This window comes from Saccostrea cucullata, unplaced genomic scaffold (assembly GCF_032062105.1).
Source record: "Saccostrea cucullata isolate Sc308-1 unplaced genomic scaffold, CSIRO_AGI_Scuc_v1 ctg3250, whole genome shotgun sequence".
Classification (NCBI taxonomy): domain Eukaryota; kingdom Metazoa; phylum Mollusca; class Bivalvia; order Ostreida; family Ostreidae; genus Saccostrea; species Saccostrea cuccullata.
Genome location: NW_026933214.1, coordinates 1 through 57,091, shown reverse-complemented (window position 1 = coordinate 57,091; position 57,091 = coordinate 1). Strand labels below are relative to the sequence as shown.

Genomic DNA, 57,091 nt, shown 5'->3' with positions numbered 1-57,091 from the left:
ACCATGCTCATTCTGGAAAAGGATATTATTACCCACCCTTACTATTGCCGAGATTTGGCCATTTCTGACAAATGGACTGTTTTTGTTGTTAAAAAAATAACTTGCATGGTAAGAAATATAAGAGTCAGAAAAATCTTGGAAGCTTCTGTGACAGAAAGCTAAGGAGCATGTCACGTGACCGCCTATATCACGTGATCCGCGCATGGGCAGAACGGATGCAGATGTGCATTGAAACTGGAGATGACTACTTTGAAAAATTTTCAACACTGAAAACCTATATCATTTCCTTTTTTGGAAGCTATTCAATTAGTTCGCTAACTTTTTGATCACCCCTGGCTAGTATATTGAAATGAGACCAAAACTGTAGGAGTAGCATTTTGAAAAATTGTTTACAGACGGACGGACACCTTACGATTGCATAAGCTCTTCTGGTCTCGAACCAGTAGAGGTAAAAATCACGTTATTGTCTATAATCATTACGATACACAAGAGAACTAAAAGTGTATTTTAATAAAAAAAAAAAAATATGTAAACAATAATGAAAACAATTATTCGTGTGTATAGCTCCGATATTTATCTCCCCTTTATTACGTACTTATTCATTTTTGATGAAATAATACGAAGAAATCAAACGGTATTTCAGCTCAAAAGTCCATTAAACAATTTAAATTGGAACAAACATGGACCTCCAGAACATCAGAGTTGGGATCATGTGAAATCGAGGAGTAAGCATACCCTGCATATCGGTCACACCCACCGTATGCTCCTTGTCATCTATCGGGAAATAACAGGTGGAATTCGTCGACAACACTGACTTGCAAGTGTGTTTTTAATTTATCAACATAATGTAAAATGTATCTAACTGTCCTTTACGTAATATGTTTCTTTGCTTCTGTACATACTGTAGTGCAACAGCTGTATATTTCTCTTTAATTACCCCGAGAGCTTGAAATAAATTGAGAATGATACCGTTCATGTGTCTTTATTTTATTGTTGACACACTTGAATCAATGAGCTTTTCTCAGTCTGTTGGTCAATAGGTTTCTTCCTGTTATCATTTTTATCCTAGGTGATATTTATTTTCTATGCTTACATTGCGAAAGATAAAAGGTAATATACTTTTGAAGAAACGAATAAAAGGTCAAGACTTTCTGTCTGTGTAACAGGATGGTCTTAACATTTGACAACAATATAGCTTAGATCTTATCGGTGCGTGCTGGGCATAAATAGAATGCAAATTAATATTACGATGGAATTTATTTGTTTTGGATGACCTCCTGGGATGCATTAAAGTAAATAATTAAACACATATTCTAGTTCACTACATCACTAAACATTGAACACAACGATGTGTTCCAATTTTTCACATACCTTTTTTCAAACGTGTGCAAAACGGCAACACGGAAATGAACAGTACCACTTTCAAATTTGATAAAACGTTTTTTTTTTTACTCAGTCAATATTCCACACATGAAATGGTTTGAAACTGAAAATAAAGAAAATACTCCTAAAAAGAACTTATGAAGGACAACAGCACCTTTATTCAACTTAAATTAACAATAACACGGACCCTCTTATTTTGACACTAATAAATTTTAACATTGACCCATTGAGGAAAGAAATTACACCTAATCCGTTAAATTCCAAGTAATAAAATTCCAGCCGTCCCCTGGGAAATTTAAATGCAAACGATCAATTTAACAGAAATATTCTTGCAAAAGGCTTCGTTTACTTTACCTTTCAGGAAGAAAACTGAATTGCAAGATGTTAAATTATCCGTGCAGAGAGGTTCTATCACAAAAAAAAAATGAAAAACGTGTTTGTTGGATAATCATGTAATAAAAATTTCAAATGATTATTTCATGAATACTTGTATAATTTTAATCTTACAAAAATATGCCTTATAAAGTTTCAATGTATTTTTTCTCTATATAATTCTTTGAGAAGAGAAAGACGTTTTTTGAACACAGCCTTCTATTTCAAAGGCAAAGATAACGGAAATTAATCTAATAACTAATAAAGAATATGAATTGTTGAAGGATTAATCACTGTCTACTTAGTAGAGTATGTCTCAAGTCAAATTTTTTTTTAACTTGCGATGAAAGTGAAAAGAGGGGGGGGGGGGTATTTAAGTCGTTTATTTTACTTGCTGATAACATTCTTTTTCAAAGATTAATTATTAAATTTTAAAAATACTAATTTGTGTGTGATAGGATAGCTACAGGTATCTAAATTTACAATGCAAAATTAATCAGGAATATTATTTGTCCCCCCCCCTTTTTTTTTTAAATTAAAAACTTATGTTTTGTTGTAGAAACTGTGTTAATTTCAACAAAATATATTCAATACAATTATTTCATGCAATATTAATAACCAATGTTTACTTAAGCGTTAGGAATATTTATAAGACAATGATTTCTATCAAATAAACCGCACTTTTTTAGAGACATCCTCACACTAAGTCTTGTATTCTTCTTGATCTAAAATGTGTAACTGGAAACGGATTATAGAATCCAATTATGTCTATGACAGTGCTCCATCGATCAAAATATTGTTAAATATTTTAAATTGGCTTCTATTGTTAATAAGATAAACGCTAATATTCAGTTTGAATTTAAATTAATGAGCATATGAAAGTAATTTTCCTTTTTTTCAATTTAAAAAAATACGTAAAGGACAAAGATGTCACTTTTCCTTCACATTCTTGTTTGAACAAGGTATCTTGCATGATTGGATATTGCCTTTCTACTCCATAAGCAATACAGATTAACGCAAGTATGAAACAGAAAGAGAAAAACGATTTTAGTATTTCATCTTAAAGACTGTCCATCACTTTACAGAAACTATTTCATGTTTCCTTCGGAAATATATTTAGTGTTTTCTACAGCAAAAACATGGACTTCGTCATTATTCAAACTAAGAGATACATATTTTGTTTACGCATTTCCTTATTTACATGTTCATACTGCCAAAAATTGAACTCTGTTACTATAATCCTTTATGAGCGGGGGTATCATATTTTGCTAATTGTACTTAAGTTTTCTTTTGAAAAGACGTACCAGAAAGGAAGATATGAATCAAACAGAACCGTAAAAGCAATCCACTAAAGTTTTTGCTTGGAAAACTCATGGTTTGTTCTGTCATAAGAAAGCTTTTTCGATATTTTTCCTTTTGAGAAAGAATTATCAGTTTTGCTTCAAGAATTAATTGTCTAATATTATTTTTACAAATTACACTGGAGACAGAAGACACAGTACTATATACGGTATCTTTAACCAACCACAGAAACAACAAGGGGTTTTCAACATTCTTTTTAGGACTTCTGTTGAAATGACAAAGACTTCTGAGTATAAGTAGAATCAGCCTTTTTTCAAAATTCAAAGATATTTCCAGTCAGCAGATGAAAAAAGTTACGTACGACATGCCTTTAATGTGAATATTGCCACGTGATCAACATTTTCGTCTGTTTTAATTATTATCTACCCACCTGAAGTATCTTTTAAAGGATCGGCTATCATTACTTTTACAGTGTAGCGCTTTTACAAAGTTTCTACTTTTATAGTTTTCAAATGAAACATATTCTTGAAAAGTTAACAATAAAGATATACATGTACGTGTACAGGAAAACCAATGAACAGAAATTACAGCTCTAGCAAACGTATTACGTCATTAATTTAACTCTTCATCCCTTTTCAAAGAATTGCAACTTTAACACTAGTACGTGTTTAAAATCTTTCAAAACCCCAAAATCTCTACAATACAACTTAATTAATTTATGAGTAAACGCTTATTCAAAAGTTTACCAAAAACGTAAATTTTCAATTCATAGACAACATTCATTGATAAAAATTGACCTTTTTAGACAGAGAAATGAATAAAATTAAGACTTTAAATATTCTGTTGTCTGTCCTTTGGATGAGACCGGAGAGCAAGGATGACCTCTAGAAGGATTTTTACTAAAAAAGCTTTTCAAAAAGCGTCGAACAATTTCTTTAAAAAATAATGAATCAGAAGGAAAAAAGCTTCATAAAAACATTACATTTAAAAAAGTGCGAAATTTATGGTCATATTTCGTTTTTTTAGGGGGGGGGGGGTAGGGGTGATGGGTGTTGTTGTTCTTGTTTTTATTTTTCTTTACTTTGTGTACTAAATATTACGTGATTGTACGTGAAGAATAACGTACATAAGCATTAAACCTTTTAAGTTTAAATAAAATACTATAAGACAAACCTTTCATTTTACAGACAGACAAACGGACATTCTTATTCAATTTTTCGTTCCTTTTCCATGAAATCAATATATTCACCTAATAAATAAAATTCCTATACAAATATACATTATTTTCACGAAATCCTTGAACTTTTCTTTATATGTACAATATTATGGTCAGATTTCATTCATTGATCTTTGATCTACTTTTACTATATATAGTATTTAAAATTTTGATCATAGAATTTTCTACGACCGGGCAAAAATTATTGCCTGATAATATATCTGACCAAAAAAGAACAAATCAGCCGTAGGGTAGGGTGGTACATTAAATTCAAATTTTTGATGGTCTTGTCACTCCACTACTACAGCAAGCTCGAGTGCATCGAGTTGGTAAGGACCCATATGTACTATAAATGTAAAATTTAATGATTTTGAAATATTACAAAACATATTAATCAAATATGAAAAGGATGTAGGCGATTCTAAGTTGTATTTTGTTTAAAGTACATATCTCTTGGAGATTTCAAGTCGACATATGACAATTTTAACTGATCAAATCGCATTTAAAGTTTTCAGTTTTCTTCCTCACATGTAGACAAATTTAAATTGATTTATTTTTAAAAGGCAGGCTAATAAAAAATTACAAGAATTGCCTATCCGAATTCCAATAAGTCAGAAATGCAATGTAAAAGATTTTTAAAATACATTTATTAGACATGACTTGAAAAATTTTGTTTTATATTTCATTATAAGGAAATAATTAATATCGCTTAAACCTTGTCGTATGTTGCATATATTTATATACATGTACAATATCATCATTAAATTTAGAATTTATTTTCTTTCTCTCTTATCTATGATTCACAGCCTTCTAAATCAGTCTTCTGGATACCTATCGCTTGATATAATGCTCCACCCTGTCTTAAGATGAATTAAAACAATTTTTACTTTCCACAAAAATCCAAAGAAACACTTTGATCTTATTAGAAATAGCATACTTAGTAAGATTGTGTTTAGTTATTTTGGCTCTATAACCTCTGGATACATTGTTGTCTTGAAGATTTATTTTTATCGTTGTGGCGATTGATGTGCTCAAATGGTTTTCAGAGTGTTGATAAATAATGCACACTGGTGTCTGTTCAAAATGTCTGTATGTTTATCACAGTTTTGACACAATCTATCCGTTTTCTATCTTCATTTTGGGAATTATTCTACAAAATAATTTACTAGAAAAGAGATCACTTCATTTCTGAAACATGTTTAATAGCCTCTTTTTTCAAGATTATTAAACAAATACTGTTCAATTATTTAAGATAGTTATAATTACATGTTGAAGGAAATAATCGAAATGTTCAAACATGGATAGAAGATTTTTTTACATTTTAAAAGAAAAAAAAGATAAAAAAAATGATTTGTTTCGGTTTTATGATATTTTTGACCTGCAAGTCAAGTCTGTATAGCATCATATTTGTAGAGCTTCTGAGCTGACAGTTTGTTATATGGCAACTAAAGATCATAACGCAGTGCATTAGACTTAAAATTGTTGAGGCTGAGATTTGTGAAGTACTGTTTTAAAAATTTAACTGAATATTTTTCAGCTGAAAATGTAATCATGAGGAAAACAAGATGTGTTTGTGAAACACTAATGACACCAAAAGGAAGCTTAGGGTATTCAATGTATAATGAAGGGATTTTGAAAGGTTTTGAATAATTTTAAACTAGTTAAAAACGCCTTGCTATATAACGATAAAAGTAAAATCAACCAAATTCACATGACTGACAATATGTAAGGAGACGGTCATTTTGCACGTTATAAGTTTTTAAAGAGTTATCTGCCCTTGATGAAAACAAGAAAATTTTTGATTTCTCAAAATTTCTGTGATAAATGGTTTATTTCATGATAAATTAATACAAAGGGAGTTTATGCATATTTTCACCAAGTGATTTGTTTGAATTTCAAATTACTTTTTACAATATCTGATAAAATCATGCGCTGCCCATAGACCTCAATGTAAAATTCAAGGTGCAATTAATTGAACAAAAATCAAAATTTTGTAAATTCCTTTGGTGTAGCATTTTTATTTGATAACGTCTTCAAAATACTACCATGATTGAAAATATCGGATCATTCATTTATGGTCGTTATACATTGAATACCTTAAAGCGTGGGTTGATGATTGCAAGTTAATTGAAGTAAAGCTCTAAGGCATTATTGGTATCCAAACGAAGGTCTTGTCACAAGGAATATACATGTAGCATATGAAAGCCCTAGTTTTAACTGTTAAAAATTGTTATCAAGGTCAAAGGTTTTTAAGTGGGTCAAACTCTAAGGTCAAGATCACAAAAATACACATGTGAAGTACGAAAGCCCTCACACCAAATGTTTAAAAGTTATGGGCAAGGGTAAAGTTTCAATTCTTAGCTCACCTGAGCCGAAGGCTCAAGTGAGCTTTTCTGATCACATTTTGTCTGTAGTCCGTCTGTCCGTCCGTCTGTCTGTCTGTAAACTTTTCACATTTTCGACTTCTTCTCAAGAACCGCTGGGCCAATTTCAACCAAACTTGCCACAAAGCATCCTTGGGTGAAGGGGATTCAAGTTTGTTCAAATGAAGGGTCACGCCCTCATTCAAGGGGAGATAATTGGGAAATAATAAAAATTTGGTGGCATGTTTTAAAAATCTTACATGGAAGCAAGAACCACTGTGCAAAAAAACTTTTACTGAAATATATAGGAAAATTCTTTAAAAATCTTCTCAAGAACCACTGGAAAAGCTGAAACTTACATGTAAGCATCCTCAGGTAGTGTAGATTCAAGTTTGTTCAAATCATGACCCCCGGGGGTAGGGCGGGGCCACAATGGCCGACCAAAGTTTACATAGAAATATATAGGAAAATTCTTTAAAAATCTTCTTCTCAAGAACCACTGTGCCAGGAAAGCTGAAACTTATATGGAAGCATCCTCAGGTAGTGTAGATTCAAGTTTGTTCAAATCATGACCCCCCAGGGATAGGGCGGGGCCACAATGGCTGACCAAAGTTTTACATAGAAATATATAGGAAAATTCTTTAAAAATCTTCTTCTCAATAATAGTAAAGTCATAACTGATCATATTTATTTAAGAGTATCCTCAGGTAGTGTAGATTCAAGTTTGTTCAAATCATGACCCTCAGAAGTAGGGCGGGGCCAAAATGGCCGACCAAAGTTTTATATAGAAATATATAGGAAAACTCTTTAAAAATCTTCTTCTGAAGAATAGTAAAGCCATAATTGATCATATTTATATGGAAGCATCCCAAAGTGCTGTAGATTCATGTTTGTTCAGGCCATGACCCCCGGGGGTTGGGCGGGGCCACAATAGGGAATCCAAGTTTTACATAGAAATATATAGGAACAAAATTTAAAAATCTTCTCAAGAACCACTGGGCCAGAAAAGCTGACACTTATGTGGAAGCATCCTGGGGTAGCCTAGATTCTAAATGGTTAAAATTGTGACCCCCGGGGGTTGGGCGGGGCAACAATAGGGAATCCAAGTTTTACATAGAAATAAATAGGAACAAACTTTAAAAATCCTCTTCTCAAGAACCACTGGGCCAAAAAAGCTGAAACTTATGTGGAAGCCTCCTGGGGTAGTGTAGATTCTAGATTGTTGAAATCATGATCCCCCGGGGGGGGGGGGGGGGAGTCACACTAGGTATTACAATGGGGAAATTGGGTATAGAACGGCATCAGCAATGCTGCTCAGGTGAGCGATGTGGCCCATGGGCCTCTTAATTGGTAAAGGTGGATAAAACTTCAAGGTCAGGAGATCAAATATTTAGTGGATCCCTACCACCCCTACTAATGTTTTTGTGATTTAAATTCAAGACACGTGGTTAGGTTGATCTATTCAAAGGTTATAGGGTAGAACCGGTTTTATAAATAAAAGTGGCAGTAAACACGATATTGCTATAGCCTGTTTCTTTTGAAAACATGTCCTGTAACAAATGTTTCCAGACCTTTCTGAAAGACTTTCATGATTTTCAACAGGAAAAGGGTGGCTAAAGGAGGGGGTGTTTAAATAATAACATTTCTTATACTTTTCGGCGAAAATAAGAGCTCACTACTGATCGATGCACTGGTAAAAATGTGCATTAATTATCATCTACACTAACAAACCTTTGTTTGCCTTATGTGGCTATTGTTATAAATGCGCGCAGAGGATCATATCACGAGCAACTGGCCAATCATTGAATGAATAGCAATGTTAACGCCAAATACATGTTTACATTTTATTTTCGAACACGTAGTTCAGGCCAATCTACGATCATGTTAATGGACTGCAAAATAAAAAAATGTTCTTACGAAATACAAAGATAAGAAACTATGAAAGATGTTACAGGCGTTTTTGATTTGTTGTTAAATGGAAAAATGTTCAATGAAATATAGTTTGTGTCTAGTTCAGAACGCCAGCACTTCAAGGGTAAGGAAAACGAATAGCTTCTCTTATGCATTTAAATGGACAAAACTTTGTTTACGTTCATGATCACGTGTTTGGTCAGGGAATTCACCTGGCAATCGTATTCACCGATAGTACAACAAAGGAATTAATACTTACGCAGATCGCTTTTGCAGTATGATTTTCAGAAACCTAGACTTCCGCCGTTTATTTAATAAATGAATTGTTTGTCATGATGAGCATGAAAATAATATTTTAAAAAATGTTTTTCATTTACAATAAGATTTTTCTCTTTTCAAGCGTAAAATTCCTGTAGTATTCGTAGTAACCCATAATGCAATACTCATTCAGTTGATTGGTCAGTTAAAACCATGCTGGTGCCTCATTTGCTAATCTGACGCCAAAAAATATAGTCCCGGTTCCCGTGCAAAAATATTTGTCCAAAAAGAAATTTTAATTCATGACTGCAGAAAATTGTATTATAGAGAATACTTATTTAAGTTTGAATGAGTGTAAAAGAGATCGATTGATTGAAGTACATATCTACAGACATTATCAGCTGATTCTAGGGGTGGTGAACACTGAAACGCAACATAACATTTCTGTTTACCATGCCTCCACGTGCTAGTCACTTCCTAGGCATATTTGGACCCGGACCACAATTAGCTTACATATAGACTTATATAGTAAAAACATGTGTTTTATTTTCTTTGTAACTTTTTTAAAAATCTTCATTTCCAAAATATCTTTGACCACATGATAGAGCAATGTGTCAGATCAATATTCACATCCAGAAATAGGGGTCTGGTTATTAATAAACTTCTGACGTCATGACCTCTCGATAGCTCTCGCTTGGCAGTGTAAACAAACCAAATGAATGCTCTTTTCAATTCATATTTCTAGGCATAATTTTTGCTTGAAATGCACCTTGCTGCATATCATTGTAAACTTTAGACACTCTACTTTTATTCTATACCCCAAAAGTATCTAAAACATGTGAGCTATTTCTATTTTTATCATTGAAAGGGAGGCATATGAATTTCCTACATGTGCTACGTTTTAGCCATTTGACCTTCACCCTTTAATTGTGGCCCGGATCCTATATCCGTGAATAATTTACCCTATCTCGCTGAAGTCTCGCTAACTCTCGCGAGAGCTACTGCCAGAGCTACTCTGAACTCATCGGGTTTTATAATTTGCTGAACACCGAAAAATAAAAGTTCCTAGTAGGGGTGCCTACGAAAGGTCTAGTCACGAGGAATACAGCCTGTGAAATATGATGGAATATTGAAGTCATAGCCCCACTTACTCAAAAGTTATGGGCAAGATTAATATTTTTTGCGGACAGACGGACAGGGCAAAAACTGTATACCTCTTAATCTTCGATTACGGAGGCGAAAAAAAGGAATAATCCAAATACGCAGCTTTTCATCGAAAGATTTGAGAAATCCTTCAATTTCTATTTGGGGGGGGGGGGGTAAATTTCTTACGCAAGCATCTTTTTCACTTGACACTTGGATAAATATTTTGTCCTTTATATGTCTAATGTGATAATACAATCCTCCGAAAAATACTTAATACATGTATTGAAACAAATAATATAATGTAATCTTAGAACGGCAGAGCTATAGTACCAGATGTTATATTCAGTAAAATAAATCCAAGAGAAGCCGTTTAGCATTCGCTCATTAATTTTATAAATCTTCTCTCGAGACGCGCAATTTCTTTCTAGTTCTTAGACAAAGTCGATGAATCTCTTGTAATCCATCACATGCTGTCTCAATATATTATAGTATCCTGCAAATCAAAGCTTAACAAAACTGAGCGTGCAGTCCTAACAAATTCTAAAGAATTTATGATTGGTAAAAAGGTAGAGAAAACGAATAATCTTTAAATTAAATTAAATGATGCTTTAATCAGAAGTTAAAAGAGAACTGCTCGCAATATATATCGATTGTTGTGAGGAACAGAGGAGAAATTCTTCACAGCCAGTAGTATTGTTAGGAGCACAGGTGGTGTCAAATACAAAGAAATTAGTTAATTCATTAAAGTATATCAAACCCATAGAGGACCTCTTGCATACACATTCTTAATAGTATACGAAGGGAGATCAAAAAGTTCGCAAACTATCTCTAAAACCACAATTCAAATCAGAATGAAATTTGGCATAATTATAGTCACACACAATTTTGCTTGTGCATTGTGACATCACAATCTGAAAATGACGTTCGTATAGGTGACCTGTGACAAAAGTGGTTGACACACTCTTATCACACAGTCGATGGGCTGTAAAGTTTATAATCTATATAACTTAAATTAAAAATTCCATAGCAGTAGCATATAATAATTTGTGCGAGGTTTATGAGGACAAAAGAGTTTCCAGAAGTTCAATCATAATTGGATCCCTAAAAATAGTATACTTTATATAAATCAGGTATGATGAAAAGAAGACGCCCATTCTATATCCATATTGGATAAACGACTTCCTAAGACAGACGACTCGGGTTGTGATGGTCACTTCTTCACTATGCTGTTTCTGGGATAGGATATCCTTATCCACCTATCCTTTTTCCATCCTAGGCCATTTGTGACAAACGGACTGTTCTCGATATAAAAAAAAAATAAATTGCATGATATTAAAAAATAAAACACTCCAAAAATATTTTAGCTTCTGTGAACAGAATGCCCCGGATCATGCCACGTGACTACCTGGGTCACGTGATTCGCGCATGGGCAGAACCTTGACAGATGTGCATTATAATCGGAGAGGCTTAAAAATACATGTAATGAGCACTATGGCCTAATTATGCGCCCGAATCGATAGATCCGAGGCGTATATTGTTTTTGTCCTGTCTGTTTTTCTGTTTATCTGTTTGTCTATTGTCAACTTTAACCTTCGCCATAACTTTTGAACCATGAAAGATAGAGACTTCATATTTGGTATGCATATTCCACCAATAATGTTCTTTCAAATGACACCAAGGTCAATGACCTTGTGACCTTGACTGTGACCTATTTGCTAAAAATAGCTTTTTCGAATTTTCGCCATAACTTTTGAACCATGAGAGATGGAGACTTTATATTTGATATGCATAATCCACCAATGACGCTCTTTCAAATGACGCCAAGATCAATGACCTTATGACCTTGACTGTGACCTTTATGCTAAAAATAGATTTTACAAACTTTCTCCATAACTTTTGAACCATGACAGGTAGAGACTTCATATTTGGTGTGCATACTCCACTAATAAAGTTCTTCAAATGACACCAAGGTCAATGACCTTGTGACCTTGACTTACCTTCTGAAAATATTTTTTTTGAACTTTGACGAATGGATGCTAATATGTGAAATATGGTTGAAATTGGTTCAGTAGGACTTTACAGAGGTGAAGCTAAATATCTTCAAGTTTTCCAACACGACAGAAAAAAGGATAGCAATACATGTAGGTCCCCTGGGTGATTCAGGTGACCTAAAAGTATTATTTAAAATGGTTGTTATTCATCATCAACAAAAAGCAGATGTGTCCCTTATGGATCATCCCATCAAATCTATTGAGTTTGGTACAAATATTGGTAAAGACTACAAAACAAATTATATATGATGCTAAGCTTTGAAAGTAACGAAATGGTTAGATGGTTAGTATGCGCTCTACAATAACTCAGCAATCAAAGGCATGGCTTAAGAGATATAGGAATGAGAATAAACCGGATTAATAGTGGGCATATAAGAATAAATGTCAAATTCTATAATGTTTTATTCATTTAATCTTCAGGTCATGGTCAATATAAAGATTATTTTCGATCAATATATAATTTTTTAGCTGCATACATGGCAGTCTAATACAAGACAAAATATGAGATACCACATGGGACCCATGTGCATGAATATTTAAGTTTATGATTCGTTTAAAAATATAGGATTTCTTTGGGGTATAAATCAATCCTTGTGTTTGCAGTGTTTTTGTAGTCAAACATTCTGCAATTAAAATTTGCAAAATTAATCCTCCTCAAAGCAGAGGTCAAAATCTAAAGACGAAATTAGTGCTACCTTAAACACTTATCGGCCAGGCTGTCGTTTGCAAAACTTATCTTTATCTTGTATGATGAAATATATTGGAAACATAGGAAAAGAGAATCTCAACTCATGTGTACACGTTTATCACAGTTTGTATTAAATTTGTCCTAGAAATCCGGCGATATTTGAAAATTTTCAGCTCACCTGAGCTGGAAGCTTAAGTGAGCATTTCTGATCACTTGTTGTCCGTCGTCCGTCCGTCTTTAAACTTTTCACATTTTCAACTTCGTCTTAAGAACCACTGGGCCAATTTAAACCTAACTTGGTACAAAGCATCTTTGGGTGAAGGGAAATATAAATTGTTAAAATAAAGGGCCAAGTCCCCTTCCAAGGGGAGAAAATCAAGAAAATGCATAAATAGGATGGGGTCATTAAAAAATCTTCTTTTCAAAAACCAATGGGCCAAAAAAGCTGAAACTTATGTGAAAGCATCCTGGAGTAAAGTAGATTCTAAATTGTTCCAACTATGATCCCCGGGGGTAGGGTGGGGCCAAAGATGGGAATCAAGTTTTACATAGAAATATATAGGAAAAAACTTTAAAAATCTTTTTCTCAAGAACCACTTGACCAGAAAAGCTGAAACTTATGTGGAAGCATCATGGGGTAGAGTAGATTCCAAATTGTTCAAATCATGACCCATGGGGTTAAATCGGGGCAACAATAGGGAATCCAAGTTTTACATTGAAGTGTATGGGAAAAAAATTTAAGTTATTTTTTTCAAGATTCACTGTGCTAGAAAATCTTACGTGGAAGCATGGTAGTGTAAATTCAAAATTGTTCAAATCATGACCCCCGGAGGTAGGGCGGGGCCACAAAAGGGAATGCAAAGTTTAACATAGAAATTTGTTATACCCTTATAAATAGCTTTCTATATATTTATTGCTAATAAATATTCACACAAAACAAATATGTTTATTACATCGGCCTAACAATTTCACTCTTGACTGGCCTGCCGGTCCAACAGAAGAATTGTTAGACCGCAACGTCACTGCTATGTCACAAGTAATTAATCATCGTTCAATATCGGCGACAATAAAATAGCCGAAGTTAAGAGCTGCAAGAGTTGTTGCTACCAGGAAGGTAAGGAAAAAGGGAAGAGTATGTTTTGTGATAAAATAATTTTTTGTGATATAATAAAAATATAATTTTGTTCTTTTCTCAGATATTGTTTTATATGTACTGATTAAGCCATACTTTTCCATATAAAGCAATTTTAATATAGTGTTTATTGATTAAATGTAAAGTGAGCACTGAAGGGTTTAACAAAATAGTTATAGACTGGGAATCAGGCAACATATGATTTGTTTGACCAGAAGGTGAAAATGTTGCCCTTGGTCTGCGGCCTCGGGCAACATTTTCACCTTCAGGTCCAACAAATCATACGTTGTCCTCATACCCAGTCAATAACTGTAAAATATAGGGAAAAAAACTTTAAAAATCATAAACTTTTGGGATTGTCAAGGTCAAGATAAATATTACAAAGGGGGAAATCTTTTAAATGACAAAATGGCCGAAGTTACTCAGGTGAGCGATGTAGCCCATGGGCCTCTTGTTCAACTTTTTCACAAAAGAGCGCAGTAAGAATTGCAGCTCTTTCTAAATAGAAAGAGAAAGTTTTGAATGTGTAGTTTTTATAGCTAGACCATGAAATTGAAACACCATTGCTCATCATACTCTTATTAAGTTTTCATATATACTCATTTGACCCCCCCCCCCCCTCCACGGTACCACTAACCGTCTGAGTGACCCAGGGACCTTGGAATCTATAATTTGGAGAAAGCGCCCTTCCTTATCAGAACTACATCATCGACATTGTATTCATGAGAAAAGAAGAAGGATTTCAAAAAATTAAATTAAATGCATTTACATTTTAAAGTCAATGAAGACCAGAGCTATTGTACAGATTTTCAAAAAACTAGAATGCATTAACCTTTCCTATTAATTTTATATGCCATTATAGGTTTTAATTGGCTCTGTGGTTTCAAGACAAGAAACTGATGATGTTATTAATTCACAAATATGTCTTGACTACCGTATGACGACGGAAGAAGAAAACAGATGGCAAATTACTTATAAAAAAAGTTTTATATATATAAGAGGTAGCAACTTTTTCTTCACCTCGCCTTCGGCACTCTCAGTCTGAAGTGAAAGTTGTGGGTCTGTCGAGTAAACGTGTGAATTTGTTATGCGTCACCGGTACATGTTGACGACTCAATATATAAGCGAAATATTCTCGAATGGGACGTTAAACAACACATAATCAATCAATCAAATTTCTACCAGAAATTCAACGTTATTAAAATAGGTAATTGAAAGCTATCAATTCTTTTTACTTGTTAGTGTCTGAACCATATCATTTATTTTTACTTGTATCTTTTGATTATTTATGCATTCTAGCTAAGGGTAATCGATATCTCGTTTTGCTTTTCCGGAACAGTTATGCAGTTTTTGGAGCGATTGTTACATTAATTAAAATGTAACATGCTTAATTAGGCAGTCAATGCCTGCCGGTATACATGTCATCGCACACTTTATAATTCAAAGAAACAGTGTTGTTCCTAGTTAAGTGTGACCGTCGTATTCATTATCAAAATTCACGTTATCGAGAGACAAATGTCAATGCTTATTTGCAAAATGTTTCAACTGTCCCGATGGCAATGCATATATGCATGTTCAGTATAATTTCAAAGAATATTTAACCTCGAAAACCGGGTAAAACATCCTTGAACTGTTACGTTGACATGTTTGATTTTTCAAGCCCTGATAATCGAGGATTTGAGACCTATAGTTTATCTTTGGCCGTTCGTCTGTCTGTCATTCTGTAAAAACTTTTTTCTTGCCTCTACATGTAACAGTATATAATGTTTATACGGTGTATTTCTTGTTACATGCAAGAACTTTTTACGGTGTATTTCTTGTTACAAGATCTTTGTTTTTGAGCCGGTATATGGAATATTTAGTTAGAAAAGTGCATATTGAGTTTTATATCAGTATCATCCTCGTAAATGAAAACTCACAACCTTTTCATTTACGTTGTATAACAATTTGGAGAAACAAATACGCTTGTAAAAACTAATATATCAAAGGACTTATCTTCAAGTATAATCTAATAGCCTTGAAGGTTTTGTTCACCAATCAACGTATACCTTTGAAGGAAAAATATCAATGTCATATTCATAAAAGGCTAAAGTCAATATGCTGTGGCCATTGACGTTTCCTTCTGAATAGATGACAGTCTGATCAGGAATGTGAGAGATAAAGGCACGAACATATCGAATATGAAGTAATTAAGAGCCCGGATATTTCCGTATAAGTCTTCATATGCTGCAAGATATTTAATTTTTTCATTGTCCCCTGTAGAAATTTACTTGGATCAGATCACTGCAATCTTGGAGTTAATTTCCCCGTGGACAATTACTGTAATTGTTGATCAAGTGAAGACGTTTTTTTACTTTCACATATTCAATTAGTCTAGCATCCATACGAAAGATAGTATTTAAGAAAACTGTTTTGTGCATGATCTAAAAACTTGGTGAGGCGTGGATTTTCAGGAAACATTATACAGATATAATGGTCTTATGTGCGTTAGACCTGCATCAGTTGATTAAATTTACAACAAAGAACCCTTGTAGCGTTATGTCACAAATTACATCAGAAAATGATTAAATCAAAAGACTTTTTTTAATTTAAAAATTTATGGTTCGACACTTAAATTAAGGAAAAACAATGAATTGCTTTATGATAAAAGCAGCGTGTGGTATAACTGAAATGCCGTAGATGTATATCAAACTAAAGACTTTTAATACGAAGGTCACAAGGTATAACTGGTTGATGTAGTTCTTTTTTTTTCAGCTTACCCTTTAAAATTATAGAAAGAGTCAAAATAATGTCTTACTTTAAAAAATTTATTACCAAACAAAATATTTATGAAAAATATAAATAATAGCATAGGTATGACAAACTCAAATATAGTGTACAACAAAACAAACAAAAAAAAGACTGCGAAATATAAGTGCCTAAGCATAAAAGTTTGTATCTTTTTCTTATAGTGTAAACTTGTAAACGACATTGAATTGCAGGTTGCTGTTTTACGTAAAACATTTTATTTCAAAAATTGCATCTAAATCTGTTTTTGTCAAATTGAATAAATTCCTGTTCGTGCTTCACCGTAAATTGTATACAGTATATACATGCATACAGTTGAAATGGAATACGTATGTATTGTATGAAGTTGAAAGTCATAATATTTTGGTTTAATATGCAATGTATAATTATATATTTTTTCCTTGGCTTTTAATAATGAGCGCAACCGAACTGAATTGTAAGGTCAAGGTTAAGCAAACATAGATATATCATACGAGGGTTTGTTTTAGAGGCGCAAACAGGAATACGCGACCTTAAAGATAATTTTTATAAAGCTAATTAACTGAAGTTTAAAAGCACGTTTTGTATTTGAAATCAAACAAAATTAATACCAAAGATACATTCTTCACAAATTGGTCTGAAAGCAAGAATAATGCCATTGATTAACTAAAGGGTAGTTGCTTTTATGTTTGTGGTTGATTGTGCAGATAAAACAGTTTATATCTTCTTGTATATAAATTGAAGTTTTTGCAAAGCAAACATACTAGTGCTGCTTACAAAATTGTCCCTTTCATATTAGTTATACAATACGATGTAGAAAAAAAAATCCCTAAATGCTATTTGTAATGTACGAGATGTATGCAATGACAATTAAAACTTTGTTGACTTTTTAAGTTCTCAAACATCTAATTCAACAAAAAACTAATTAACGCAAGTCACTAGCATAACATAGCAATTCCTCTTATACCACTGAGTGAAATTTAATGAAACTTTCACAGAATCTTTATTACATATTGCCATTGTGCACCTCCTATTTTACTTTTTGATCCGATATATATTTTGGGTTTCCCGGCCACAGCAAAACATGGACTTTTCTACTATAATCATATGGGAGGCGGGGGTATCATTTAGTGAGCTCATTGCTCTCAGTACCCCTATATATATATAGTTTAATTTATATAATAGTCAGGTAATGCAATCAAAAGGAAAATAGGATATGTTTAAGGAATCACTGTCTAGTTAGTATAGTATACCAGGGCATCAACGATAGACTAAGTGGGAAACATGGCATAATTTGCATAACGGGCGAAGCATAAATTATGCATAAATTATCCCATGTTTTCCACTATCGTTGATGTCCCTGGCATACTATACTAACTAGACAGTAATTCCTTATATTTCCATTTCATTGTGAAATAAAATTGAGGATTTAGACTATAAAAATGTAGGCATAGGTTTAAATTACACGAGGGCTCCCATGGCAATTTCAATACTCGTCGCCCACTGACGTCAACCACAAAGAAAGCCGCACGAGATTTACATGCATATTTCGCCTCCTTAGCGTCAGACAAAGAGGCAAATGCGCACGAGATTTGCATGAATATTAGGCCTTCTTAGCTCCTGACCTATCGACCTGCCTAATTTACATGCCGGCAGAATTATTAAGAAATCAATTCCTCTAACTTTCAAAGAGTTATCACAGAGAGAAAAATTAGAAATGGAACTAATATATTTCAGTTAGGAATGTCAACGAGTACCCGGTTAACCGGGTACTCGATCGAACGCCTGAATATCGAATGCTAAAATCGATATTCGGTTACTCGGATGTATATTTTTGAATATTTCTGAGCTTATTCATTAATGCATTACACAATCTGTTTTAAAATGTAAAATGCTCATTGCACTTGTACATGCAGTAATTAGGGTTTCCTACGCCTCTAAATGACGGTTATCCTGTGGCAGTGTTTATACCTGTCAGTAATTATCGTGACCAAGCACCTGCTACCTGGTTTTTCTCACCTTCGGCCGTCTTCTACCCTTATTTTTGGTTTGCTTTAATTATTTGTTTTCACTGAACATCGTTTCAGGTCTATTATGTTTAAATAAACTAGTGCTAATTGTAACGGGGACCGTTACAGATGTTCCCCAAACGCTCCCCAAATCTCTTTTTGTGCCATATTACCTGTAAGCTTCATTAAATAAGACAAACTCTATGTTTTTGAGGCTTTAATATTTACCTGGAAGTGTACGAAGTTCATTCAAATTTTAGCATTGCATGCGTGCGCATGCGAATGCCTGTGCGTAATGACCATATCATTTTGTCTACACAATCCATATATTTTAATAAACTAAAAATTAAAGTATTTAATCCAAAAGTAATAAAAATACGCTCATTCAAGTGTATTTTTGATTTTGTTCATTTCACGTGCACGCACGTGCATACATGAGCACGGTGACCATACCTTCTTGTAGAAGATCATTACATCTATCTATGTTCTAAATCCCTTCCCATATGGTTGAAAACCAAGGGCGTTATACCTGTTAAAAGTTTCAGCCAATTAGTTTGCAGCGCACGTACACGCACGTGCGCATGTGCATGGTGACCATACCTTTCTTGTAGTAGTCCATTATATCTATCTATGTTCCAAATCCCATCCTGTTTGGTTGGAAACCAAGGGAGTTATAGCTGTTTAAAGTTTCAGCCAATCAGATTGCAGCGCACGTACATGCACGTGTATCCATGTGCATGGTGACCATACCTTCTTGTAGTAGTTCATTATATCTATCTATATTTCAAATCCCATCGTCTTTGGTTGAAATCCAAATGAGTTATAGCTATTTAAAGTTTAAGCCAATCAGATTGCAGCGCACGTGCATGCACGTGTTTTCATGATAATTGCTATATATCATATTGTAGGATATCCTAATGTATGGCTATAATCAAAATTTCAAAGCATTTCGTCAAAAGACAAAAAAGATATTGAGATTTTTGTTTCAGCCAATCAGAGTGCAGCGCACGTGCATGCGCGTGAGATCTTGCTATTTTGACCATGTCATATTGTCTATACTTCTAATGTATTCTTATATTATGAGTTCTAAAGCATTTCATCAAAAATTTAAAAAGTTACATCTATATCAATGTAATCGGTCATTTATCATGTTGCACGTGCGCGCTCTTGCAAGCACGTGCGCGCAAAATGACCTTCGTTCCGCAAATCTACATTACATGTCTACTGACCCTAAAAACATTTCACCTTAGTCTGATGTGTAGTTTACAAGATCACTCGCGGACAAAATTTTCCCAGGAAGAAAAATAAGAATAATAATAATAAAAAACAGAGTAAAAACAATATGTTCCCCAACTTCGTTTGGGGAACATAATTAGATAACTTTGTCAGTTCTCCGAGAAGCCGTAAATTTCCGGGAAAAGTGACAGATGATATTACACGTGTGATTGTTGATATAGTTGTGTTTGATTACATGCCAATACAAATGGTTGACGGCAAAGGTTTAAAAAAAACATGTCCATCGTTGCACCAAACTACAAAATACCGTCCCGTAATACTATAAAATCTAGGAGCGAAAAAGTGTACGAAAATCGTAAATCCGCTTTGTGAGGAGAACTTGATCAAGTTCCAGTTGATACTGTACGTATACCCGACGTCAAACGCAACAAAGAATTACATTACAATTAAGGAGCAGATTATTCTTTTATAAACAAAAACACTGTGAACCAATTATGATTTTATTTCTTGTGTTTACCAGATAAATAAATTAAACTTAAAAGAATGTTAAATTTAATTTCGTCGGACACGAAGTGCCCATCATTGCTACAACAGAAATATATTTACAGGTAAACCTCCTATCAGAGCATGTGGTTTTATTTCTACAAGAGTTTACAATATTTTACAGTCATCAATTTACTTCTTAATTCATATTTATTTACATTTTTACCGAGTACCCGGGTACTGGATCGGAAAAACGTCCGAGTAACCGAGTATTAAAAATTGACCGATTTGACATACCTATAAATTTCAATTTATATTTATTTCTTTTAAGAACCGATTCATAATTAAATTAACCATATAACTGTAGTCGTCGGTTACAATGAAATATATTGGTACTGACAAATGTGGGGCAGTAAATGTAATAGCGGGGCAAATCTGTTAATCATTTTTCAGGATGATCAAAGTTTGGAATTTTATTTGTTTACAAAGCAGGATATCAGTCAATATAAATATCATGTTTATAACATTTAAAAGAAATCTAATGAATTGATCACTCAACGAGCTCAACCGGACATGACTTTCCGGGACAAATCGACTTATATGGCTCAATTAATAAAATGTCCCACCGGCTATACATAAAAGCGAAAAGACATAAAATTGTTATTACCAGTTGATAAATATTCTCATGCAATGCGGTTACATCTATCACTTCAAGAAGTTGTGTTACACTGTACAGAATTCATAAATGATTCATTAAAAGTTCGATATAAAATGTTCTCCTATTTACTAAAGTAGGATTTGGATACCGAAATGAAAAATAATGCAGAAAGTAACTAGTAGTTGTTTTTTTTTAAATTTAGTCATGTGTGTATTCTCGCGGTTTTAGTTTTCAAAACAAACAGGATAACCGGTTTGACAGGAAATAAAAACCAAAAAAAATATATAAAGATTTTATTAAATAAAATATATAACTTTAAAAAATTTCATTATAAACAAATTTATCTTTCTGTGATACGAAACCCTATACTTTTTAATCAAATTAACTACCTAAACAAGGACTAATTCATTTGAAGTACGACAAATTATCTAAAACTGAGTAAACTGCAGCTTCTACATAGCTGCTGTTTCCTTTGCAAATTTTGTCGACTTTTAAAGACTATTGATATTTTACGGTCAAAATAACATTCTCTGAAATTCAGCTACAGCAACCTCGACTTAAGAACGCGGTTCATTAGTATCTTAACACTGTCCACATATCTTCCGATTGGAAGATTAAGAAATGCGTTATCACCTCTTGGCAAAACCTATTTGTCGAGGTCTAAGCAAACTCAAGTCAGAGTGAAATCTTTCCTCGATCAGCAACTAGCTAATTGGTACTCCCTCGTAGCGTAAACAAATTTATCGACGATATATCGATTTCATCAATTCAATTTTATTGGCTAAGTACGTTGATTCAAAGGTATATGTAGAAAATATCGTGAAGCACATCTGTGCTTTGCTTTCAAGCTGGGAGCTTCTTGTACCTCAGTCGGTGACGGTCAGAACTTAATTCCCCAATTACCTGTAAAACAGCATTTTGTGAAATGGTATATTAAAAGAATCGCTGTAGTTATCTTTAAGGAACTGTTTCGTTCTATAATCAAATTATTGCAGGTAAGTAATTTTTTCATTTCTTAAAGATTTTTTGTAATTAAATTAAATTAATTATAATTAACATCTTTACAGTCCGATCCGTTTCCTAAGTTTCTGTATAAACTTGTACCACTTTGCATGCTTAATATAAAGGTATAGCCTTAAAACAAGCGAAAAGTTGAATTAAGTCACCAGATGTTCTGTGAAGTGATAACAGAGAACCCTTAACGTAAAGATATGTTATCTATAAATAGATCAAGTGATATTAAGAAATTACTTCAACTATTATGATAAAGTGAGGAACACCTTTATAGTTATCGTAACAACTGTCAAGCAGCAGTTTTGGATTTCCTTTAAAAAGAAAAATGCGAGGTATTTTTATAAAAACAATTTCAAGGCTAAAAGTGATAAAATATTCTACCTTTATGCGGAAACTGTGTGGGAGGTATCGGTTGTTACTTAATTTTTTTTCCGTTTTTTTTCCAAAGATATATTAAATGATGAATCCAAGTTCACCATTTTAACTGGTGTCTCAATCAATGAATAGAAAGTTATACATTTTTGGCTTTTAAATGTCAGACTGAAATATTCTTGAAAATAAATAGTGCAGTGGTCGTTCATCTTCGTCATCCACCACTGTGTAAGAGAAAAATGAAATCGACTTTTATTGTGCAAATGCCATTTTAAAGCTATAAACATTGATAGGTTAATTCATATTTGCATCGTTTGAAACGAAAATGAGACAGATACTTATGCGCTATTGCCGTATGGAAATTAATACATTCAAGCTTAGAAAGTTCACTCTTTTATTACAACACAATGTAGTCTGATGTTCTAGCATTGCTGTTATGAGTGCCTTTTATACCTTCGTCTAACGTACACACCGCACAAGTATTTCAAGTATGGAATCTACATGTAATTATATGCTTTAAAGTGAAAAAAAATCTATTTTCAGTTAACCTCCTTCTACAGCATTAAATAAAGATTTTTTTTAATTTCTCTACTAAATTATTAAAACCAAGCTTGGATTGGTGATAATTGTGCAGAAAAGTTTACACTATGGTATTCTATAATTACCTATTATTAATATCAAGTTTTACCTTCTCCGGGGAACTCAGCTAGTAAAACTGCTTTGAACAGTATTTGCATTGTAAATCTAATGTAATTTAAAGCCGTAAGTACATCAATGAGTGACAATTTATTCCGAAGCATGTTTCATTAATCTATACAGAAAAGATCACTTTTTGATTTCTATTGATGTAAATTTAATTGGCAAGACAAAAAGTTAGAAATTGCCGTTCAATCAAATGACAGTATGCACAGCTGAAAAAAAAAATTCGACTTCATTAATGATTATCTCTTGAATTATTTTTGTTCAGTCTTGATAAACAGATCACTAGTGTTTTAAAGGACTCCATATTTGGACTGCCTGGATTTAAATATTTCTTGCGATAAACATATTCATGCTCTAATTCATTTTAAACAATTCAAATCTGGAACAGCGCAAACACAGTCTCGCAAAACATCATAGGCGGGATCAGGTGCCATGGAATAGTAAACTTCCCCTGCAAACGGGCACACCCCTATTAGCTGCAGAACTGTAGCTCTCCGAATAAAAAATATAATTGATAGACCGGAGAGCTACAGTGCCACCACCCATTGAAAAAACTGTATAATTATTGCGCACAACTGGATGAATTCTTCCAAATTCTTACCTTAACAGCAAAAGATTTAGATTTAAAAAAATTTCTTATTCTTCTATCAACTACTTCGTAGTTGACATCTACACGAAGCGCGTTGGGCCGAATTATCCTACAAACCAAAATGGCAGTAAAAACAGACGAAAATTTCGATGATCTCGATTTCAGGGCCAGGAGGGCTATAAACAACAACTATAAGGTATGTTTTGTTGTGGAGACTGAAAGATTATGCTAGGAATACACGGTTAGAAATATTTTGAGATTATAGTTTCAAAAACATGGAGAAATAAATCGATAAACAGCGCACTTTTTTTTTGCGCAATAAATATACATTTTTTTTAATGGGTAGCACTGTAGCTCTCCAGTCTGTCAAATTATTTTTTTCGGAGAGCTACAGATCTGCAGCTAACTCACCATCTGATCCTCATCATGATCGGTTAACGGAAAAATCCGTCAAAATTTCAGTGTGTATAAATATGATTGCCTATCAGTTACATATATAGTATGAAAAAAAAACGTCATGCAGTGAGCATTTTACCTAATGATAGATTGTATTTGCTGATAAGGTCATTGTATCGATACATTATAAGCTATAATCTTCTTCATGTCATAGTTACTCTCACTTATGATTGATTAGTAAGTTTACATCACAAGTGATTAAGAAAAATATTAAAAATTTATATGCAAAGTATTTTAGTGTGCATGTTAATGCAGACCATGTATCGGAATCGCAATTGAATACACATGTACAGTAGATTGGCAAATATTCATGATGGTTTTAATTTCGCTATGTTCGCGATATATTAATTTTCCGCGAAATTAAACCCATCGTAAATTTTATTATTTGTTTAAAATACATACCGGGTTTGTACAAGTAATCCCTTTTCTTCACTTCCCAGTAAAATTGGCTATAATAACACTGTAAAAACAAGATGTGTTTGTTAAACACTGATGCCCCCGTATGGCAACATAGCGAAGATTAAACTTTTCTTGATGCAAATTTAATTAATTGGTACCAAAAGTAGGGTATTCTCACTGGAAAACAATTGTGAAATTTGAAAGTAGGCCAATAGTAGAGTTTTTTCAATAAGTACAAAAATCACCAAGGTCAAGATCAAAAGGTCAAGGTAATTGGTATACAATGAAAGGTCTTGCCACATATAATACTTATGTAGAGTATGGAAGCCCTAACCCTATCCGTTCAGAAGTTATGGCCAAGGCTAATTTTTTTAAAAGTAGTTCAAACTCCAAGGTCAAGGTCAAAGGGTCAAAGTTCTTGTTATCAAATGAAAGGTCTTGTCACAAGAAAAAAATATGTAAAGTATGAAAGCACTAGCCCTAATCCTTTAAATGTTATAATCAATTTTTGCTTTTTTAAAGTAGGTCAAACTCATAGGTCAAGGTCAAAGGGTCAAAGTTCTTAGTATCCAATAGAGGGTCTTCTCACATGGATTAAATATTTGAAGTATGAATGCCCTATCCCTTTCCATTCAAAAGTTATGGCCAAGGTTAAAGTTTTTCACAAGTGCGGAAATCTACAAGGTCAAAAGGTCAAGGTTGTTGGTATCCAATGAAAGGTCTTTTAACAAAGAATATATATGTGAAGTATAAATGTCCTGGTATCTACTGTTCGAAAGATATGGCCAAAGTAAAAGTTTAAAATTTTCATGTAAAAGTGGGTCAAACTCCAAGGTCAAGGTCAAAAGGTCAAATTTTGTGGTACCCAAAGAAAGGTCTTGTCACAAGAAATACACGTGAAATATGAAAGTCATGGTGCCACCTAATCAAAAGTTATGGGCAAGGTTAATGTTTTTGCGGACAAACAAACAGACAGACAGAGAGACAGACACAGAGACAGACAGACGGACACGCCAAAAAACTATATACCCCCGAAATTTTGTTTACGGGGGCATAATTAAGCTTAACGCCCACCTCAAGATTTATAACCAGAAGTCTCTGTTCAGACTGAAGCTCTACTGGTTTGTACTTTTTACTTTTTTAGTAACCACGGCAACACCATTCACCTTAATCAAAAACCGATATGCAGAATTATGTACCTTAGAAAAGTCTACTTGTGTACCAAGTTAAATTGAAATCAGATCAAAACTGTAGTGCACATAGCATTTTAAAAGAATTTCACAGAAATTTCTATTTTAAGTAACAACCGCAACACCGTTCATCTAAATCAAAAACCGATTCACAGAATTATGTATCTTAGTGTAGTCTACTTGTGTGCCAAGTTATACTCAAATCAGACCATAGCTGTAGGAGGAGTAGCATTTTGAAAGAATTTCAAAGAATTTTCTATTTTTAGTTACCACGGCAACACTGTTCATCGAAATCAAAAACCGATACACAGGATTATGTATCTTAGTGTAGTCTACTTGTTTGCCAAGTTATATTGAAATCAGACCAAGACTGTAGGAGGAGTAGCATTTTGAAAGAATTTCACAGAAATTTCTATTTTTAGTAACCACAGCAACAACGTTCATCGAAATCAAAAACCGATAAACAGGATTATGTATCTTCGTGTAGTCTACTTGTGTGCCAAGTTATATTGAAATCAGACCAAAACTGTAGGAGAAGTAGCATTTTGAAAGAATTTCACAGAAATTTCTATTTTTAGTAACCACGGAAACACCGTTCATCGAAATCAAAAACAGATACACAGAATTATGTATCATAGTGCAGTCTACTTGTGTGCCAAGTTATATTGAAATCAGACCAAAACTGTAGGAGGAGTAGCATTTTGAAAAATTGTTTACGGACAGACAGACAGACGGACGCCGGACGCATTACTATCGCATAAGATCCTCTGGTCTCTGACCAGTAGAGCTAAAAATGAAATGATATGATATCCATAGAGTTCGATATCAGGACGGAGACAAATATTTTTGCTACATAGAATGTCCGTCGATGACAATGTCTGTGTAATGTCCCGTGTACCTCTCTGGCCTATACCCTTACTGAACCCTATACCCTTACTGTTGATACCACTTATTGAATTCAAAGTTTTTTTTTATTGAAGCATGTAGAAATTAATTCTCAAGTATAGTATTTTTTGTCTGTGTAACAATTGATGTGCAAGTTTCCTCAAGATTTGATTGTGGGGGGGGGGGGGGGGGGGGGGGGGGGGGGGAGGGAGGGGGCAATGTTCATATTGAAGTTTTGTACAAGAACAGGGTGTTCAATGTCTAACAAAACTTGTGATAAGCTGCATGTAAGTGTATGTAGTACATGTATACGATGAAGGTACATATGTAACGTAATCTTGAAATAGAATTTTTGATTATTTTTCACAAAAAATTTAGGGAAGGTTTAATTTTCGCTGCATTCTTGGTATGAATTCGGAAGCCACAAAGCACCTTCGCCACGAAAGGAAAAATTTCAGATTAACAATACAACACTTCTTTCAACCACTAATCAAATACATACATAAGAATCAATTTTTTAATAGACCAAGAAATACTGCGCCTCCACCCCCTCCCCCACCCCAACACCCAAATTTTAAAATAATTTATTTTTAGTTTAGGAAATCCCTTACAATTTCTTGAGAAAACTAGAGGTACTGTGAGCAATGAGCTCACTAAATGATACCCCCCGCCTGCCTTATGAATATAATGGGAGTGTCCATGTTTTGCTCTGAAAAATCCAAAATATACGTCAGATCAAAAAGTAAAATAGGAGATGCACAATGGCAATATGTAATAAAGATTCTGTGAAAGTTTCATTAAACTTCCTTCAGTGGTATGAGAGGAGTTGCGGATAAGAGATGGATACCCCAAAGCGTAACAGATGGACGGACATACCGATTACTATATACCCTCCCGCTTTTCAAGCAGGGGGTATAATAAATGACTGCATGCAATTTTTATGCCTTAATAATTGCATGTATCAATTTTGTATCCTTCTTTCTCAATTGAAATATTTTTTGTTCATAGATCTTAATTTTTAAAACTATTTTTCATAAAATTGTTCAAGGGAACTCGGATAAAAGAAATGAAAACAAGTTAATTATGTAAATCCTTTTATTTGAAAGAACATAATGCATGGGAAAAAACATGAGTTGAATCACATTTCGCTCCCCCCTATAGCTAGTCTTTGAAAGTGAGTGAAAAATATAAAAGTTTGTTTTATGACTAAATGCTACAGAAATGACATATAATGTGACTTTTCTGATAAAAAGTTCTGTGAAAAACAGAATAACTGTCAAATAAATCGTTTTCAGAATATGATTCATTGCAGAAATGCAATTAAGGATTCGCTTTCCTTAAAATACCTAATAGTTATTCAGAAAAAAAACAAAGGTTTATAATATGAAATCAAAATAGGGCAATTTTGAGCCATTGTCCTTAAATCATTGACAAAAGTACGAATCCCCATAAAATAAATAGCAAGATGTCCTCAACAAAATACATGTTAAAATATTGAACAAGCATAATCGGCGATCGGAAGGGTCTTTTAATTTCATACCAAAACTGTTTTGATCTAAAATGCATCACTTTACCTGCATGGATGAATATTCTATCAGCAACTCGATCTACGAGTATTTCAAATAAATGATAAAATTGGACAAATACCATTATATAAAGCATTTAGAATTTTCAACTGTTAAATTAAAAGGTGACGAATTTACTTCAGCCAACTATTAAGATATCATAATTATTATGATATGATTGATCAATTTCATGATCTTAATAAATTGGTTGGGATTCAATATGATTGTAATGAAAACAAATACTGCGTAATTTTTACCTGCACGTTAGAATACGATCAGAATTTATTTTATCTACTTCTGAATCAAAATAGATCGGAAAATTTCAAATAGATACGACAGATACATGCAATATTTGTTCTATTCGTCTTCAACTTTTGATAGGTGTACATAACATGCTGACACATAGAAATTTGGAGAAGGCTGTCCCTCCCTACATTTTTTTTACTTGATTTTTACTTTTCAACCACTATGAAAACGTCACATTTATTTCTTCTACATTGTACTTAAGGTCATACGCAACGTACATATGTAGTTTGAACTTAATTGGGTTCTTCCCTGGATTGAAGAGCTCCACTAAACGAAGGCCCTGTGTGCAATATTTTTCATGTCTATATATGGATTTGTAAACCTCTTCTAAAACAATTTTTGATGAAAAAAATCTTGAGTTTATGTTTTGTAATTTTTGTACAATACAGCCAGAAGTCTCTGTCGAGACTGAAGCTCTACTGGTTTGTACTTATAATAAAGAAAGAGAAAAGTAGCAGTTAAGATATAAAACTTTACAAAAGCAATAAATAGAATAATGACAAAAACCGATACACAGAATTATGTATCTTAGTGTAGTCTACTTGTGTGCCAAGTTATATCGAAATCAGACCAAAGCTGTAGGAGGAGTAGCATTTTGAATGTTTTTCAAAGAAATTTCCATTTTTAGTAACAACGGCAACACCGTTCTTTGAAATCAAAAACCAATATAAAGAATTATGTATCTTAGAGTAGTCTACTTGTGTGCCAAGTTATAATAAAATCAGACCAAAACTGTAGGTGGAGTAGCATTTTGAAAGTATTTTTTTTTTAATTCTATTTTTAGTAACAATGGCAACACCGTTCATCGAAATCAAAAAACGCTGAATAGAATTATGTATCTTTGTGTAGTCAACTTGTGTGCCAAGATATATTGAAATCAGATTTAAACTGTAGGAGAAATAGCATTTTGAATGATTTTCACAAATTTTTCTATTTTTAGTAACAACGGCAACATCTTTCATCGAAATCAAAAACCAATACACAGAATTATGTATCTTAATGTAATCTACTTGTGTGCCGTTATATTGAAATCAGACCAAAACTGTAGGAGGAGTAGCATTTTGAAAAATTGTTTACAGACGGACAGACAGACAGACAGACAGACGGACGACGGACACATTACTATCGCATAAGCTCTTCTGGTCTCTGACCAGTAGAGCTAAAAATGTGCAAAATTTGATATCTTTTCAAAACCCGGGTAAGGCATGCTGATTTTTGTCTAAGAACATGTAATGGTATTACATGTATAATTTTACATTTAGAATATCTTGAGAAAAGAAATATCAGTAGGTAAGATACATTGCATATGTCCTTAAAATACATACAAGTTGCTGTCCCTTAAAAAAAGGACTGCAATACGTTGACCATATGCTTGTGTTTCTTACTGAAATTCAATTAAAGAAAATTTCTAAGTTTACTGAATATTCTTGCAGGTTTATTCACATTTTCTACAAAGATCTGCTAACTTTGACTGAGAGTACTTTCATAGCAAAATTGTTAAATTTCATCTCCTGTTGACTTATAGTTTTGTCATTTTACAAAAATCGGGCTACGTTAATACATGTACAAGGGCTGGGGCTTGACATCTATTCTATATCTTTAAAGACTTTGAACTATTCGTTGTTTTTAATTCAAGTTGACAAGTTATCTAACGTTATATTCTGCAAGTTCCTCCTACTTTTTAAAATGCTGGTGCCATAGAATCAATGTTTAGTGTGTATGTAAATGTATATGTATTTAAGAGAGAAATTCGGATGTGTCAATGAATATATAAAGACGATATACAGATTTAAAATCGAGATTTGCCAATGAATGGCTTATGTTCTAATTCGATTAGGGCAAATTATTTTACGGGCAAGTTGTCTTAGGGGCAAACTCTCTAGCATTCTCGCGCATGCGTAGCCTGACATATGCCCATGACATCCGGTTTTAGCTCGCTTATATATTTTCTCAGGGTCCACGCAATTAATAATCCAAATTAAAACAACGGGTTATTGATATTGTAAACAAGAACATGATGTGCCCAGTCCACATGGATGCGCATTCAAGATTTTATCCGTAAGATGTTAAAATTCCTTCACATGAACAGTACATATACGAAATGACTAATTTGCATTAAAATTTTAGAAAGGCTATTAAGATGACATTTCAAAAACACGTCACCGTATGCACAGCAGATAAAATTTGAAATTATAATGTCTAGACTAATTTGTTTAATCAAATAAGATGACTCGCCTACATACTTAAATGAGTTTTTTTTTTTAATTCAGTATGATAATGTAGATACTTTTGATGTACAATTTCAATTACTTTACTTCTCCGTTGGGTAAATCATCGAAGTGACTGAAAAGACGACAATACTATTGTGTTTGCTAGCTAATATTATACTAGTATATGAATACTATGTATTATAAATGTGATTTCTATTTCTTTACTCTTGTATAATGTAAAAAAAAAAATAATGCTAAGAAACATTCAATCAGTCAAACATTAACATCCCCTCAGGTTGATTATCTTATTTTTCTTTCATTTTATCCCAATCACATCAATAAAATATGCACTTCTTGCAAAGCATTTCCTAAGCAACAACTATTATATTGAAATGTAGGTCAGCTTAGATGTCATCATCACTTCAGTGAATCCTTCATGCTGCTCTAATATCCCTTTCGTCTAACGACTAATTTTCTATGTTTTCCTTAAGCATTTTGTAAAAGATAATTTCAAAACCGAGACGGCTGCCACGACTTGTATCATTACTCACTACCGCCAGAGTTTCCACACGTTTTTTTCCCAACAAAAATGTGTGATCCAGTCTAGAGAAAAAGACTGTCTCTTCCAATGATTAAGAAGCACTAGATGATGAAGTGGTGTGATAAATATAATCTTTGATATTTTTTAACACGTTTTATTAATATTCTAAAATTTCATAACACACCGTTTGCATTGCATTGCAGATACACTCTGAAAGTCATCATTTCTTAAGTTCTATGGTCGATACAATGACCTTGTCAGTAAATAAAATTTATCATTGAGTCAAATGCTGACCGACTGATATTTTACTAGAAAAAGGCTTCAATGGTTATCTAACAAAAACGCTTTATATCATGATCACTATAACTGTTCAACCGTTCTCTTACATATGCAGCATTCTACCCGTATTACCTGCATATGTGATTTATATCTCTCAGTTGATTCGATAAGCAAGAGCATTCTCTATATATGAACAATTTCTAAATGAGGCATGTTATTCACAAAGAAGTTGATGAAACAAGAATATCAACGATATCTCTTAAAGTCATCATTTCGTAAGCCCTATGGTCGTTACGATGACCTTTTCAGCAATACAATTTATCTTTGAGTCAAATGCTGACTGACGTCTAATTATTACCGTTATTTCCCGATCAAGGCAAGGAGCACATGTCAGATGGGACCGATTGGCACCATCTATGGCACCTGATACCACCTCTGATGTTTAAGAAATCCTGATTTGAATTGTTTGAGTTGGCTTTTGAGCTTTGATGTCCGTTATTTCGATATTTTTTATGGACTGAATAAATATGGGCTCACTATTCACAAGCCCAATTTTAGGCTTTGATACATGAACAACATGTACTCTAATATTTTGAAAAAAAAATCCTGTGTTGAATATATTAAAAGTGATTATAAAGGTTACGCTGTACAATAAAGAACATATATCTTTTTAAAAATGCATCCCCTGCTGACCGTTGTACCCGCTATGGTCCCTGTGTATTGATCAGATTGATTATTTGTTGTTTAACGTCCCTCTCGAGACTTTTCACTCATATGGAGACGCCACAACTTGCCGGTGGTGAGCTGCAAATTTTGTCCTATACTTGGCACTTACGACTATTGAGCACTAAGGGGTCTTTTTCGTGCCAGCACTACATCCGAAGGACCGGTCTCCACAACCCACAGTGGGATTCGAACCCGCCACGTAAGGAACAACCCCTTACATATACTAACATGTATCCACTCTAAAGCATACGCTCTAACAACTGCGCGCACCTCGCGGGCGACTGTATTGATCAGGTACATATACATGGAATATTCCATAGTCAAACGCAGAAAACTTGTAAATTTTTAAAACGCTTTCCCGTTTTTCACTGTCTCCAGATTCATATGTAAAAAATGGCATTCCTGTCTATATTATTTATGATTTTTACATATTTCAATAAAACACGACTATATTCCTGTGGTTAGTAGCAAGGAGCTTTTTATAATGCAGTCAAACAAAGTTGATAACAACTTAGTACTGTAACAATGTGTAATAAAGTATTTGTGGTTATGGTTGTTAATATTTAGATCGTTTACACTGTTTTACCTTGTAGAAGAAAATTCGTTGAAAAGTAAAGTGCTTCAGAGCTTTCTTGGTTTGTTGCTTTATTCCCTAATTTAACATTATTCCATTGTGTATTTTGTCAATCTTGAAAGAAAGTTAATGAAAAGACGGTTAAATTTTACATATTCCCCGGTAGGAGGAAGTAGCTCCCAGCATTTTTCATGTTCAAAAATTTGTCTCAATAAAACATAACCATTATCAAAGCAAAAAAATTCAAAAGATAAAGCCGTATTTCCTAGGACTTTTACGATCTTTGTAGCCGAACCCGCTTTTTCCAAGTTTTAAACAAGCCACGTGACAAACATCTGATGCAAGTGAAGTCGCTTAGGCCAAACACATAAAGAGACTTTAGATATATCTTTGAATCAAGATGAATCTTTAGAAAGAAGTCTGTTTGAAATATAGCGAACCTTATATCCATTTTGAAGACTATTTTAAGGCGTACATGTATTTCCTATTGGCGTTTTCAACCTAGCTGCGAATTTTACATATTAAAACATATTCGATTTCTCTTTAATATTCTTTAATTTAGATAAATATGAAAACTGATTATTATTTAATCATGCATGCAACTGGTCTTTTAACAATCGATAGATTCTCTTGCAGATAAATAAATAACAGATTATCATGATAAATTAACCCTATTTCCGTTCGAGATATTAATCAATTCTTAATGTTGCAATTAACTAAAATTCAAAATAATTCATTTTTTCCAAGGAAAAGTATTTTCGGTGTTAATTAAATTTGCACCAAATTAACCGACGTATGACACAATTTGAATTGACTTCTAGCTGGGCTCGTTGCTCAGAAAGCAATTGTAGGTACATGTAAATATTTAAGTCGGAAGTTTACCATATACCCGTCATATTAAGTTCGTGAAACATTATTGTAGTGTATCTAATATAAACCGCTTTACAAGATACTAGCAATATAATTGCAGTTACTGTAACAATCAAAGTTAAGTAAATTTTTTTTATACCAAAACAAAACAAAAAAAAAACATCAAAAGAATGACTTTCAAATTTCCTTTTTAAAAAGGAGGGGGGTTGGGGTTGAACAGCTATAGTTATACGCGTATAGGGTATCCTATTGATCTATGATATTGTAACCTGGTTCTGTACAAAGAAATTGAAAATAAAGTATGGAGGAACCCCAGAATCATCTGTTTGCTTACCTTCCGCGGTACAAAGTTACATGTATTAATACTGACCCTGATTAATTTGAAATTTCAAAATTATTTTGAAATTAGATGTCACAATAGCCTTAATTTATATTTATTCGTATTGTAATATAATTTATACTTTATAGAAATCGGGCTTATATCTTTTGGATTATTATTTGATTCTAAACTCGAAACTTCAAGGTACAGATCTTAATGTTTAAGCAGTAAACATGTACTTCAATTGCTTATTTAATCACCATCCAACAATATCGACCAGAGAGTCGTGGTGTAGAATTATGATGACCTTAATCCTTCCTGAATCCATCCTTCCAATATAATCATCTTTAAAAAATACGGTCGCTTTATAAGAAGCACTTTATATATATAATGTTTTAATCTTTATATCGAATTCAGTAAAGAAAAAAAATTATATTTATGAGAGATTCATTTCAGAACTAAGCGATATAATATTATAATGTAGAGCAAACAAACGAAAGCAAGACACCTTAAAAAAGTAAATATTACCTAGAGATTGAAGCGTTCGCAAAGAATTGTTTCTGTGAAAAAAAATAAGGTGGATTCAAAATGGCAGAACAGTCTCAGCGGTGACATATTTCATTTTATTATACTTTCATGTTAAATACTAAAATCTGATTGGTTTAAAAGCAGTTAACAATTCGTTCTATTACCCTCAGCCTTAGCAACACACGTGGCAACGGGTAACACAACGGTAATGCCACATGCGTGGAAATTATGCGCGTACGGTTCACCGTAGAATTCTCAATACGTCAGTTGCGCGTTTGAAAGAACAGGAATAAACTTGATGTAAATAAAAGCTTGCGTCTGATGTAGCTTACTTAAAAACAACAAACGACAGACGAAACATGCTTGCAAGTGCTAGATAACGAAACTTTAGATGATAAAGAACTCTCAGAGTATCAAATAAACAATAAAGAGGTTAGTAAATCTTTTTCGAAGTAGCGGGGAGTTTGAAAGCTTTCTATAAACGTGAGCGTAAAGACAATCGACGATTTTTTTGCAGACATCTTTTAATCAAAAATGACATTCAGTATAATAAAATAAATGGTGCCTGTTTTGGAGGGTAACAGTTGAAATTGACACCCCTCGGAAAACCATTGTCAACCTCCGCTGACGCGTCGGTGACAATGGTTTTCCTTGGGGTGTCAATTTCAACTGTTACCCTCCAAAACAGGCACCATTTATAAAATATACACCGACGTATTCATATATTGGAGTATTTCTATCAAAACTGTTAAAATTAATATTTAGCATCGTATTGGAGTATTTCTATCAAAACTGTTAAAATTAATATTTAGCATCACTTGTAGACTGTCAAAGGTTGGGTCTTCATTAGTTTAGCTTAGTTACCTGCTTGTAACATATGGAAGAGAGAAATTTAAAAAAATCAATACTCCCAGGAAACAATGTCTTTTGTGGTCGGCGGAAAGAGAACATTTTACCATTTTCTATTAATAAATTTCTTGCCCAAATGCATACATATCAACAATGTTAGATCCATTAATAGACAGCGGCTTCAGAATATGTCCATTAGTTTGATTAAACGTCCAAATACTTAAGTCATATCGAGACACAGGCTACCCTAGATTGTCAGTGAAACAGAGAAACGTCGATAGAAGTAGCTGTCGACGAAAAAAAAGCTAATTTACATATTTATGAAAGTTAATCGTGCACCGACAGATGTGTGTATTCTCTCCCGAAGATAAACCCGATAAATGGGAAAGGGATGCAAGCCGGAATATCAAGTGTCACGTGTCCTAGTAACTGTCAATCATTTTATTAATCCTTTTATTCAGTAGCGCATGAATACTGTGTCATTCCACTATGATTCTCCAATACAAAATTATTTCATTTCGAGGTAGAATAATTTCAATTGATCATTCAATTTGAGAAGAGGAGCAGAAATAGTACGGTAAGTGCTTATATGCAGTGATTTCTGTTCCTTTTCAGGGGAAAATTCTCTCATTGAAAGATTTAATCAGTGTAAATGTTAGACCCTTTTTTTTTTTTTTTAGATTTTATGACAACTGAAACTCCTTTTCCCATTTTAAATTTTTATCAATTGTTTTATTGGCTAATTCTAACCTTAAAAAGATTAAATAAATGAAGATTGTCATCCCCCTCATTTTCTTTTGCAACAGAATAAGTGAAAAACAAGTAGTAGGAAATGGTATACATATAGCTACAAAAAATATAGAAGGCAGAAATTAACTTAAACTACTGAAATCAATAAACAACCCAAAAACTAATTTTCAAAGCCTTAGGATATTTATTTAATATCAGATCCTTAATTCTCATTATTCCAAACAAACCGTATTTTTAACACCATCTGCCAATAATAAGCAGCATACAACCATATTACTTTACATGACGTCTAAAAAAAAATAAATATCCTGTATTAAATTTCTCATATTAGCTTATATAAGGGAAAATTTATGTGTATGCAAAATCACATCGTCTCAAGCCACGGTCCGGAGTTCGCATATAAAGCTCTCTCCAACCCGTGGCTGCTTGGCCACAAAAAAAGTGACAATTAAAATAATAGCTACCCAATTTGAACCGGTTGTACTGACACTTAGCTTAGAGTAACAGCAGATTTAACACTCTTCCTTTCGTCATGGCTTTTCCCAATAACTCCAATGACTTGTTTACCTTACGATAAAGGTGACCACAGGGATGTGAAAAAGGATCTTCTGTAACACATAGGACTTACGCTATCGGTGTTTCCGCACTTTATCATCTCTATTACCAAACCTCAGATTGCATCACTTTGTTTGGATTTCTAGCTTTCCGTTCGGGAAGAGAATACTTGAAAGCAACGACAAGTTTATTATTCATGGTTATAACAGGTGATGCTTAGGATACTGATAAATGTGTGATATCTTTCAAAACGGTTAAAACATATGTGTCAGTAAATCCTATAATCTGTACGCATCTGTATTGTCAGCGATTCATCAAGTGAAGTCATTTGCACACATATATTTATTTATGTTGTTGATACTTAAAAACCTTGTTCTATAGACTTTATTTTCATTTCATGATTGCATGACATCTTAATGTCGTCTGTTACTTATTGGGAGACTTAATTTGTAAAGATAGAGTCTCATATACGTTGTTGAATAGAAGATTCTTGTGATATTTCTCAAAAATCGTGCTAAAAAATTCAAAACTTTAAATACCTAAATTAAAATTGAAAGATACTAGAAAATAGAGATTCACATGTTAAGCTAACTAAAAGAAAGAAATAATTCGCGCATGTTATAATTAGTATAATTCTGGTGATCAAGTTTAGATAAGGGAAAGCTTTAATTTAAGTGGTCTATTTCATCTTAATAATTAACATTGTACTGCAAAAAAATTTAATAAAAAAAAAAAAAGAAAACCAGTGTACATGTAGATATCAACTATACACTTTATTTTCACCACGGACCGGTTAGGTATACATGTTTTTTTTTTCTGATGAGTGGAATTTCAAAATAATATAAATACTAATGGAGATATGCGAATTCAATATGTTTAATTAATATGAAATTTGCTTGTATGTTTGTTCCTATGAGTATTTTCACTCAAATTGAGACGCGACCATATGAAGGCGAAAGTTAAGGCCTTTGGGCAATAATTGTGGGTCCATTCCGAGAAAGCACTCACTACGACTTCGCGGTTATACAGTCTCATCGGGTCCAAAGGACACGTCTCCACGTCCTTCAGACAAAGATCACCTCCTTCCTCCAACGACTTTAGAACAAATGCCTTAACCACTGACCTTCCTGGGCGACTATTTATTGTCAAAAAATCGCTATAGGAGATATTTTATGTTTTGAACGACGGAAGCACCACAAGACAGGGGTGCTTACTCCCCCATGCCACCTGACTCCACCTGGTCATTGATTATCTTTTCTCCCGATCTATATTGTTTCCTCGGACTTTTCAGCTTGGATACTTTTCAGATCTCCATGTTTCACTCAAGGTAGAAACATACTTCACTGTATAAACGTACTTTGGTATTTCAAATCGATGGAAGTTACGGAGACGTAATAGTACCACATAATATTTCTTTTAAAGTTTGTGTTCCAAATTTAATTTTTTTTTTGTTTTTTTTGGTATTATTTTGATTTATCCTGGCTTGGTTGGGCCTCGAATATAGCTTTTCTGTTATCTTGTTATTTTCACATTTAAAATCAAATTTGGAATTCAAGATTGGTACATTAAAGTTCTTACTAGGAATTCTAACCTTAAAGGTACTTGGACACAGATTTGAAGTTATAATTTTCTCTATAATATTACGACTTATATATTTTTAATAGCTAATCATACAAAAATTAATTTAAAATCTTATTTCATATAAAAGATATTAAAATTTCAATTTTTGGCGGGTTTGATTGACACATCCTTGCACTTTCACAAATTAATTTTATTCTTAATCCTTAGGAAAAGTGGCAATCTCGTTGTGTATAAATGAAAAATATTAATACTATAATCCAGAAAATTCAGAGTAGACATGTTCGAAAGCAAAACAAACACACAATATATTGTCAGTCCGTGCAGTTGTGGTAAGCAGACTGTGACGATTGAACGCACCCGGTGAATTCTAAATATGAACAATAACAGAACTCGAGCCCTGTTTACAAAAACTGTGTACATAACACGAGTGTGCTCGATTTGCTAAACTCTGTAAGCAACACTTAGTTAGGAATGACGATACTTGTGAGGGAGTTTTGCTTTCTAATATTTGTACTCGGAATAAAACTATTTCTCTGGATAAAAGTTTTAATATTTCTCATTAATACACCACAAGATTGCCACTTTTCCTAAGGATTAAAGAAAAAGTTAAAATTTGTGAAAGTGCAAGGATGTGTCAATCAAACCCGCCAAAAATTTTCAAGTTTTAATAACTTTCAAATGAAATAAGATTTTTAATTAATTTTTTGTGTGAAATGCTATTAAAATATATATGTCGTAATATTATAGAAAAAATATTGACTTCAAACCTGTGTCCAAGTACCTTTAGAAGAAACTATTTAAGTAAAACTTGCAAGTAGTAATAAACTTGCTTTTTTCGAATTTAAAATTGGTAATTTGAACTCAATTGTTTTTCAAAGGACTTAAGCCAGAATGTACAAAAATCCGCCCTGTCATCGAAACGGATGAAACTTTTTCAAACAATGCTCTTAGATTAGTATATTATATAACATTTTATTTTTTAACAATATCTCTTCTAGTTTTATTTTTACAGCTGTTTGAATTTGGTATTGTTCTCAATGTTAATTCTACAACGTCATGACGTTGCCGTTACTTACTTTAACGTCAAGACGTCAATCATATATACTTTAACGTCATGATGTGAACTTAATTAGTAATAAACATATCATATATATTCTAAAGAGGAGAAAATTCAATTATTTTTATATAAATCTCAATTTATCATGGTCTTTTCAAAGAAATTCTGAGGCATGGAAAAGAGTTTAGTGTTTGCTTTTCTTATAGTATGTACTTCTCTAAAGAAAATATATACTTCATAAGCAGTAACGCTGTTTACCATTTTACAAATGTAACAGTGTCAGTTTAGAATAATAACAACAAAATTATCAGTTTTGTAAACATTTGTATTTCTTGCTCCAATAGTATTCAAAACAATACATAAAATATTGAAGTAAACTTCACTTTAACATATTTTTAAGGTAAATCATGAAAATACATAAATCAGAAAATAGGTATATGCAAAGTCAAGCTATGCCTTTTTACTGATTATTGCTACAATATCACACCCGACATAAATCTCACACATGAAATTATAAACAGGTAAATTGAAAAATAACACTCTACATGCAGAGCGGCCCAATTTCCGCATCCGACTTAAAACTCACACATGAGATTATAAACAGGTAAATTGAAAAATAACACTTTACATGAGATTATAAACAGGTATATTGAAAATTAACACTCTACATGCGGAGCGGCCCAATTTCCGCATCCGACTTAAAACTCGCACATGAGATTATAAACAGGTATATTGAAAAATAACACTCTACATGAGATTATAAACAGGTATATTGAAAAAAATAACACTCTATATGCGGAGCGGCCCAATTTCCGCATCCGACTTAAAACTCACACATGAGATTATAAACAGGTATATTGAAAAATAACACTCTACATGAGAATATAAACAGGTATATTTAAAAAATTACACTCTACATGCGGAGCGGCCCAATTTCCGCATCCGACTTAAAACTCACACATGAGATTATACACAGGCAAATTGAAAAATAACACTCTACATGGGATTATAAACAGGTATATTGAAAAAATAACACTCTACATGCGGAGCGGCCCAATTTCCGCATCCGACTTAAAACTCACACATGAGATTATAAACAAGTAAATTGAAAAATAACACTCTATATGCAGAGCGGCCCAATTTCCGCATCCGACTTAAAACTCACACATGAGATTATAAACAGGTAAATTGAAAAATAACACTTTACATGAGATTATAAACAGGTATATTGAAAAATAACACTCTACATGCAGAGCGGCCCAATTTCCGCATCCGACTTAAAACTCACACATGAGATTATAAACAGGTTTATTGAAAAATAACACTCTACATGAGAATATAAACAGGTATATTTAAAAAATTACACTCTACATGCTGAGCGGCCCAATTTCCGCATCCGACTTAAAACTCACACATGAGATTATAAACAAGTTAATTGAAAAATGATACTCTACATGCGGAGCGGCCCAATTTCCGCATCCGACTTAAAACTCACACAGCAGATTAAACAAGTAAATTGAAAAAATAACATAATTTTTTTTAAAAACATTATATACAACAGATACAGTGTATATAACATAACAATGAATAAACTACAATTAACATTAACTAACTGTTCACTCCTCGGGAACACTTTCACAGCTACTGTCATCACTGTCAGACTCGTCCAAAGCAGGTGGGATGTCAGCTGCATCAAGGACATGCTCACTCCAGTCACGCACACCATATGTCCTTTGTTCATGTCTTCCTTTTGCCAGGTACCAAATGATGGCTGCTATGTGAGAGCACATGCCTACAACTCTGGCACCCGCTCTGCAGGTACAATACCATGCCTCTACAGAGTAATCAGAATACTCAATCCAAACTAAATACTGCTTTGATGATGTGTGCCGACTCTGAATTTTCACCTTTAGGAGCCTATCATTTTCTTTATGGAAGAAAATATCACATCCTCCCTCAATGTGTTCTTGAATATAGCTACGAGAGAGCTTCAATTGATAGGTGCCACAAGTCAAATTCCGCAACTGATCCTCATCGAACATGGGGAAATTCTGAATTTCACATTCAAGAACTGTTTGCCATTGAGTAGATCTTCTGTTAAGTCCATTCTCTTGAACCATTCGTTTGAGATTATTCACCTATTAAGAAAGCCATACGCATGTAATTATAACTTATATGCTGATGTATTCAAGGGAGATGAGCAAGATGAAATTTAAAAAAGTTAAATGTATTCTTAAATGCAGATTTTTGCAGCTGCTCAATTACTAGTACATTAAGGTATTATACAATAAATCAATTGTGCAACTTAAATACCTGTTTGGACAGATAGAGCATTTTTGCTGCCTCTGCATCATCAGCCTCAGTGTTGTTACTTTTACTCAGGGGTGGAGAGAATCTGTTTGAGAGTGCGCAAACTATCCTGACATAGTCACCGATGAAGGGAATTTGATTAGTGGGTAGTGTCTTGTCCAAATATCGCCACCTCTTGATGCGTGCGTTTGAAGATTCCACTACCCATCTGACCAAAAAAATATTTTTTCAAAACTTATTCATAGTAATATATATTTTCACAAGAAATTGTAAATAACTTTATTGTGAGAATTTACATGTTATTTACCTTTGTCACAAGTCTGCTCATATTTGCATCATCAGTAGTCATTTGGTTTTGTCCCTTGAGCAGAAATCGGGGCATTTCTGCCTGGATTCCAAGATCTTCAAGCAGAGGCAAAGCATCTCTGAACCCGCGGTCAACAATAAAGATGTCGTCTTCACTTAGCCAGCTCCGAATATCTTCAGCATTTGTTTTGATGATGTGTTGGAGAATTGATGCATCATTGTTTTTATTATCAGCAAGATATGGTCCTAAGATTGAGACAAAGTAACCAGTAGTAGTTACGATAACCATAGGCTTGATTAGTGGTCTCCCCTTGTGGATGCTGTAAGAACGTCTTTGGTAGTGGAAATTATTGCTCTTAGCTGTGTATATGTAAGTGCCATCCAGTACCAATATGGCCTGTTTCTTCTCGATGTTACCAAACAATGTCTGTGCTAGCTGTCGTGTATGGTCTTCGATGACTTCCTCTCTTCTTATGTGTTCAAACCCAAGATGGTGTGGCACAAAGCTGATCATCAATGCTGCTCTTACAGCACTAACAGCCCTCCTCAAACTGGATTTGGAAGTTTGGAAAAGTGTTGACAGTATTTGATTTGACAAGCCAGTCTTTAATTTGCACAGGAATATGGCAACAGATTTTCTTACACTCCTAGACGGTGTTGGTTTCACTTCATCTTTCACAGCGTCACATATTGTATGGAAATCTTCCTTGTTGAGTCCCAGCAAAGACAAATAGTCTGTATCGGTCAGAGTCGTGGTGTCATCAAAGTCCAAATAAGACTTGTCATGTTTATGACATAAAACACGCATCTCTTGAAGTAAACTTAGGATGGTAGTTCTGTTAACAAATGCATTGTCTGTCGTCGGTAATTGCTGAATTGCATCAGTTGTGAAGCGTTCATTTTCCACATGACCAGGACAACATCTATTTCCGGATGGAATTAATACATTGTGTTCAATAAAAACAGATGTGCGGCATTCTGGTGACACTACTATCAATTTGGGCCCTGGTTTCTTACAAACGATACAATAGGCATGAGTCTTTGCAGTGGATTTTAGGTGCAAGGATACAGATGGTGGACTGGAGAGATGTTTTCTGTTGTCATTTGTTTCGGACGCTGGAAATTCCCAGTGAATTGTGGTAGAGCAGGGTGTTGCAGATGATTTACGGCATGAAACATCTCTGTAATAATTGCTTCTACATTTGCTGCAGATGACAGAATTTTCCCTTCCTTCCACCATAAACCTTTTTCTTAAATATTTTCTTATGCCTTTGTCAAGATGCCTCCTTTCATTGGGTTTTGTTCTTTTAGAGCACAATACACAGTTGAAGTATTCTGTTTTGTGTCCTGGCATTATCTGAAATTAAATACAACATTTACATTTTATAAATTATTATCCAGGCTAATTATGAAAAATAATTCGTTTTACCTTTCCAACTGAATAAAATGATTTTTTTTTTTACTGCCATAATTATACCCCCGCTTGAAAAACGGTAGGGTATATAGTAATCGGTATATCCATCCGTCTGTCTGTCTGTCTGTCCTTCTGTTATGCTTTGGGGTATCCATCTCTTATCCACAACTATAGCTCCTCTCATACCACTGAAGGAAATTTAATGAAACTTTCACAGAATCTTTATTACATATTGCCATTGTGCACCTCTTATTTTACTTTTTGATCTGACATATATTTTTGATTTTCCAGAGCAAAACATGGACACTGCCATTATATTCATATGGGAGGCGCGGGGTATCATTTAGTGAGCTCATTGCTCACAGTACCTCTAGTTTATTTTAAACTACAGCCAAAATGGCTGATTAAAATCTTTTGAAAATATCTTCTCCATCTCATCCAGATTAGAATTACAATAAAAATTTCATCCCATGTATGCTCAGATTCATGGACTTACATATTGTTAAAACTTTGCCTGAGGAAGGACATGAATTTTTACATCATTATACAAAAATTGTCTTCTTCCTCTGGGAATACTTTAAAGATATTTGATTGAGTTTAACCACCTCAAATACTGTTGCTTTATTTTTGTTTTATAAATCCTTTAAAACTATTAAGTTCTTACTGTGGTTTTCTACAATATATACTTCTTTTCATTATATTTTAAATATGCACACGCCTTGAGATCCACCCCCCATTTCAGCAATTTATATTTAATTTATGAACAACAATAAAAAAGTTGCAGAATTATAATAATAAAATTAATTTTGGCTGTTTATTATTTTAAAATATTTACTGCTATTTATATTCTAATGAATTTGCTTAAATATGCTATTATTTGCATTGTTGTTTATATTATTTTAAGAAAAAATTATTATTAAGGAAAAATCATTAAAAATATATTTAAATAGAACGTGAATTTTTCAAAGAGAGGTAACTCATGAAAACAAAAACAAAACACCCCCCTGATGTTGAATATCTGTGTTAATGTGTCTATTTTTTTGTAAATTATGACTATTAAAATATAAATTAATATTTTTACATTGATATATTGTCTTGTAAACATGGTAAATATGTGCTGTACTTTTATTTAAAAAAAAAGAAGAGGGGATTCAGACTGACATGTTCCAGTGTTATCATTGCTTATCATATTGGTGTGAAATTTAAAATGAACTTACAAGATACTCATATGGCTAACGTTACATACAGATTTGAATAAAATCTTAATTTAGACTTATGCCGATCTTTTTTGCATCTCAATCACACGTACTACAATAAACTTTGATATAGATATGCATTATTGCATACCTGACAGTAGAGGCCCCTAGTCCGAAAAATCTGACGTTTTCCTGGCTTTAATTTTTACGATCTTGATAGTTTACATACCAGGAATAGTCCGATTTCTTGGCTTTCTTTACGATCTTGATAGTTTACATGCCAGGAAAGTAAAATATCAAAATTGTAAAAAAGCCAGGAAAACGTCAGATTTTTCGGACTAATCTGACAGTAGATCACACTGCAGACGACATATATGGGTCAAGCGAGCGGTCCATGTATTATCAGCTCAGAATCATCCTATTATATTGATGCATGTGTATTTTAAAGCTTACTTTACTTTTTTGTTTAGAAGAATATAAAAGATACTCACCACAACAAAGTCATGTAAACTTCTCTATCTTCAGTCGATTGTAACCTGCATTCCGGATAGTCAGTTATTTTATCACATCGGGATCGGAAATTCCCCTTTTTTACAGACGCAAGTTTTATATCGAGTGGATTTTATATCCTTTAAAATTTATTTACGGCCTCAATAAATTATTAAAAAATAAATCATTTAATATGACTAATTAAGTTTAACCTCTATTTCTACTAGTCCGTACTGAGAGAAAAAAAAAATCCGGAAATTATCTTTTACACAAGTCAGGCATCAAAGTACTGAAAAGTATCATTTAAGTAGGGCGGCACACGTGAACCATCAAAAACCAAATAAATTTTGGAATAACATGTATCATTTTAACTGTGTTTAAAATTTCATCATGGTTCAAGGTTGGCGCCTACAAAAAATCGCTGTAAAAAGGTCTAAATTTCTTTGAAACTTGGTATTTTTGCATTACCGCATCCGGTTTTGATGTTTATAATAAAGCACGCGCTGTTTCCTTCCCAAAAATCAAGACGGCGACCAAAGGTTTAACACCTAATAAATATTTGGCCAAAGTTTCGCTGCTTAATAATGAAGTTTGGTTTTCAGGAATTGACAGGGCCAAATCATACAGATTTTGGCGTTAGTTCTTTATCCTTTGAATTATCAATTTTGTAATCCCAACTTTAAGCCTGGCCTCTCTAATTAAATGTTAACTAGCCCTAGCCCTCGCTCATTTTAACAAACAGTAGATGAGACCATTGTTTTGTTTTTAAACACTGTGAGCCTGCATAAAGTTTTTAAAAAAAGGCCTTTCAATGAAATTTTAACCCCCAAAACATAAATGAAAACACTGAACATAGAAAAGCCACAAACAATACAAATCTGAACAGGCAATAAGAAAGACCCTAGAAAAATCCAGAGGTGGGGTCGGTTGAGTTGGGGTAGTAATAGGCACCTGTTGACCGGTGTCGCATTCGCCTTGAACCTAAATCATTGAACAGATAGACAGAATGTTCGGTATAAAACAAAGGCTTACCATCGATATGTTATATTTGCCAATAGATTATGTACGAAAAAGAAGTAAAATATAAGGTGCCGTATGGAACTGTATAGCCAAGATTCTGTAAGTACTTCAGTGGTATAAGGAGGTGCGGATACATGTAAGAATTCAGTGGTGGATCCAGGAATCTTGAAAAGGGTGTGGGGCCAGTTTAGAGTCTGGGTACGGACCCAGAGCCACACCAAAATAATGATTTATTAACTCATGCATATTTTGGAAGGGGGTGGTGCCCTGGGGCCCCTCTAATCCGCAAGTGAAGATACGGGTACCCCAAAGCGTAACGGATGGACGTACAGCTACATGTATACGGACGAATACCCACGTCACTATATACTCCTCTGCTTTTCAAGCAGAGAGTATAATGAACATCACGTAATTTGAAAATTCACATAAAATCATGTTCATGACTTTACTTAATCTGCCTTTCAAAATTCAACGTTTCGTGGACTTTTACGGATGGTACTAAATGCAACCACTAACTTATAAAATAATACTCTTCAAAGGTTATAGAATATACAGTAAACTGTATATTGACACCGTGAATCTATGACTTTGTGAAGTAAGTAGCTTTCACAAAAATCATCATCTTTGTATCCCTTAGTGGCATGATCGAAATTATCAGGAGTATGACCAAGAATATCAAAAAAAAAGGGTAGTGACCTAAACCATAAAAAAAATTATGATTTTCCAAAATGTGTTTTACCCCTGAACACCAAGCAGTCAAACTGTTGACACATTTATTAAAAGCAAGAACTGAAAATCTGGTTTATGCCACAGGAATAAACTTTGGTTAGGGAAGCATAAATACATTATGCTATGCTTTATTAGTCTTCTAGATGAAACCAGAGGGGACTAAAAGCTTCCTCTGCGTCCATCCCTCTGTGTTTCTGCCAGTTTGTCCAACTTTTATTATTTTTCGCATATTTTTTTCTAAATGCTTGCAGAAATTGATGTGAGTTATTTGGTTTTCTGCATTTTTTGGAACGCTTACATGGTGAGCTGATTTTAACTTGATGAATTAAAGATCAAGTTTGCATTTAGTTCCGCATCATGATTTGTAACTGAATTATGACATTTTCAATTTTAAGGACCGGAATTAGATTATACTTGCCGGTAGGGGACTGATTTTGTTAATGCCCACTCTGAGAATGCTTGTTATCATCGATTGCTTTGAGTTATTCGCAGATCTCATGATGTCAAATTCCTGACATGACAATAATACTAGACAATGTGCCTTATTCTATAACTGTGAAATTCAGGTCCTAAATTTGTTTATTTGCATTTTAAGGGTAACACTTTCAAATCCTTTCCATTTACTAAATAATATATGATCAAAACACTTTCCAATACTAAAATGTGAATAGTAAATTTCTATTCACTGCCTTGACCAAATCACTGATGTTAATCTCCTACAGTGTAAGATTATAGCAAAAATATTCAAGTAAACAATTTATTGTTCTGTGTTTCCAGTTATTGAACGTATACTCTAAAAAATCGCTTAATAAAGTTAATGTGCTTTCTTTCTTCCTTACTCTATTCTAATGACTTCATTCAAATATATTATTATCTCACTTCAGGTTGTAAATGATTAATGGATACAATGTTCACCAAATTGATGTAAAAGCAATTGCTTTCTGAAATTGATGGGTTTTATGTAAGCTAGGTAGATTTTTCTTGTCCTTCTATAGATTGTCTTCTGGCCAGAATAAAATCTAAACATTTCATCAACAGAACATCACCCTTGAAGTGCAATTACATTCATACTTTATAACACTAAGTGTGATTACTTATTTTTTTCAATGTTCGGTTACAGTCATCCGGCTAATGTAGTTCATGTAGAGCAAGCGAAAGAAGAATCTGATACCCTATTAATAATTTTAATTAACCAGGGGAGAAATAATTACCTGAATAATTTAAAATTGTATCTTTCACCTTAAATGATCATTAATACATGCTGTTCGTAATTAAATAAAATAAAGGTCGGTATGTTAAAAATACAAGTGTTTGATAATTGCTTTTTTCGAAGTAAATTGAAATTTTTGAATATTGCTTTTCTTCAAAATGATACTGCAGATGGTCATTATCCATAATAAAATATTTCTGTAATTAAAATTTGTCTCAAGACCCAAGAATTTTTTTTTATCTACTATTGAATAATCGTGAAATAAACCCAAACACTTGATTATTTAAATCAATAGGAAGCATGTTCCTCGTAATAAAAGAGTATTGAAGGTATTGGCAATGAGCTGACCACATCACTTGTTCACTTTTTCACGATATCTATGTACTTTATATAACTGTTACATTTAAATCGTGATCAATTAGTCAAAATCACTTTTTGATAGCTGATTTTATACTTTTAAGGAACAATCTTTGAACAACACATTTATTATTTATCTGTCGACGAATGAGTTGATTATCGTTGTATTATTCTAGGTACTTCCGGCACACATTATTCAAAGTAATTTTATATTTATTATCTAGATTAAAAGGGAAAACTAAACAATTAATAAAACTGTCATGTTTTCATTCATCCCTATCTAACATGAAAATAAATTTCTCATAATTTTCAGTTCATTAATCTTATCGAAGCAAAGTAATTAATTGGATGTGCTAACAATGTATGTTACAGCAGGTGACAAATTTCCCATTATTGAAATTTGCTAGACTGGAATAATTCACTAGATTGTTATCCATTATATTATAATTTTGGGATTTAATTGTCATTTCGTTGTATATGACAATCACTGCACACAACAATAAAAGCCTATCTATAATCTCGTCTCGCTACGTTGCAAATCCTAGAAAAAAAAAATTGCAAATTGCTGAATGGATCTATAGAGCAATAACACATCTTAATAATTGCTTGGAGGGAAAGATAAAGATCATTGCATATTACATATATTTTTTCAGATACATTAATTATTATTTAAGTCTTGTTTCACTCCGATTTCTTTGTAGGAAGTAACTTTGAATCTAGCATAAACCAACGGATCTAAATTGAGCTGAAGCGCTTTTGATGCTTTCAATGCTAATCTTAAAGTTTATAACTTTACTCTTAATTTTTAAGATACAAGGAAAAAGTAATTAGCGTCTTGATACATTATGTCGGTATAAAAATGGATAAAATGGATAAAAAATAAAGGTGTGTATTGAAAAATATTCTTTTTTAAAATCTTTTATCTCTAATTATATTTGACGTGCAATATATCAGAAAAAAATTATAATTATTGACTAATAGTCATAATTATTATATTTTGGTGAAAAAACAGCTTTTGTAGATAGCTAGGGTTTTCTGCGGTTAACTGTAAATTCTCATTCTTGCGAAAAAAAAAATTGTTAAGGTTTGAAATGATGCCCTTATAAAATTTCAGTTCTAATGCAAATTAAAAATCGAGAACTGAACACCTGACAAATGAAAAAGATTTATGTTGTACTTTGATTTTTGTGATTTAATTTCAATATCTAAACTTTGTCCATAGACTTGACGTTTTGTTATACATGCACATTAAAAACTTTTAAGATATTGACTCTAAGCAATTAGTTCTTGCTTGCCTTGGATGCTCTAAATCATTTCGTTAGAAAACAATCTTGGTTTGAAGAAAAGTGAATTTGTAGATATTTAATTTCGTAGTTGAAAAAAAAATGCACTGGCTATTTTGTAATTTTGATTTTATTGAGAACATTAAATCGTTTCTATCTCCAAAACAACAAAATCTATGACTCCACAAAATGCAAAATCTGTAAATCTCATTAATTTCTAACGATACGTGAACCCTGAGGAAAAACATACGGACCAAATTGAAAGTAAAACTGAAAAGAGAAAGAGAGAGGAGATAATTCTTACAAATCATTCCTTTAGCTCAACATAACATTCAATTGAAACGAAGTAAATCAAGTAACATCCTTCATCTTTAAGTATATTTATGATATTTATAATATGTCGGAATAAACTCTTTTATGTTTTGCAGTTAAAATCAAGATGGATGACAAAGATCAGAAAGTCATCGTGATTGTCATGCAAAGTATCTTCAGCTTGGTGGGAACCATCGGAAACTCTCTTGTATTATACATTTACCTGAGGAAAAAAGACAAGTCTACGTCCAGTATATTTATTTTAGGTTTGGCTGGAGCCGACTTCTTTACCTGCTTAGTGATAATCCCATTTAATATCGTCACCGTGTATCTTGACTACAAACATGGTTATGATGCTATGTGCCAGTTGTATATGTTTTTGATAACCGGTGGTGTACCATTTGCAACTCTCATTATGGTGGCCATAGCATTTGATAGATACTTTTGCATCTGCCATCCGTTTCTTCATGTAATAACAATTTTTCGAGCGAAATTGATCATCTTCATTCTTCTGATTTTTGCTGGTACTCTCGGTGTTTTGGTAGCACTAATGTATGGAATAAACGATATGAACGGGTTGGTACCCAGTTCCACAAATAATAATAGTTCGTGTTCCTTTAATACATCTACCATGAACAAATCAGCTGATTACAATTCAACAATATATGAAGTGAACGACTCTTTAGATAATGCAGAGGGCTTTTATGACCCATCGTATGGAATGTGTATACCAAAATATGACATCTTTAATGAGGATTTTGTGTTACTTTTTTCTAAGATTCACGCTGTTTTGTATCTACTTATGTTTTTATTTGTCGTAGTACTTTACTCTTTAATATATCGTGAAATACATGTAAGACGAGCAAGAAAGGCTAAGAGGAAACGATCAAGTCTTTATCCGAGTCAGAGTTGTCAACCTGAGGCTTCTCTAGCGGAAACGGAAATGACCTTGATGCATGTTCAACAATCAGACGGAAATGCCAATAATACAGTTAAAAATGGTAGATCACGAAAGATTGGTGCAACGCTTAAAGAAAAGCAATTTTTAGCCAATATTCGAACGGCAGCCATGTTGTTTATTGTCACAATTGTTTTCTTAATAGCATTTTTACCCGCCTTGCTTATGACACAGGAACTTATTCCATTCAACATTGTTATTTTCTACACTTATTTTGTATACAATACAACAAATCCAGTCATATATTCTTTTATGAACAAATCATTTAGAACGGAGCTGAAAAACCTGTATGGAAAAATGTGTAAGGGTAATCGAAAATACAACAGATAAGAAGATTGAGCCAACTATACATCTGTTGTACCAGACTGTGTGACTTGCAGATTGACTTTACACAAAAATTGGCAGAAATTTCAATAATGTTACATTTGTTAATGTATGTGCCTTGATTTTGTAGACTGAATAAAACAAATGTTTTGATTTTTGTTGAAGAGAAATTTATATCCCCGGCTAATGAGCAGTATTTTAATACGAGCAGTATTTCAATACAAGACTTTCATCGATTGATATCAGCTTATTTGGTGAAAGAGTAAACAGAGTTTAGGGTCTGAAAAGGTAAACTGGATTTACATTCGTGAATAAAACCTTTGGCTGAGTATTAGCAGACGTTTTGTTAATTCCACCACAAGTCTAGAATAATTACAAGAAATACTCTTTGTCAATTATTCTTGAAATGACAATGGATTTAATAATTGATATCAAACAAAGGACAGAGGCGTTTGTTAGGGTCTTTAAAGGAAGCCGTCTAAAGGCAATGTAAACAAGTCAATTATCCCAAGAACGCACTGAAAATTCAAATTAAAAATACGAATATGTGCATGACTATATTTAAAAAGTTATAATTATTGAAGTTCTTACAATAAATGCTAGCGTGCAATAAATGAATATGACGTGGTATTTTGCAGCATGTGTTTCAGTTTCCGTCTCCAATTACATCTACCGTCATCTGAAAACCAATTACAAGAAAGTTCAATATTTAAACAAGTAAAATTCGTTCCATATTGTTACCTTAAACGATCGGTCAATTAATGTTTAAAAATACTTTTTGTTCCTTTTATCAATGATAATTGAATTTAGATGCATTATTGATGCAAAGGATATTGTCAATCAATGTTTAAGTTTATGGTACTAAATAAGTCATTATTGAATTACAGATTTTAAACGTATTCAAAATTTTTATATATCTGCTCATTTTCAAAACTCGGGGATGAAAATACCACTCGCTGGATAAAACTGTATACACTGTTTCTACAAATATATTCTGGAGAGGGACGTTAAACAGTATATAATAACGCCACTTTATTTTACTTCACCACTCTATTACAAAACCCATAATTTCCTATGTAGCTTTGATTGGTTACAGAGTAGGGTGTTAATTTCCGTGCACCCGACTTGAGCCGGGGGGGGGGGTAAATAAGACGTGACGTCACAATACATACTTTCTCTATGATCAATACCAATTACCATGACGTCACGATGCATTGTAGTACGTAGTTATATTAATGATAGGGTAGTTTGATAAAAGAGCTATCCCTCTCACAACCAGTGGATAAGCGTTTTATTATACTGATGTACAATATAATTTCTGAGGTTTGAATATTTTTGGAGTCAGATAATTCTGCAAGAATAATCTGAAATCCTGATGACGTCACAATGCTACTGAAGTCTCCGCGCTCACACTCTTTCCCCCCGCACTCACACACACACCCTCTCTCTCCACGCATTCTCACTCTCACAGGCACTATCTCACTCACTATCTCTCCTTACACTCTCACTCTCCCCACACTCTCACTTTCCCCACATTCTCTCTCTCCACACCCTCTCTCTCCACACGCACTTTTTCACACTCTCTCTCTCCTTACACTCTCTCTCCCCACACATTCTCTCCCCCTACATTTTCTCTCTCCGCACTTTCACACACAGTCTCTCTCTCCCCACATTCTCTATCTTCCCACATTCACCCTTCCTCCCCGCACACACACTCTCTCTCTGCACTTTCACACACTTCTCTTCTTATCAAGAGAGAGAGAAAAAGAGAAAGGAAGAGAGAGAGAGAATAGAGGGTAGAGAGAGAGAAGAGTTGAGGTATAGAAAGTGAGAGAAAGAGGGGTGAAAGAAACAAGATCGAGAGAGAAAACAACTAAAAAGAGCAAGTACAGGGAGAGAAAAGAGAGGAGAATGGGAAAGAGAGAGGAAGAGAGTTAAGATACTCTTTCCTCCCTCATCAAATGTGTTTTCAATACAGTTTCTGTTTATGGAGACTATGTATGAAGATTTAATTAAAAAATAATAGTGTTTTAGATCTGTGAAAATATGTTATCGCTAAAATTACTATAATGGTTGCACGGATAAATATCAAATTACAGTCACGCATTTTTAATTCAGATATTTAATATTTTTGAATAATAATACAACAACCGAAAATTATGTTGATTTGTATCCACGAAGTAAACCCTAAAAACGCACAACGTATATACAACGTTACAGCCAAGAAAAAGACGACTGAACCATCAACAGCACTTTCTGTCATATAGGCATTTATGTCCGCTCTATACTGAAAAAGATAGGCAAATCCTAATATTTTTAATGTAATTGGCTATTACACATTAGGATGAAGGGTTAAATCTAACTCGGCTGTGTGGTATTAAATAACTTTACTGTGCTTAACATTATACACTTCATAACAGGTACGACACAAAAATGACTTCATAATTAGTAAAATCCATTATTATACTTCTGTTAAAATGTTTCCTAAAATAAAGTTCAGAGGGTAAAATAAGCTATACCCCGGGGTCTAGTTTTTGCTATCCACCCTCGGAAAATTTTCATGCAATTGTTGCCGCCAATTTTGATTAACTTTAAACTGATGATGCCATAATGACTTCAGTAGCATTGTGACGTCATCAGGATTTCAGATTATTCTTGCAGAATTATCTTACTCCAAAAAATTCAAAGCTCAGAAATTATATTATACATTAGTATAATAAAACGCTTATCCACTGGTTGTGAGTGGGATAGCTCTTTTATCAAACCCTTGACTGATGTATATTATATACTACTACTATTCCATACAACCCGGGGTAAATCCCGTACACCCTTCATTGAACCTGGATAATTAATATTGTGATGTCACAACTGTGGGATATCAAACATATCCACGGGATAAACATTGGATATATTTTATGTGCATGTACAGAATATGCATTATAGAATCACAATGAATACAAGTCGGAGTAATATAATGATGAAGAAAAGTTTTAATTAAAGCTACAAAATAATAGTTCATAGGTTTTTCTGGATCTAGGTCAGTATTTACATGGACTGGGTTTCCTGCATTTATCAAATGTAAATTCCGTATTGATAAGTAAATACTTATATTATTAATATACATATTCGACCTTGGGGATTAAACTACTTTTGAAAACACCTTTAGCCTTGGCCACAACTTTCGAACGGCAAGGGCTTAGGCTTTCATACTTCATATATGTAATATTTCATAGGATAACAACTTCGACCCTTTGACCTTGGAGTTTGACCTACTTTATCTTTGACGCTGGCCATAATATTTGAACTGTTAGGACTACGGCTTTCATACTTCAGATATGTAATCCTTCAGACAAGACCTTCCTCCAGAAATAAACAACTTTGACCTTGATCCTTGAGTTTGAGATTCCTTTAAAAAACTTAAACTTGTCCATAACTTTTGAACAGGTGGTGCTAGGGCTTTCATATTTCACATTATATTGCATATATAGCTTGTGAGAAGGCCTTACTTTGGATACCAACATTATTTGGCTTGCATTTAAGAAAGTTTAACCTTCGCTATGTTGCCATACGGGGTCTTGAGAAAACGATTTTTCAAACATACCACCAAATTTTCACTAATTCCCAATCATCTCCCCTTGAATGAAGGCGTGGCCCTTCATTTGAAGAAACTAAAATCCTCTTCACTTAAGGATGTTTTGTGGCAAGTTTGGTTGAATTTGGCCAAGCTGTTCTTGAGAAGAAGTTTACAGACAGACCGACGCCGGACAAAATGTGATCAGAAAAGCTCACTAGAGCCTTCGGCTCAGGTGAGCTAAAAACTTCGAATTATAATGCCCGCCGTCTCAAATAGGTTCTGTCAGCTAGTCACATGTCATACCTCCGCTTGGTAACCCTGGAAATGCTTACGCAGCTGGGTGACAATGGCAAAAGGCGAGTCTTCGGCGCCTTTAAATACTAGTAACTGGGTATTGACAAACAAGTCAAAAAGAGTGTTAGGAAGGACAAATTGCGGTTCGTTCATGACATGACTGAAGAGGCGGAAAAAGCAGCCAAACAGAACAACATGAAAAAGCTCTATAAAATAACCAGAACTCTCGGGAAAAAATGTAAACACCAACAGCCGAGTGAGGAACAAACACTTTAAAGAAGTTCTAAACCACCAAGTCTTGGAAATAAACCACCAATGAAAGAATTTCACATCAATGCAGGACCACAATGTAGAATAGAAATCACAAAGGCTATAAAGACACTGAAAAATGAAAAGGCAGCTTGTTCAGATGGTATCCCTCCTGAGGCATTCAAAGCTACTCCAACAAAGGCAGCAGAGGTGTAATAACCACTTCTGCAAAAGATATGGGAAAAGGAAAAAGTACCAGATGCATGGAAAACAGGAAACCTGGTTAAACTACCTAAGAAAGGGGACCTGTCGCAGTGTGGAAATTGGAGAGGCATCATGCTTTTGTCCATTGCCAGTAAGATCCTTACAAGAATAATGTTGGAAAGAATGAAAGGAGCATTGGACAAGAAGCTTTAGTTAGATCAGAGCAAGTAGGGTTCCGCCAGGACAGATCATGCATAGATCATATTGCCACACTACGCATTGTTATTGAACAGTCCAATAAATGGCAGTCCCCTCTTTACTCAATCTTCGTGGACTTTGAGAAGGCCTTTGATAGTGTGGATAGGCCAACCTTCTGAACATTAATGAGGCATTATGAAATTCCATCAAAGTTCATGTGTCATCAGGATGATGTATGATGATGCCACTTATATTATCATTAATAAGGGGAAGCTCACAGATCCTTTCAATGTGGAAACAGGAGTAAGGCAGGGCTGCATCCTGCCACCTACCATATTTTTGACAGCCATTGACAGGATCATGCAGGAAACCAGAAAGGGCGGTAAAAGTGGAATCCAGTGGACCTTCACCAAACAGCTTGAGAACCTGGATTTTGCAGATGACATTGACCTGCTCTCGCACAAGCAACAAGATGTTCAAGAGAAACTATTACGATTGGCATCAGAAGCTCAAAAAACTGGCCTTAAAATAAACACCAAAAAGACAGAGGTGATGAGAATCAACAAAAAACAAGAGATAGCAACCCAGTTAAATGGGGAGAACATCAAAGAAACTGACAGATTCACCTATCTTGGGAGTACTGTAAACAAGGATGGTGGAGCATATGACCACGTCAAAAGCCGAATTCATAAGACAAGACATGCTTTCCACTCCCTCAGACAAATCTGGAATTCTAAAGCCCTCATCATCAACAGTAAAATCAGGATTCTTACCACAAATGTTGAAGCAGTTCTCTTGTATGGACCGATACCTGGAAATTAACTAAAACAATAAACAGCAAACTAGTCTTTTATATAAAAATGTCTCCGCCATATTCTTAACATCAGATGGCCTGACAGCATATCAAACAAACAGCCTATGGGAGAGAACTAACCAAAATCTTATAGATATTGACATCAAGAAGAAACAAGAGGCCCACGGGCCTTATGGATCACCTGAGGATCATGTAACAACTTTTGACAATTGAATTTATTTCGTGTTTTAAACCAGAGGCCATGAAATTCACAATTTTGAAAGAGGCACTATTGCTTATCATAAATTTCACAATTTTGGTAAAATACTCAATGCTGGTTACAATCATGCAAACAATTTGACTGCTTGATGTCCAGGAGTAAAGAAGAAGATTTTTAGGTCACCTGAGTAACTCAGGTGACCTATTGCTATCCGTTTTCATCCGTCGTGTGTTAACATTTGAACATTTTCAGCTTCTTCTCTGAAACCGCTAGACCAATTTTAACCAAATTTGATATACAGCATCTATGGGGGAAGGGAAACAATAATTGTAAATTTCATGGTCCCCGCCCCCCTGGAGC

General features: G+C 33.7%; 2 protein-coding genes across 3 annotated transcripts; one reads left to right on the top strand and one right to left on the bottom strand.

Annotated features, from left to right (window-relative positions):
- The first annotated feature begins 21,681 nt into the window (after nt 1–21,681).
- LOC134237678 (orexin receptor type 2-like) lies at nt 21,682–51,374 on the top strand. 2 transcript variants are annotated; one of them, XM_062719814.1, is made up of 2 exons: nt 21,682–21,969; nt 50,034–51,374. In XM_062719814.1, exon 2 carries the CDS (start codon nt 50,045–50,047, stop codon nt 51,203–51,205), a length of 1,161 nt encoding a protein of 386 aa, XP_062575798.1. In that variant the 5' UTR covers nt 21,682–21,969; nt 50,034–50,044; the 3' UTR covers nt 51,206–51,374. The 2 variants fall into 2 exon arrangements, with proteins under 2 accessions (XP_062575798.1, XP_062575799.1); XM_062719815.1 differs by lacking the exon at nt 21,682–21,969 and adding an exon at nt 35,837–35,925.
- LOC134237676 (uncharacterized) lies at nt 40,890–43,261 on the bottom strand. Its single transcript, XM_062719813.1, has 3 exons — nt 41,898–43,261; nt 41,605–41,809; nt 40,890–41,429 (listed from the first exon to the last, which is right to left on the bottom strand). The coding sequence occupies exons 1-3, from the start codon at nt 43,259–43,261 to the stop codon at nt 40,908–40,910; spliced, it is 2,091 nt and encodes a 696-aa protein (XP_062575797.1). The 3' UTR covers nt 40,890–40,907.
- Nucleotides 51,375–57,091: the final 5,717 nt, after the last annotated feature.

Coding starts and splice junctions, on each gene's coding strand:
- LOC134237678 (XM_062719814.1), top strand. CDS start 50,045: ATGGATGACAAAGATCAGAAAGTCATCGTGATTGTCATGCAAAGTATC.
- LOC134237676 (XM_062719813.1), bottom strand. CDS start 43,261: ATGCCAGGACACAAAACAGAATACTTCAACTGTGTATTGTGCTCTAAA. Junction 41,810..41,897: donor GTGACAAAGGTAAATAACAT/GTAAATTCTCAC, acceptor TTTTTTGGTCAG/ATGGGTAGTGGAATCTTCAA. Junction 41,430..41,604: donor TGCTCTATCTGTCCAAACAG/GTATTTAAGTTG, acceptor CTTTCTTAATAG/GTGAATAATCTCAAACGAAT.